General features: G+C 41.4%; 2 protein-coding genes across 2 annotated transcripts; one reads left to right on the top strand and one right to left on the bottom strand.

The window, feature by feature from the left end:
• Positions 1 to 14,359: 14,359 nt before the first annotated feature.
• RCOR1 (REST corepressor 1) lies at positions 14,360 to 25,838 on the bottom strand. Its single transcript, XM_053475596.1, has 13 exons — positions 25,488 to 25,838; positions 25,306 to 25,365; positions 18,777 to 18,857; positions 18,379 to 18,431; positions 17,994 to 18,155; positions 17,780 to 17,898; positions 17,470 to 17,538; positions 17,064 to 17,145; positions 16,744 to 16,938; positions 16,211 to 16,288; positions 15,401 to 15,458; positions 15,008 to 15,237; positions 14,360 to 14,710 (listed from the first exon to the last, which is right to left on the bottom strand). Exons 1-13 carry the CDS (start codon positions 25,636 to 25,638, stop codon positions 14,675 to 14,677), a joined length of 1,374 nt encoding a protein of 457 aa, XP_053331571.1. The 5' UTR covers positions 25,639 to 25,838; the 3' UTR covers positions 14,360 to 14,674.
• A 43,804-nt stretch (positions 25,839 to 69,642) lies between these two features.
• ANKRD9 (ankyrin repeat domain 9) lies at positions 69,643 to 71,550 on the top strand. The gene is made up of 2 exons (XM_053475602.1): positions 69,643 to 69,872; positions 70,172 to 71,550. The coding sequence occupies exon 2, from the start codon at positions 70,287 to 70,289 to the stop codon at positions 71,175 to 71,177; it is 891 nt and encodes a 296-aa protein (XP_053331577.1). The 5' UTR covers positions 69,643 to 69,872; positions 70,172 to 70,286; the 3' UTR covers positions 71,178 to 71,550.
• Positions 71,551 to 72,089: the final 539 nt, after the last annotated feature.

The raw sequence follows: 72,089 nt of genomic DNA, 5'->3' as shown, positions 1-72,089 counted from the left end.
GTTTGATCTGACAGGGCAGATGGGTGTGGGAACCTACCTTAGTCTTGCTTTAGTAAATTCAGGGCTTGTTTGCACCAAAGGTCCAGACTCCATGGTTAAAAAAAAAAAGAAAAAAAAGCAGCAGATGTTTACAGGTTGCTTGGCAAAAGCATTTGGAAAACTATATTTATGATTATAAATAAAAAAAAATATGTATTATTCTATATAAAAAAAGAGCAGGCGATCAGCTGGAATTTGGCTAAGTGGGCAGCAGGCAGACAGACTAGTTGCTCAGTAGAAGAAACCAAGTCATCCGCAGGCTGCTCGGAGTAATGAGCCGACCGCAGTGATGAGGTCACAGCAGGAACAGCTGCAGAACATGCACGGTCTACGGCAAAAAGCACGGAAGCCGGGCGCTGCTGCACCGGGGCTCGGCACCTCCAGTGCACAGGGAGATGGGCTGTGTAAATGGGCACTTTACACTGAATGCAGGGGTAATGCACAGAGTCCCCCCCCCCGTTCCTATGGACACAATGGTGGAGTCCAATTTAAAAAAAAAAAAAAAAAAAAAAAAGGGATGGTGAGATTGCACTAGCAGGATGTGTGTGTTGGTGTAAGGAGGGTTTGGTGCATGGCTTGGAAATGGGGATTTTGGAGGCTGTCATGGCGAAGCAGCACGGGGTCATTTAAGGACATGCTCTGCTTCCTAGAAAGGAGGTGGTCTGGAATGTTTAGGACCGGGGAGGGGGCGCAAACGAATCTTGGCAAAAACATCTGTAATGATGCAGCACATCTAGGACATCACAGGTGGTTTTGTACGCCTTCCTTTTCAAATTTGGGGGGCAAAAAAAGGTAATTGACCCCCCCCCAAAAAAGAGCTTTGCTGCAGTAATATGTGCTTTACATTTTTGTGAGTAATAGTGATTAATATTAATATTTTTAGTAATTTTCGTGATTAATGTTAGCAGTTGAAAGAAAAGAAAGCACGTTTGGTGGAGATTATATTTTTTCAGCTAGCTGAAGTAAAATGGATTGCAAGCTTTTGAGACAATCCAAATTAGCTGAAGAACTTGCTTTCCTAGTAATTAGGCATGTTTAAATATGTCGTTCTTATGTATGACAGCTGAATTAAATAAAAATTGCTGGAAAATATTTTGATATATTTTGCGAAATGGTCAATTTGTCTGTAGGCTACCAAAATATTTTAAATTTGTACCCCTAGTATTCCAGTTGCCTTCAGGTTATCTTTATATTGTCTTCAGGGATGGCAGAAGAGCTCAAGAAATTTTGCCCCAAAGCCGTTACGATTTGGGAATCATAGACCGCCATGAAAATAGACATTTCATATGTAAGGGACAGCTGGGGTTACATCCTAACCAATATTACACCCATAGTCTAGATTCAGGACTTCACCATCAGTGCAATAAATAAGAAAGAAGCATTCTGTCCAATATGTCCTCCATAACAGAAAGCCCTACTTGTAGTTCCACATATGGCCACCTGGTGTAGCTGGAGTAAGATGGAGCACCAACTATTGAATGGATTTTTCAACTAGACCATTTTCCCATCTAGCATTATCTCTCTTTCTCTTGAAATGATCTTCCAAGCTGCATTCAGAGCCGTGTCACAGTTTTTGCAGACACAAAATTAGGCAGGGTAATTCAGACTAATCTTGAGTTGGGGACTGGGCATGCAAGTGGCAGATGAGGTTCAACATAGATAAATGCAATGTTATGCATTATGTTAAAAATAATAAAAATGATACTAGTTATGAAGAGAGGCTAAAAAAGTTAAAATTATATACACTGGAAAAACGACGTCTCAGAGGGGATGTGATAACATTATATAAATATATGCAGGGACAATATAAAGAAATCTACAAAGAACAAGAGGTCACCATCTGAGACTGGAAGAGCGCAGGTTTCATAGATGACAAAGGAATGGATTCTTTACAGTGAGGACAATAAAGGTATGGAATTCACTGCCAAGGGAGGTGGTGTTATCAAATACACTCGATGTCTTCAAAAGGGGTCTGGATATATATTTTTTCTTTTTAGAAAGGCATGACATACAGGGATCTAAATAGAATAACATTAATATTTTAGAGCTTCTTGATCCAAGGAGAAATCCGATTGCCTTTTGGAGTCAAGAAGGAATTTTTCCCCCCTGATGGCAGAAATCGAAGTAGCTTAATTAGGGTTTTTTGCCTTCTTTTGGATCAGGAGGTTAGGTAGAAGGGTTGAACTTGATGGACTTAGGTCTTTTTCAACCTTATGTACTATGTAACGAAAGGACTAGAGTCACTTTAGGTTGTACAGAACTGTTTTTGGGGGACATGAGCGTAAAATGGTTATACTTACTAATTGTGTTTATTTCAGATTTATCATGCTACATCGCTTATCCTGCACTCCTCATTAACCACTGCATTAGAGGTTGCTGAGAGGGAGAGTGGGGACAGATACGCTGTATCACATTGTCACTTGCATCACTTCATTATCCTTGGTAATGGATTTTTTCTTCATTAGAACGTGATAATGGGTAGAAGTAAGCGGCACTCCGGCTGTTGTGATCTCTGTGATGTGTAGAAGTATGAGGTTGGCTGAACTTCACAGGAATCGTAGGGGTATATTATTGAAAACACGAGAGTGCAGGTAAATTCTGCATCCCATTGAGTTTTCTTCAATAGTTAGTCGCTTGGGCTTGTTTCCATGTCAGAAGTATGGCTTCCATGAAGATCAATTTTGACCAGACTACTCCGTATAATAGATGGGTGCACCTGGGTCCCACTAATCTAATGTCGAGCTGACAGCACTGCTGGACATCCTCCAATTGGGAAAGGAAGTAAACACGATGGTCTTTCATCTGCTACACTAAGTCACTGGGTCTATGGCCCTCAACATTGGCCGTTTCTTTATCAGAAGATCTGGAAACTCCTATCCGCCTCGAAGTTTCTGCCTGGGAGAGATCTTGCTGATCTTGCGTCTTGTTACTGTGCTTAGTCTTGCCATGGTGTATGACCATGTCTGGGAACTTCTGGGCTCCAGCTACCCATAGCCTATCCTTGCGGTATGCGACCAGGACTGCCCATTTATGTCAATGGGCGGTCCCGCCGAAGTCGGTGGACGTTCCCACTAACATTCTAGGAAACACCCCAATTTAAAGGAGGAATGGGCAGGGAGTGGGGCATGTCAAGACCCCACTCCCAGGCCCCGGGGGCTTTGAGTGTTGACCTGTTGGAGCAGTTCAAACCTGGAGAGTTTTCAGGTATGTGTATGACTTTATGACATTAAACCGTCTTCAGCAACCTCACCTTGTTAGTGAGTTTGGCTGTTTCTCACCCAATTTTTTTTCCTCCTACACAGCTGTTTCTGTTTCAGTTCATGATTGTGTTTCAACCTACATATTAAATTGATGATCATTAGCACCTGTTTGGTATAATTGTTTAACCTTACACCTAACTATATGCCTATAAAAATCCCTGGCTTTGTGCAAGTATACCTAGAAGAATTGATGCGTTTTTGATTTGATTTAGATTTTCCTTCTGTTCACTCACTTTGCATTTTGTTAAATGATAAAAATAAACTATTGAAATGACAATGCATACTTTGCTAATTTTTTTTACACTTGCCTAAAACATTTTCTCAGCGCCGTAGATGTTTCTATTTCCGTTGCTGTTTGGTGAGTGATAAAAATGCCTGGGAGGCAAGAACAGCTTCCAGAAACCAGAAGTGTGTGAAGTTTTTGCTCTATTCCTTGATTTCTGCCAGGAAGCAGTCCCCCGATGCCCCCCAGTGTTTGTTTTGCGTTCTCGGCTTCACACTTCCTCAGCGTTAGCTTTGCAGCTCGCTGTCTGTTCTTTAGCATTCTTTTATTAATAAAACTGGCGCTAAAATCTTCAATCCCCATAGACTTTTTTTTGCCTTTGCACTTTAGGGGTTTATAAAACTGATGACTGCGGTTTGTAAATGACAACGAGAAAGGCAAGCATGCCAGAGACTGGTGCTTTAATGTGATCTAAAGATGGCGCACATTCCATTGGTTTTCATCCAAATCGGTTATCCCAGATAGCTTCCATACCCAACCTTAAAGTGTCTTAGTGGTTGAGGGATTCGACACAACTAATTTTTAAATCCGTATTTTGGAACATATTCGCCTTATACAATGGTGGCATTGGCAGGGTGCTTAAGGGGCATAGGTGGCAGAAGCAGGCTGTTTAAAGAGCAGAGGAGGGAAAGGCAGGCTATTCAGGGGGGCATTAAGGGGACAAGCAGGCTGTCAGAGGTGGCACAGGCAGGTTGGTTAGAGGCCAGAAATGGCACAAGCAGGCAGTTTGGTGGCCAGGGATAACACAGACATGCTGTTTGGGGACAAAGATATCACAAACAACTTGCATGGGGGCACTGACAAGGCACAGTCCTGTTTGGGGAACAGATGGCACAAGCAAGCTGTTCTGGGGCAAAGGTGGCATAGACAAGATGTTTAGGGGGCAAAGATGGCACTGTGAGACATGTTGTTTGCGAAGTTAGGGTGCTCTGGGGGGGGATTTTTGCACCATGGCCTTGTGGTTTCTAGTGCCATTTAGAATCTTTCAGATTTCTGTTCTACCAGGTAGCTTCCAAAGCAGGCCTCCCATAACAGTCCTTTTATCTGAAATGTTTTTTTGGGGGGACTGGAGGATAATGAAGAGGAGTGACAAAGTGGAGAGATAGAGAGGGGGGAAATAATGAGAAAGAAGAGGAATGGGGAAAATGGGGAACAAAAATTGAATATACTGTATGTACTGCAAGAAGCGCTGCGTAAAGTGTATATAAATAAAAGATAATAACATAATATTCCATGCTCATGGCTCTGCAATCCTACTGCTAATAAAAAAAGAACATTTTTTAGTGTTGTAGATATGAATGAATGAATATATGATTGAATGAAAAGAACTGTAATATTTGCTCCCATGGCACTTTAGAAAATGGCCAGTTAATAGTTACTTGGTGAGCAATCTGCCTAAGTACTGATTTTTTCCTCATAAAATGTACATGTGGAATTGGTATATTTTATTTCCAATAATAGTTTTTACTCCTATATGTAACATATAAATCATATAAAATCAATATAAAACTACCCAGCCCTGATCATAGCTACTTAATTGTTTATTTTACTTTTACATTTGGTTTTCTAAACCACAGAAAAATTGTGGATGCCCAGGTTAATTGGGTTTCCATGGCAACTTAAAGGTACATTAACAGCCTACAAGTTGCAGCACATACATTTGGACACTAGGTGGTGCAATTCTTTATTTCGGGGTTACCTTGCCAAAGCATTGAGTATAGATTATTAATATGTACTGATTCTGCAGTTATACAACGGGCAACACAAATCATTTACAAAATATATGGCTTTAACTTGCTCGAGAGTATCTTTTGGGTTAAAATGCACTGATTCAGCTCCTTGATAAACAATATAGCCAGACTTGGGGTACTTTGACGTAGCGGCTGGCTACGCAGTGCTTGTTATCTGCATGCTAGGAGTGTATATTTGTACTCACTCTCAGGGCTGGCACTATCATATAAACAGATTAAGCAGCCTCTTATTGCCCCAATGATCTAAGTGACCCCTACGAAGGATGGTTTATATCACAATAAATGTATAAGTATCCATTATCAACAATTCTACTTAAGATGTGCCCCCTCCACATTTTCTCACGTAGGACCCCTAAAAATCTAGAGCCACCCTTGCCCACAATGTGTCTCGTTCTTGCTCCCAGGCTTAATCTGATCCCTGTACTGTAACCTTTGCGCTCCTTTACACTCTACTCTCGGCTATGTGGAGCATTCCTTCCACCAGGGAGCGGCTTTATGAAGAGGGAGGGCTAGATGAGTGTAGAAGCATGGCTAGCCCCAGAGAGTGTTTAGTAGCCAGAAGAGGCAGCCTAAAATGGCTGCTGGCTACAATGTTAACAAATGCCGTGGTGGGGAGGATTAAATTGTTTGCACTATATTGTGCACCACACCTTTATGGGCTATGTATGCAATCTATGTGTATGTACAACAAAATCTACTGGATACATTAAGTAAGGGGTAGCGAGAGTGTTCAGTTCAAGCTACTTTTTGGGTTGGAATTTATAATGGAAATAGATTTTTTGAAGGGGGTTCGTATTTTAACATATATATCACATATGGGATGCACAGTTTACCCTAAACGAGGAATCTATGACTAGTTTCACTTGTTTTGAAAAACATCATATTTCCTCTTTATAGGTTGCATATAGGATTGTCACCTAAATGTAACCGTAGCAAAACTCAAAAAATTAGCCCAGTACTTCCTGGGGAAAACGCGCCAAAAATTAGATGGTCGTGTACAGTTCCCTCCAGTTCTTAGGTGGTGTGCGCAGAAAATTTCGCTTGTGGAAGTTTTCCCAGTGCCAAAATTTTGTGCGCACAATATGCTTCAGCAAATGTTACATTTAAATTGTTATTCTATATTTTTGGCACAGCTTGCTCATGGTTAATAACACTACATTATAGTGTGATAATAAAGTAATAGTTACACAACAGTATTACTTACCGTAATGTCAACCTGACAGACAAGCCTCTCTCCTGATGTCCATTTTGCTCTGTCACTCAGTCCATATAAAGCGAAGTTGGGGGAGCTTTATATTTCCACCACTTTTGACTCCACTTCCAGTCCATGCTCCCCCCCCACTTACACATCCATACTATTACACACACACACACTTACAAACATTCAGCATAAACTACAGCATAACACTCATCACTCTCACACACTGCGTAATCCACCCTCACTGAATGTTTTCCTACCTTTCCTGTCACTTTCCCTCCTTCTGGTTCTTATTCCAGTCAACCTCTGCGTACCATTTATCGTGTTAAAAATTCACATGTACAGTACCTGTATGCACGATGCCTAGTAGAAGTCTTTTTGTGGTGTAACGCACTGTTGATTATATATTTTCACATTTAGTTGATTCCCTGGATTTAGAACCACTATTATCTGCTTGGGAATACCTCGGATGTTACTTTTTTTCTGTCATTGTTCCTTATAGCCCTAAGCACAGCCTTTGTATTTTCTTTGATAGCAATGTTCGATAACACAGGAGTCTGCATATAGGTATTGGTTTGGAGGACATTATTCTCTCCGACATTTGATTTTTTATATCAGTAACTGTAGATTAACTTTTTTTTTTTTAACCTTCAGTTCTGAATGAATTGAGTATTAATGCATTTCTCTCATGTAGATAGATGTCAGAGCAGTCAGATTGTCCCAGCTGCTTCCAACAGCCAGGCTGATCAGTATTTTAGATATCACAAGCCCTCTTTTTTTTTTTCTAGCACAAAACATGAAACTTTTCTGCGCATTAACCTAATTAACACACTTTACTGGATTACCGGAACATAGCGGTAGTCTTCCGATTGGAGATAAGGGCCCAGACATCCCATAAACACGGCTTAAACTCTAGAACCTACTGCACAAAGCCAACCAATGTACCAACCGTATTCAGACTGTGCTTCTCCCATCATCATCTGAGCACTGCTTATTTTTATGTACTTGAGATGCTCACGTTACCTTGGCGATAAGCGAGAGAAGCGATTATATCCATTGAATGACCATAATTGAGACACTCGTACATAACGGGAACGAATATTAAATGTTCACCTTTAATGCCGTCCAACCTGGCGTTCGGTAAACTACATTTGTTTACTTACAAAAGGTAGAAGCGAGGGGGATATTGGCTTTCAAGGCAAACGGATGAATGAAAATAGAGGCGCAAACCAGTGGTGGTTTATGTTGGTTAGAGCTCTGGACGGTGGATACAGTTTTCAGATATTACCATGTATGCTTTAAAAATAAAAACGGGGGCTAGAGGGTTACCCCCCCCTTGGTTGCTCCGATGACAAATGTTGGTAGTAGCCGATTTGGTTTTAAAAGGGAACACACATCATGGCATCCCTGCTACGTATGTTTTATATTGGCATCAATGGACCATAGGCACATAATTCTATCAAATGAATCGAAAGTTTGAACGTTGTGGGTGAAACGTTTGTTTCACTTTTATACCGTCTTATGGGTTAAGATCGAAAACACACAAAGTATATTGTCTATAAGTTGTTCTAAGAAAGAACTATCCATGCGGTTGAAGATACTTTGAGTTCTCAGGATTAGAATTAGTTGCAGTAACCATTTTTAACATCCACACATACTCCTCAGGCATAGTCTTCAGCTTCTACAGAAAGAGCCGGTCCCTAAAAACCATTACTAGTGTTGCCCTTTAAGAGGAATCAGATGTACGGAAAGACATCATCCCAACAACCGCATTGATTTATCTGGCATATCTTTAAGAAGACCATTGCCTTAGCTTACATGCTCTGTAGGCATCTCGTAACCTTCAAGATAATGACCGCCTTTGAGAAAAAGGATTAGTATTGAAAATCTTCAAGAGATTTAGATTTTCTAAACTTGAAATTGGAAATAATATAACAGCCGGGATGATATAAGTGATGATTATGACTCAATATCTAGAAGAAAGCCGTTCACATCTACACTTAAATGGAAGAGTTATAACTTTTTGAATAGAATAAAAAAGCCCCCCAGAGCTTTTCCTATAGAAACTATGCATTGCGGCTGATGGCGCCCGGGCGAGCAATGGCGAGTGCCGGATACGTCTGGGTTTGGCGTAAAACCAAGTCACAAAATGCGCTGTAAATGTGAAGATGTCAATGCCATACAATTTACAAGTAAAGAAAGCAAAAAAAAATAAAAAAAAAAATAAAAAAAAAGATATATATAAAAATAATCATGTATAAAGAATATATTTAATTGTGTGGTTGACAAATAAATTCAGTTTCCACTATATTTTTACAGTAAAATATTGACAAACCGATAAAAAAAAAATTCAGTGGCTAAGCAATCTTACTAGGTAAGGAACAAACAAAAAAATGTATTTACACAAACACCTGTCACACAATACATTTTAACCCCTTATGCGCTTTTGTGTACATTTCTCGAAAGAACTGCATATTGTTCATATTGTATAAATCTGTAGCAAACGCTTATGCAAATAACAAAATATAAACACATTATTATACAGCATGCATAATAGTCTAAGCTGACCCCCCCCCCCAATCTTACAAAGCCTATTAGCGATTGTGCTTTAGCCTCCGATTGAAGAACCGCGTTCATATAGAGCATGGCAAACGGGTTCGGCTTTGGCCGCCGCAATCTATTCGCAGTGTGTTAAGACTTAGGAATTTGCCGTGGATTTCAAAGCAATTACACCTTGGCATTGCTCCTCGCCGAAAATACCCAAGCTAAGACATCGATACATTACGTTCTGCATTCTAGGAAGTTTATCTTACCGATCAAAGAGGCTTTTAACCCTGATCATTACCACAAAGCTCCGACTTCCCTGAGATGCATCATGACAAACATTATAAACTCATTTTCCCCACTTAAAAGACAATTATGAATAATTTTAACATACCAGCTAAATGGATCTTTGTTGCAAGGGCTTTCCTCCCGCATAAGCCCACCTTATTACCTATCGTGGTCTTTGTAGCGGCACTGAACGTAGACGAGCAAAATACTGCTTTACAGAAAAGTTTTAGTACAATTCATCAAAAAGTGTCATTATCATAACCCAGTTTGGGATGAAATATAGCGTTAAACTCCATTTTGACACCCCCCCCAATATAAAATGAAAGCAACAGAGAATCGTGTGACCAGTGTGCTCACACAAGACCAAAATTCATAGTTTTTTGTGATCTAAAAATACATTAAATTATACGGTTAAAGCCATTATTGCTCTGGGAGTTGAATTATCACTATTTGAATGAACATCGATGGGAAAAATATGTTATTGACTTCTCCAGTACAAACCCATTTGGCGAATGGAAACACTGGGATTATCTTTTTTTTTTTTTTAATTTCCCCTATTTTTGAAAGACCATTGAAGCATAAATAAGCAAAGTGATTCTCTACGCAGATATCTTCCGCTAAAGCCAACCTTTACATTTCCAAATATTACAAAAAGATTCTAAGTCTAGTAAAAAAAATATCTACACAATATATGAACTACTTGTTTGCACCTTATCAAAGAAAATAAATACATTGGAATAATAAAAGAAAAAAAAAAAAATATTTGAGACATGAATGTGGTTCTTTGAGCTGATAAACCACCCCTTGGAGTGCAGAGATTTCTAGGGTTATTCCCTTACATTTCTGTAGTCCAATATTCAAGTGTTTTGCTTTTGTTAAAACATATTACCTAGCTAAAATTAAATAAAATTTAAGATAAACCTTAAAAAGAAATAAAAAACTACTAGTTGTCTTAAGCTAATCATACCTTGCACAATAAATTATATTATATGAGAAATACATTCCTGCTTTCACCAAAATATATAAAAATTTCACATTCACATGGATAGTTTTCACAATAAAAAAAAAAAAGGATTAAATATATTAAAGCAAGATTACGTGACCCTCATTTCACTGAAATATAGGTTTGTTCCCCCAAACAAAAACCTATAAAAGATTCTGCCGGAAACAAAAATCGTCTAAGACCCCTTCGCTGCCAGAGAGAGGTGCTGGAGGCCTCTTCAGGCGCATGAAGGATATGAAGAAGATAAGCCCAAGTCCCCGATCGCCCCAACAGCACATCGCAGCCTAATTACAGGGATGTCTGAACGGTTGGGGTTAACTGATCTAAAGGGGGATTTTATAACTATCTATATGGCCCTGAGGACAAATAACCCATGCGCAAACTCATCGTGAACACCCTTCAGTTGTCAGAAGGATGCTAAAGGGTTAAGACTTTGTGCAACATTCTTTCCTATCCTATACATAACGTACACAGTAACCATATATCGCAGTCCCAACTGGTTAGGTATGCAAGATGGACCTAAAAAGGAAACACGTGGGGGGGGCACTGGCAGCTGTTCATGATGGCAAAATATGGCAGTAAGCATGATTCATTTATCATAGAAATGACACCCCCCCCCATTATGATGCGATCAATGGGTATTGTAAGTCATCGCAGTGCCCTTTTGCCTCGTCGAACATGCATTACTATAATCCCTGCGACAATGATGATAAAATAGTTTGAATCGCACGTTACACAGCAGCGCTCAGCCTTCTCACCCTACTGAGGTTTTAAGGTCAGCAATAGACCCCCTGTGGCAAATGGCTTCATAGCCAGCAATCAACGGACTGCAACACCCATAACCCTCATCCAGCATTTTGCTAGGCACCCGGTTTTTAACATTAGCTGGAGATTTACCGGCCACAAAACAATTTAGTGTTCCAAAGAACTGATCAGGTTGGAAACAGTAGATTCGATTTTTTAGGGTCAAAACTTTTTTTTGCCACTTGGCTTGTTTTTAGAACAGTATGAATTGCTGAAGGCAATGGCCGGGTTCAAAAACTATCCTTTCCTATCGCCTCCCGTTCCCAAACGTGACTGTTTAATACGGTAGCGCTATCAGCCATTTTTGGATCCTTTTCTCTCTTTATTCCATTCTGTAGCGTATTTTAGTAGTAACTGCTTTGGTGTAAAACCACATATTTCAGAATCATTCTGGTTTAAACAGGGGGAATTTGGGGAAATGCAAAATTACCAATGTTCAACATAGAGCTCAGTCTTGCAGAACCATGTATGGTGTCTGCTCAGTTACCCGGCGCGTTTCGCACGACACTTGCATTTTTTTCCTCACTTTATTTTTGATCACCTCTAATGATCATTATAGAAAAGCAAGACCATTGTTAATGCTTCTGGATAACATAATTGGTAATGCCTGGGCATATAGTTGGGGCGAAATAAATTCTCATGTGAAGTTGTGAACATTTAAATAGGTTAAGAAACAAACCTAATATGGTTGGGATTCATATCAATGTAAAAAAAATTATAATTCTTATTTTCTAAAATATATTTGGGCTGAAAATGCTGAAGTGGGATAGTGAATATTTATAGGCCAATGATGTAAAAAAACATCCAAGCCACCCTGTATATTATAATATGGACTTTTTTTTTGTTTAAAAAAGGTAGAAAGGCACATAAGACAATAATGTAACATGAATACAGCAGAATGTGTGCCAGACGGGTCCAAGGACTTACTCCCTGCTTTGGCACACCGCAATTCAAAGTATTCTTCTACTATATAACCTGGCTCATTGTAAACAAAATTGGTATGTGTTTTCTCCCTAAATATATTAATTTGATAAGCTGGGGATCTTCTAATGTGTGTGTATATATATATATATATATATATATATATATATATATATATATATATATATATATATATATATATATAAACCAGTAATAAGTAACAGTTTTACTGCTAATAAAAAAAAAAGGATTATTCAAATATTGCACATACTAGCTTAAAAGGAAGAGAAATTAAGATATGATGTTATACTTTTTTTTTTGTTTAAAAGACGGGGTTCAGTTGATTTGCACATTTAAAAAAAACTGGATATTCAACTGAAAACATTAAATACTTTGTAGGTTTTTGTATGGTCACCACTGGCACTCTGGAACCGGAATTCTAAAAAAGTTACATACTCACATTTTCAGAATATACCGTATTTGCTCGATTATAAGACGACCCCCCAAAATCTGAATATTAACTTAGGAAAAAAAGAAAAAGCCTGAATATAAGACGACCCCAAAGGAAAAAAGTTTTACCAGTAAATGTTAATTCATGTAAACTATTTTTTTAATAAAAGCTATGATTGAGAAAAAGATTTTTTTTGTTTTTATTTCTTGTATTTTCCAACCTGTCCCCCAGTTACGCACATCTGCCCCCAGGCTTGCCACTCCAATATGGCACTGTGGCCCATGATATGCCTTTTAACCCTCTATATGCCACTGTGCCCCATGATATGCCTTTTGACCCCCAATGTGCCACTCTGCCTCCAGAAATGCATATTATGGGGCAGAGTGGCATATAGGGAGGTATAAGGCATTTCAGGAGGCAGAGTGGCATTAAGGGAGTTAAAAGGCATTGTATAGAGCACTCTGCCTCCAGAAATGCCTTATACCCCTATATGCCACTCTGCCATTTAGGGGGTTAAAAGGCATATTATGGGGCAGAGTGGCATATAGGGAGGTAAAAGGCATTTCAGGAGGCAGAGTGCTCTATTAAATGCCCCCTTAACGCCACTCCAGAAATGCCCTATGCCCCCATTTAACACACACACCCTATACCCCCATTTAACCAACACACACACACACACACACACACACACACTCTCTCTCTCTCTCCCCCCCTCTCTCACCCCCCTCTCTTACCGGTGCTTCCAGCCGGGGCAGCGGGTTGACGTCGCCTTCTGCTGCAGCCGGAAGGAGGTGTGGCTAGCAGCGGGGGTTTGTATGCGTCCGTCGCGTATACTTTCCCCGGTTGTCAGAGATCAGAGTTCCCCGCACCTCTGTTTGAGGTCTGATTAGAAGACGACCCCGATTAGAAGACGAGGTGTATTTTTCAGAGCATTTGCTCTGAAAAAAACCTCGTCTTATAATCGAGCAAATACGGTAATACATGCTACTCTTTGGATAGTCCTCCAAAAAAAAGTAAGAGTTACATTCCAGAAAGAAAAAAAAAATACAGCAAGATGTGAACAAATGAAATTTGCAGACTTAATTACGACAAATTAAGCGCTAGAATACAAATCCTGAAAAATCATGTATGCCACGTTGGCATGGTTTAAAAAAAAAAAAAAAAAAAAAAAAAATTCAAAAGAAAGCACATTTCTCGGATTAAAACTCTACAAATGTTCATCGGATTTCAGTTAAATTACACGTTATAAACCTATAAAAGTTCAAAACGGGAAAAGGAAACGAAACGTACATAAAAAAAATTGTCCTGCATGCAGGATTTTTTTTTTTTTTTTAATATTAATGCTAAAACTGATGCAACATCCAAAGCGCAGATCGTTCATGCGTACAGCATCGTTGCGGTTTAGCCAGGATTTGAGACGTCGGGGCGTTACTGGCGTCTGCAGACTGGAGATTATTATACCGAAGACTCCGAGCGAACGGCGGAAGCAGTGTGTGGATATCAGAGATGATTAAGGCAGATTTCAAACACGGCCTGGAAGAATTTGCCTTTTTGGTAAATAGCTGCTCATCCACAAAGATGACGAAGGTGTTTGGGTGAGGTTTTGTAATACCTGATATTCCGGTCAAATGAAGTAGAATAAACTAAAAATATCTTCTGTATCCGTCAAGTCAATTTTTTCTTTGTGTGTTTTTTTAAAAGTTTTTTTCCCCCTAATGAGCCAGATGCATAGCCAATATCAAGAGAAGAAGCCTACAAAGGTGAAGGAGTCTACACTAAAAATGTCTTCTGTTTCCGTCTCTTCGTCCTTTTTTCACTTTAGTTTCTTTGGGGGCGTTTTTTCTCTGTTTCCTTCTTATAAGCCAGACGAATAACCAATATCAAAAGGAGAAGCCTAAGAAAGCAAAGGAGTCTACACTAAAAATGTCTTCTGTTTCCACCTGTCCGTCACAGCTGTTTTTTTTTGTTTTTTTATTTTAATATTTTTTCTTATAAGCCATATGAATAACTAATATCAAGAGGAGAAGCCTAAACTAAAACTCCTTCTGTTTCCGTCTGTTCGTTCGTCCATCAGGGCAGTTTTTTTTTTTTTTATTTAAATTTTTTTTTGAGTTTTCTCTGTCCTTTTTTACTTAGCCAGATGCATAGCTGATATCAAGGGGAGAAGCCTAAGAAAAACAAAGATTAGCTTATTGTGAAGGGAAAAAAAGTGTACGCGGAAGACAGTAAAAATACATTTTGTAAAATAACCGAAAAGGCTTTAAAAAATAGAAAATTCCTTCAGAAATTATATAAACTACATCTTGCCAATATTCTAAACCTCATTAGCTAATGAGCTTATAGAATACAAATTTGGTACTTGTATTAAGATAAAAGGTACCACCAACCAGCTTTCCGCTCTCCCAAAGGAAGAGTTTGGCCTCCAAGAAGCCCCCGACATTTCGATTTCCCTCATCAACATTTACCTCATCCTCTTCATCAGACGTTTTCACAGCCGTGTCCGACAGCTTTATACGCTTTGCGGGGCAGTCTCCGTTCTCCTCGGCTTTTCCATGCTCTGCCTCCCATTCTTGCAGCACCTGATCGATGTTAAAGCGCCGCCGATAATTCACAAAGAAGTTCTTGACCTGCACCACGGATTTGTTTCCGATCACGTCAGAGATGGCCTGAAAGTCGCGCCCGTATTTACGGATGGCTGTGGAACGAAAAGAAATTGTGTGAAAAACAGGTTCACCTATGAAAAAAATGTGCACATATTTTATATATATATATATATATATATATATATTAGTCTGAAAAGTTAGTCTGAAAATATTTGCATCATAATGATTGATAATCATAAATGATTGTTTATTTACCTTGCACAGCAAGAAGCTGTTCTTCTGTTGTCCAACGAGCATTAAACTTCTGATTAGCCTAAAAAAATTTATAAAAAATGTTTTAAAAAAAATTCTCCGTTTCTTCTTGGTACATAAAACGTACTATCAGTTGGCCCGAGTCAGTATGATAACTAGCTGGTGTAACACGCAGCTGTAAACCATTACTGGGAACTCGATTTGCTTTGAAACAAACCCAATACCTCTGATAATAGTAGCGGATCCGATCATAAGCTTCCTAAGCTCTATTATCTTCAAACATTTCCTTTAAATTAGTAGTCGAAGGCCATACTGACCAAACATATCTCACGCATCCATGCTGCAGTTAGGGCCACCTTAACCCCTTCATGACAAAGCCCGTACATGTACAGGCTCACAATTCATTGTCCTTAAGAGGTTAAGAGCAGGTTGGAAGAACCTCTACTAATTAATAAAAACTGATGTTATATGGGAACGGAGAAGCTCGTACACAGCAGATGGGATAACTTATCAAAGCCTCAATCTTTTCCCAACCGATAACTCTGCGTCACGTACTGTGACAGTAACCAAGGCTCTAAACTCTCTTTCTTCATTCCCTTTCACCCACAACTGTTTGAAATTACTGTTGGGAAGCTGGCGTTGTCATACAGCATGACCCTGGATAAAGCATAGGCTGAAGACCATCGTAACGTTGTAAGTCATTGCAAACTACATTTGGGGTCCCGTGTCACCAAGTGGCAAAATCTCAAGCTTTTAAGACGCATAAGAGTCAAATAATACAAATACGAACCAACAAAACCATCAAAAGCCTACCTCCGCCACCTTGTATTCTTCAACTCCACCCTGAAGTTGTTCTTTAAGAGAGCTATTATTTTGTTTGATGTTCTGAATCTGCAAGAGAACACGTCCTTTACAACCTCTCTTACAGATGAACACCGCGGTACATGCTTACAATCGGCATGCGTACATTTTATTGGAAAGGGACAGATTAATGGATGGATGGATACGCAAAGCAGCAGCCTATAGCTAATAAAAGCAGAGCCGGGATAACCACATAGATGAACGGAAGATCAAAGAAAAAGGCAAACACCGTCAGAAAAAAGAAAGCGCCCCACCACACCAACCATATCTGCCTACCTAATAACCACACATGCACAACTGCAGAAGTGTGTGTGTATATATATATATATATATATATATATATATATATATATATATATATATATATATATATATATATATATATATATATATATATATATATATATATATATATATATATATATATATATATATATATTCCCCTGTGCCATTATGGCCCATAAATATCTATAGGGGTCATTTACCTGTCTCTTTATAGACACGAGTTCCATGTCCAGGTGCCGTAACACGGTGGTAGCAGCGTTCGCATTCGCAGAAACCGCGCCAACATCTTCCTGGGAGAGAAACATCCCCTTTGGGGGTTTTCGTTTGGCCCGGTTTTTAGCCTGCGATGGGTGTTTTTCTTTTTTCACGTGAGGCACGGTGTCATTTTTGGGAACCTGTTAACATACAGAAGAATAATTGACATATCTTGAACTAAAAAGTACAAAGCAACAAGATTTATAATAGCAAATGAGAGTCCAATACAAGGGTTCCAGAATAATAGATTATTATAGATTTATACCTCTTTCTTGGGTTCTTTTGGTTGGAGTTCTGCATCAATCTCCATTGCGTTGCTTCCATTGGCTTCCTCCATCTCATCCCCACTGAAAGAAACATAGCAGGGAGAGGGAAAGGATCTGACATTAAATACTTGAAAGATTCAAGTAACGATCAAACCAGATTTACAATTACTGCCGCCAACTCTTTGGAGTTTTTTTTCTAGAAAGTAATGGAACCTACTTAGAAAAATACGTTTTTGGGACAGGTCGGTCCAGCTAGCTACGATAAGCCCAACCAAATAGTTACCTATTCAAACTATTAGAAGACAACCAACAAATGCAGGGAAACATTTGGAATCATCACAATAAAAAGAGATAGTCCAGGGTTTTCCTAATAATACGTGTAAATGTAAAATTTGGTGAACATGCCTTTTCAAGTCCAAGAGCTCCACAGAGGCTGCCATGTTTGCACTGCCCTTCAGTAAGGATCTACCTAACCTGGGCAGACATGAAATATAATACAATTTTACAACAGCTGGAAAATACCGAAAGACTAATTGCTGCGATACGCCGTAATGCCCCCAGGAACACCAAAAAAAAAAAAAAAATGCAATTCCCCCAACGCAAAAAAAAAATGGTCCTGCTTGAGGTAGCTACATAAACCTTAGATTCAGACAAGGCATAATAAGGAAGTCGCACGGAGCTTGCCAAGCAGGAATGATAAAAAGTTAATCGTTACCTTTCCTCGCGTTCTCGTTTTTGTTTGCGAGCGTGGCGGTCCATCACGCTGGTTTTAGAGCGAGTCTTCTTCCAGGAATAGTAGAATTTGACCAAAGTGGCAATAGACTTATCAGGAAGCTGCAAATAAAGACCATATAGTGATGCCAATCCCTAAAACAAGAGGCATACCTACTTATATTTAAAGATTAATCGTCTTGGTGAATGCAGCTTACCATTTGCTGGATTCTGTGAAATGATTTTCCATGAAAACTAAAGGCCTGCTCAAATAAGACCTTGTCTTCCACGGTCCACTCATCTGGGAACGGAGTAAAATTAGGCAAGTCTGCCAGGGATTTTTCCATATCATGTTTATGCCAAAAAAGCATGCCGAGAGCCTGTAAAGGAAATACATACGCAAAAATAAACACATAATAATGACACAACAGGAAGATAATTCACTATAGGTTAGCATATGAGGGGCAGATTTCTCACAAATAATACTAATCTGTCCCTTCAGCGGTATTTATTTTCAATATTTATGATTAGTAATGAATTCATAGTATATATAAATAAAATTTTACACAACTGTCTAAATACACAGACACAAAGGGTCCTTACCTGCTCCATGTTGTAACCATGTTTTTCTTTTGCAACAGCAATGTATTCATCCACTGATAAATGCAAAAAAAAAAAAAGACCACTTTAAAAACATACAAAAATCCTTTTTTTTCCCCCCGGAACTTACAATATAAAATATAAAAGTAAATAATTGCAAAGGCGACGACAACTATTTACCGCCACCTAGTGGTCAAAACATGAATCCATCAAAAGTACCCATAAAGTTAAAATGTTTAAACAAAATATAAAAAGTCACAGCTGTCAGAATCGTCAAAGGTCATTGCTATGGCTTTTTCGGTGAGGTTTGATGTTGTTAGGTGGCTGCTGCCATTATATCATTAATTTTTTTTTTTTATATTATATATATACATACATATACATACACAATAAATACTTACATTTGGCTTCTGAGAGGTTCGGATTGGGGGACCACACCAACATGCCAAGGTCCTCACGTAGCAGGCAGCTTTTAGCGACCTCTGAAGGAACAAAGAAAAACAGTCTTAAAATATAAATCTTAAAATATCAAGGAAAACAGTTTACAAATTTTAACGATGTCAGTAAGATTTTAAATCTTATTGGCCCGTATAGAAAACTGGAGATTCTAAGCACTGGGGTATTTTGCATATTACAGTTTTTAAATCTGAAGAGTACAGTAAAAACAACGTGATCTGCGAAGGTCTTGACACGGCAGGGAAAACTCAACAGATTTGGATCATGTGGTTAAAGCAACAGGCCCTGAAAACACAAGGCTCCACTGTCTCCTGGGGTGGATTAAATGGGTTAAAGTAAAATCCAACACAGTTTCTTAAAATGTCAATTTAATGTCACTGCCCAAGTGTAATGCGCTGCTATGGCAGTTACTGAACATTACAATGTGGTCTAACTATTAAGCAGAAAATGATCACTGGAACCAGGAATATCAGGGCTGCCAATAGCTGGAAAGGGGAAACACTAGAAGTTTTCCATAGTGTCTCCACATGAACCATTGAAATAATATGACTATGCGCCTCCCTCTCAACAACACAGATTGCTATAACCGTGCTGCCACCTAGTGGTGAAAGCGTTACATGCACACATGCAGCTATGATACTATGATTCATGCTGTTCAGTAACATGTAACAAAGAAACATGTTTCCGCTGTAGAAGACATCTAAGGACAATCTCATAACACGACAGCCAGAACCCCCTCTATCCACAAGACAAAAGATCACGCGCTGAATGTACAATTACCCCGAGGGCCCACAGCTTTCTATTTTGCCCACCATTCAGTAAATGGAGTGGGGGGAAAGAAGTCTTAGCCTACAGGATTGGAATTACAATCTACCCGATGAGGAGGCAGACAGAGTAACCAATTTCATTTTGGATGAAAACTAAGTGAGAACTCCTGTCCCTAGTCAGAAAGTAGAAGCATCCATACATGGTGGAGAAAACCCATCTCTGGGCAAGTTAGGTTCATGTTTAGGGAAAGCGTTCATACGCCTGACTTGCCAACGCATGGAGCCCTCATCACACAATAGGCAATGGGTCAAACTATAAAAAACAACATCTAGAAGTTAGCAAGAACAATCTGGAACATTCCCAAACGTTTCCATCATTGGGAATAAGCGCAGGATGTGCTTCTCCAATACCTTTGTAAATTGCCATCTCATAAATGGGAAAAGCTAACCCGCTCCAGAGCTCTTAACTTACCCCCAGGATAGAAACATCCCGCATCTCCTACACCTATACATCGCCTGCTCCAGAGAGAACATTCTCCCGTATTCATCATCCGTGGAAGAAGTTAAAATAAGATTGTAGTTTCTGCCGCCTCAACGACATCTCGCATTATTCAGAGACAAGGTTGCAGGCAATTATATAATCTGGAGAACCAGCTAGAATATATTATGAGCCAGGAAATTATGTATCCATAGCAATCAATATAAAACCCCTCCAACTCTGTGCCAGCAGCAGAACGTAGTGTAACACCGTGCGTCCGACTATGGTGATTTATCACGCCATGAGCAGCGCGTTACACTCAAAGACGGCCATTTAAATGACTTTAGCCACCAATGGCCGAAAAATCTGCGTAGAAGGCTTTAAAAATCTATTTTTCCCCCCAAACACAGAATCAAAATCTGTTACGTCTAAAACAGAGGAGAGCGGCGAGTGCGTCCCAGAGCTGTTTAAATGATGACTCAGCTCTTCTATTGGGATAAAGAGAATATTATCTTTCCCCCCCAAGCGAGTCCCGAACACAGATGGTCAGGAGATCTGTCGCTCCAACCAGTCTTTGAAACGGCAATCAAGCAAAAAGACAGTCATTTACGCCACTTAGACGGGCAGAACGCAGAAGGTCAGCTAAATCCTCTTCCTCATTACGGAAACTTGAGCGGCGTCCCTTTCGTTATTCCCGAAAAAGGGTTAAATCACACAAAAAAAAAAAACCCTACTGACCAATCAGTGACTACTTTGCGTTATACGACTACAAGGTAAAATTAAAATATTAATATCAGAAGGGTATTTAAGAAACGTATTCTTCCCTAAGAAACCCATAAAAACTTGCAGAGATTTGCATTCATCAATAATTTTCAGATAAAATTTAACAGGACTGCAGAGTACGATGGCCCAAAACCGCTAATAATTAACATAATAAAATCACAGAGCCAATAGAGAGGAAGAGATTTCATCGGGATGCATTGAGAAAGTTAGGAGTTGTCTGCCGGTAGGCCAAGCACTGCAATACTACAACCAGCCCCAATGCTGCAGAATCCGTCACTAAATCTGAACTACTTGGAAACTTGCGTAATAGCAGAATTTGGCAATTAGGTTTTCCTCTGGTAAAGATAAGAGTGCGTGAACCGGCCTGAAATTAGCATCACTTAGGAACTCGAGTAACAATATCAATCAGTGTATTGCATATTATTATTACTGTAGCGCCATCATATTCTGCGGCGCTGTACAACGGGTAAACGGTGGTTTATAACAAAGGACAGCATTTTGAAGAGAAAATGCCTACATTGAATTAGCTCATTTTTGTCACAGGAGGCGACGTTGTCCTCACAAACCCTTTTCTTCTTGTCGTGTCAAATCACGATCTATAAAACCTGCTCTCTTTCTTCTTGCCCTCCAAAACGCAGCCGCCGCGGAGCCCCCCCCTCCAAAACGCGACGTTGAATATGATGGCCCCCCTCCAAAACGCTGCCGCCTCCAAACGACAACACCGCGGGGGCACCCTCCAAAACACTGCCGCCGCGCCCTCCCAACACCCCCAAACACCAGCTCATAAATATGATCACAATTTGGCAGCACTTATTAAAATTATTTTTAGCTCCGCTCGCTAATTCAATAACCCAATCTTCTGAACATTTCCTACTAAACCGCGCAGCGCTAACGTGTTCAGCAACAAAAATACTACATTGAGTTGTATTGGAAACAATTTGACTTTTTTCAGTTTTATCGAACTCCTGGGTGCCCTCGAGAAGATAAAACGCTAAACCCGGTTATACGACCAGAACCGCGGGAACCTTCACATCCCTGAACATCAGCGGGAATAATAATCATGAGCTTTTATTTAAAATATTTTTAATTCTCCTCACCCAGCTCTGGCTAATAAGGATCATCCCGATGGTAACTCTACAGTGTTTCTCGCTTGTCCTCCGTGACACAGGAAGTAGAATTATTAAGACACAGGAACACCCGGTATTCTGCGCGTAAAACGACCACATATTTAAAACGGCCAGGAATACACAAGAGCCGGCGGCGTGAAGCCGTAACCACCCAGTAACGAAGTAGATTACAGCTTCCATGCTGCTCGCCTAGCCCAAGGCTCTGTGATGACAAGGAGCATCATGGGAGTTGTAGTTTTAAAACCAGAGCTAAAAGTTACTTACTCCTAGAATGAGCATGATGGGAGTAGTACTGCCACAAAATGAGCTCTAGAGCACCTACTTTTGGATATTATATATATAATTCATTATTAAATGCCTATATTCGCCAAGTATTAGAAAACGAAATCACAAGTTTTACAAGGAGAGAATTCAAACTATAACCACAAATCATTTATTTTCACAGCTAACAAAACACCACAGTGTGGTTAACAATAGCTGGCATCGTACATCAGCCAAAAGAAAAACAAAAAAACACACATTTGCAACATTGAAAAAAAATACAAAAACAAAGAACTCCGGGGACAAAATAACCAGTCAAGTGTTTTCAATCTGTTCCTGGCATTCAGAAGCGATTCACATCTTGTCGAGCCGAGGTCAGACAACTGCCTTTTTTTTGTGGCTAAATTCATATCACACCACACACACACACACACACACACACACACACACACACACACACACACGCTCCATGTATCGCACTTCAAGAAATAAACAGGTTACTTTCCACAAGAAACAGACAACCGAGTGAGTTTTCAGCCAATAGCGTTACTCGGAAACGACGCCAAACCCGGACAAAGCTCATACAGATCTAGAACCGTCCCTGAGACTCGCGGCGCGGAGTGAAAGTTTTTCCAGGAACAGGGTCGCATGACGATGCTCACAATCAATACACTGATTAATATATTCATCATTACCCCAAACTACCAAAGGAAGTGTAAGCTCATGAGCCAACTGGGGGAATCATTAGTAGCCATCCCACCATTCTGCCCTAACCTTTAGCCGCCATACCACAGCAAGCCCTATCGCTCTTCAAAAGCCCAGAAATGTATCGCCAGCCGGTCTGCATTAAAAGGAGTTCTTCCAGAAAATAGTCTGAATCCATGTTTACCCCCCGTCCCCTTCAACTACGAAACTATTGTGGTCCGGCTCAACACATACACTGAGGTGTATCATGAATAAAGTGAACTTCCATGGAGGATATCCACATCTTAAAAAGAAAATTCTAGATGTCCTACGTAATAAAACTGAATAACCCAAGCAAAACATTTACCTATTTACCGGTTACTGTCCGGCACCATGTAAAATTCATAAAACATACTTTTTAAGTGGCTGCTATGGGCAAATAAAAAGTTGAGCGGAAAGTTTCATGTCCATGTAAAGTTTTAGGGGCCCACAGCTGGCCAGCCTGCCGATAGATCCAGACCAGGGGTCCTCAAACTGCGGCCCTCCAGCTGCTGCAGGACTACATCTCCCATACTCCTCAGCCAGCCCCTTAGCTGAAGGAGCATTATGGGAGATGTAGTCCTGCAGCAGCTGGAGGGCCGCAGTTTGAGGACCCCTGATCCAGACCGTAGGGTATTAACACGGTCTCATATTAAAGGTATAGCAATATAGGTATAGATATACAGCGATATAGGTATAGATATACAGCGACATAGGTATAGATTTACCATGATACACATTTCATACATCATAGAGACACAGAAAAATTGGTAATGAGCCAAAAAGTTATTAATATGCCGTCTCTGGTTGCCACATACCTGCTGAAGGCATTTAAACAATTTATAGGCTCCAACCCGATCAAAATGATATAAGAGCCCACGGCCGACTAATAATATATAATAATAAATAAAGACTGGATGCCAACCACCAAACATCCTCACTTTCCACAGATCCAGTCCCTAGCCATAGCGGAACGGAAGAGAGGTGACCTGACCCAGGGCTGGAGAACTATATGGGGAACGTATAGGATAAACTATATGTTTAACCAGGCAGAGCCATGCATCCTTATAGACAGATATGGGTAATTCATTTGGACATAAAACCATCATTAATTCCATTATGACACAGATCAGATTATTCGTAAAATTACTATATATATTTAACGAACCCCCTATATACATCTGGATGCAAATGACTACAAAATTACATGAAAACTATACAAACATCAATAATAAGAAACAGAGTTGGTTTACCAGAAATAATAATAATAAAAAAATAACTCATGAAATAAACCTATGCGCACAAACCAAGGGTAAATAATTATAAAAACACCTAATCTTTGAGAATTTCACAAGATCTGCCCACTATATGACCCGGCGACCCCCCCCATTACACAAACTGGAAGGGAAAGGGTGGCTTCACAGCTTACAAACTAAACAATGCAAGGGGGGGAGCAGCGCGCTCCATTAACACTATAGAGGCCGTGACTCAAGTGATCCAATTGGCCCTGGCCAACCAGTTACAACATTTGCATCGGTGCAGAGGCTCTTACTGGTTGGAAGGGTCCTAACTGGTAAAGCGAGAGCTAGGCAAGTATTCGAAACAGACACAAAAAAAAGTAACAATCTTATGTAAAAACAAAAATGAATATTTGTTACAAAACATTTAAACAAGAAACAAAATATTATTATATACTAAGATGTAGGAAAAAAAATAAAATAAAAAAAAAAGCCTCTAATGGAGTTTATTCCTCCCCTGGAAGAATAGCCTGGATCGTGTACCCTATAGCAGCAATGCCATCCTTCCAATAGACTATGGTACCCTATATCACATGCTATATAATAAATCATTTCAGGGCTCTGTCTCTTTAAATGGAATGCCATCATCATAAAGACCTATGATATATTAAAAAAAGATTTTTTTTTTTTAAATTGAAAACTGAATTTCTGAAAAAGTAACAAAAAAATAAGTCTAAATATTTAGCAATAAACATATTAAAAATATCCATTTTCTTTGCACAAGTCCGGCGGCACGTTTACACAACACGTTTTCCTCGCCTGCTGTTCTCTATCTGAACGGTAGGTGCACCGGAAAAAAAAAAGTTGGATTTTTTTCTCTCTCTCCCCCCCCATTCCTTATAATAAAAGAAAGCGCGAGCCACCGAAAAAGCATTAAAATAATAAAATAAAGCCCGTGTCGTGGGAATGCCACCTGACCGTGGGAGCTCGTCGGTTGGCCGTGGGGGGGAGGCATCAGGTAAACTACAGTCAGTCATTCTCATACAGCAAGTGCTCAGTTTGAGGCTACCACATCGCCAACAATAGTGTGGACTCACCCGGATCGTAGTCTGGCACCACGGCTTGGTACTGGGGCCCGATTCTCACACCGCCGCTACCTGGGAGGGGGGACAGAAAACACCGGGGGGGTCAAAAGCTGAACTAGTGAGGTGCAGGGTTTGAATTATTGGGGCAGTAAGTCCGGAGGAAGGGGTTAGTTCTAGGCTACCACCTGACTTACCATGCTCATCATCACTGGATGAGGTCGAGCTGCCCTCCTCCCAGGAGTTGTTGCCGTTGCCATTCGCTGCCAAACTTTTGTTACCGGCAGCGTTATTCCTACCCCTCCTTTTGCCCGACCCCTCTGCCCCCTTCTCGATCATGGCTGGCATTGGCAGAAGTGGGGTGGCTGTAAAAGGATATCGGGGTTTAACGTTAATTCTCCCACCCCTCCCTTTGAGGGGATGGGGGTGGTCTAAAACGTCGTCTGCGTCCGATTCGCGTGTCCGTTGATGCTGCGGTACCGACCGGGACAACTTTCCGTCACATCGTCGCCCCGCACTGGCCACTCTGTGTCTCCCTGAAGCACTGGCACGGCACAGCAGCTGAAGCAGCCTAACCTGCCTCCTCGTCTTCTCCGCCCACACTCGTCCTGCTACTGCCTCGTACTGGCCAACCGAAGAATTTTGGAAAATGGAGCTGCCCTCCTATTGGTCGACAGAGCCGTCACTCGAGAGCAGCCGGCGCTTCCGTTTGTCCGCGCGGTTGAGTCGCATCTTCTCTGGTACGTGGGTCTGGGGTTTGCAATCTCTACGCCCCTTGATACCAGTTATGTGTATCAATTCTTAAATGGCCTTATGGAAGGCTTTTTGATTTAATCCACGGAGATGTGGAAGTGTCTATTGAATGAAAGCCTATGGAAAATCCTCTGAAACGGGGAAATAGAGGAACGCTGGGCTGGGGGGAGTGAGTTTTTACGCAATAAAAAAGAATTACAAGTCGGTGGGACTATTTCTTTTGCCTCTGTCGGCGGATGGATACCGGCAGTTTTATACTTTATTGATATCATAAATAGAAAAAGAGTAAGAAATTACATATACACCTCACCATGGGGATGATTTGAAAAAATATATTTTTATTCATATTCATATTTTAATTTTACCACTATCATGAATGGGTTAACTTAGTTAAATAATTCATATTAGAGGACACTTTGAGAAATGTAAGTAAATTATATATATATATATATATATATAATATATTTATATATTTATTTATATATATATTACACACACTGCATTTATTTATATAGCGCCAGCAGATTCAATAGTTCTCTTACAATAGGGGCAGGGAAAACTGCCAATAATTTAAAAATGTGTTAAGATATACAACCTATTGGTATATATTATATGTACATTATATACATACATTAATATTATATATCACATTTACGGTACTTATTAACACGGCCATGTGTGTGTGGGGGTCCACATGCCCCTCTGCCCCCCCTCTGGAAATCCTCTGACTAAAATATAGAGATATAGGGATCAACGCAGAGCAGTGCTGGATAGCCCGGGCAAGAATAATAAATAAAGTAGACTAGTGTGTCTGTGGCTACAACATCAACGTGATGATCAGGGACACTGGTTGTGCCAACGCGCCATATCACATGCCACTCCGCAACCATGCCCTCTTATCCTGCCTATTCCCACCCCCTGGGCAGGCATAGTATTTTGCCCCCTCCTAATATTTCTATGACCACCCAGATGTATATATTATTATATATATCTGTATATATTTGTTTATTTTTAACAGAATGGTTGTACACATAAAGCGTGTCCATCCGCTTCTCCACAAATATAGCTGGCTTATGAAAAAAATGCTAGTTTATTAAAGTATCCAAAATGATAGACAGATTCTCGGCCAATCCAATCATACTTACACACACACGCTATTATAACATATAGATATTAGAACAGTATCCAAATCATCACCCTAACAGGAAGTCAAAACAGACATAACAAAAAGTACTATATTTCCCCTTCAAGGTTATTAAGCTTAAGTTACATGACACATTGGGTCATTTAGAATGGCTAGTAACATTTCTGTAGGTCATTATAATTAAATGACGGGTGGGGTGATATCTTTAAGTGTTTTAAAGGACCTCAAGCGATATTAAACATAGAATTCGATGGCTGATAAGAACCGTTTGGTCTGACTTAGTCTGTCCCCTTTTAATCATTCCTTGGTCTTGTCTTATATTCATGCTAGCCATATGCCTAGCCCACATTATTGTTTAAAGGGATATATATATGCATATATATATATATATGCGTATATATATATATATATATATATATAGACACACACATACATTTACACTAATAAATAGCATGTCTGCCCAGGCAACGGCCAGAGCCATACAGAAACCCAACCGAAAGATGGCCTTCAAGACAGGCCAGGCCGGTTTTGGGATATATATATATATATATATATATATATATATATATATACACCGTACATATATATATATATATATATATATATACATACACACACATGCGCAAATACATACTGACACACTAAAAACAGATTGACTCCCGCCATCTCTGTCTGGCCCCTTAACGCTACACAAATCTTTTGTATACGTATTAACACAATATATATTTGTACTGCATGCACACAAAGCATACAGGCTGCTTTGCACTGTCCTTTCAGGTTCCCGCGGGGAAAGGAATAGCGTTTCTCTATGGCAGACGTGCAGACTTCCTGTGTAATGTGTATATACTCAGATTTCTTTGCGAAAAGCACAGGAATTTACCCCCGTGTCTCCCAAGGAAATGCTTAAAGGGACATTACAGAATTATGATCGAAGCTTGCGGCTGACCTAATTAGATTTTTTTAAAGGACATGCATTTTGCTTCTTATGTACAAGTTGACTCTGTTTGTGGATAGATTGTAATGGTGTACAGTTCTGTGCATTCCAGCAGACTATGGGTTAACACTCAGTAAAGTGAAAGTATGCGAGCTTATGGAGGTTTATTTATTTATTTATTTTTAACTGTAGCACCCGTTTACAGCATACAAATCTTTTGCGCATGACAGAGGCAAGGGTATGCATCCAACAGGGAGTAGCTTGGGGAACGCGGCACTAAATACGTATTAAAATATTATATACGGTGCTGTGCAAAAGTTTTAGGCAGGTGTGTAAAAATACTGTAATGTGAGAATTGCTTTAAAAAAGACCTGTTAATAGTTTATTCTTAATTTTTTAACAAAATGTAAAGTGAATGAACAGAAGAAAACATCTACATCAAGTTAATATTTGGTGTGACCACCCTTTGCCTTCATAACAGCATCCATTCTTCTAGATATACGTGCACGCAGTTTAAGGAGCTTGGCAAGAATCTTGGAGAACTAACCACAGTTCATCTCTGGATTTAGGCAGCCTCTGTTGCTTCTCTCCAATCATGTAATCCCAGACGGACTCAATGATGTTGAGATCAGGGCTCTGTGGGGGACATACCATCACTTCCAGGAGTCTTTGTTCTTCTTTAAACTGAAGATAATTCTTAATGGCTTTGACTGTATGTTTGGGGGGGGGGTCATGCTGCAGAATACATTTGGGGACAATCAGATGCTTCCCTGATGGTATTGCCTGATGAATATGTATCTGCCTGTAATTCTCAACATTGAGGGGACCATTAATTCTGACCAAGTTCCCAAATTCCACTTGCAAAAATGCAGCCGCAAACTTGCAAGGAAACTCCACCATGCTTCATTGTTGCATGCAAAGATGCTTGTACCGTTCTCCAGCCCTTCGGTGATGCCTTCTGCTACAGCCAATTATTTCAAATTTTGACTCATTGTCGTTATTTATATAGTGCCAACAATTTATGCAGGCATTCAACTTGGAATTTTGATGGCTTGTCATCTTGCACCCATGTCCTATTTGGGAGATAAACACCAAACGATGTCTCCAAGGTAGTAATTTTTTTCTGGCCATAAACCTTGACAAATGCTAGTGGTAGAATTAGTGCATGGGAAGTGTTAACACCACCACCTGAAATACTTTGTCACGAAGGTTACAAAAAATAATGAATAATGGCCCCTGGGTTGGTCCTAATTCTCCAAACACTTAGTGTGCGTGTGTAAAGTGTACTGTTTGTGTGTTAATTATAGGTGGTATCGCTTGGCTTTCCATGCCCCAGGCCAGAAGGTGCCAGCCCTCCCCGGGGTCCACTGCACATGAGATCCAGGAGGTCAAAAAAAGACCACCACACGTGTAGAATTTCCAGCCTTTTCCAGTATGTGATTGGTTAGTTCAGCAGATATATTGGAGTAGCATTGTCAGCAGCAGGTTTTTTTTTTTTTTTTTTTTTAACAAAGTCATGAATGTAAATTAAAATACTAAGTACTTTAATAATGATAGTTCTTTAATAGTAATAATTAATAGCACTTTATATACTTCGATCTCAGCTAAGGCCGTGTGTGACATTCGATTTCCTTTTTAAAGGATTACCATAGGGCTTGATGAATAATAAACACTTCTCCGCAGGGGTAAATTAGATTTAAGTTGCAAGTAAAAATCTCATTATGAACCTGTCTGAAAACAAAGCTGCTCTGAATTCATAAAAACTTTAAGTTTCCAGCGCAATCGAAAGAACTCTAGATGGAGACAAGTCGATTAGGACTGGGTTTAGACCTAAGCGCAGCGGTAAGTATACCAGTCAGGCCGTAATGTAAGGACCCTGCCTAGGGTTTCTCATAGAGGCATCGAGCGAACATGATTTTTTAATTTAAATCTGGTGTCTTTTTTTTAATGCATTATTTATACTTTTCCAAAAAGTTATGTCGTGAGGAGCAGGAAGCAGACACTACTTGTAGTATATAAATATCCATAATAAAATCTATACAGAAATAAACTTGTTTTGTCCGAGACAAAAACCAATTAATTTTTTTATATATTCACTTATTTTATTTATTTTTTATTTATTTTAATAAAAGCATCGAGGTCAGAGCATTACTACAAAACAAAGTAATGAAAAGTGCAAAAAGGGCCAATGAAAGAGCACCAGATTCCCCAGTCTTCTTTGGGGTCACATTCCCCACAGGGACATGCGGCCCCTTCCTTTGCCCCTTGGATCGCAGGGCGGATCTTCTTGGTCCTGTCTTACATGGAAGGATGACTGGAAACATTATTTAGGAAGGGGTCGACCACACACCTCCTTCACCAAAAACACAGAACCTTCGAGGGGATCTGATGCCATTTTTCGATGATTTAAAATTAATAAAATAAATAAATTAGGACATTAAAAGGATTTTTTAGAATATCAATTTAATGCAATTCTGCCATCTGGTCACCTTGGCATTCATGCAAACGAGGATTAAGATTACCCTGTAAAATGATGCTTAAAGTAGCTAAAGGTATTTTTGTGTTTTAGTTACAGCTAAGTTTTATTACATTGTAACGGAACAGAACCTCTATGAAACACGAGGATCAATATACCGCCATTAGGAGTTCGATCTCATTAAGTTAGCCGTGCAGTTAAAATGAGCACATCGGCCAAAGGGGCAAACTGCCTGCTGCTATAGCCACATAGTTCAAGTTTTGACTTAGTTAAGAGCACCTGATGCCTTATTACTGCACCCCACGTTCTGAGTTTTCGTGAATAGTTGACTTGCATAGGCCTTGTTTCCGTGTCGGTGGTATGGCTTTGCAGCATCAAGTCTTCCATGAAGACCACTTTTGCCCAGACTTCTTAGATTTGTCCCAATGCTGAGCTGGTGGAACTGCTGGATGGCCTCATATTGTGAAGGTAAGTAAGCATGATGTGTCCTTCATCTGGCCGATCACCGCGTCTATGGTCCTGAACATTGCCCGTTTCTTTGTGCTTCTTCTAAAGAGCTTGGACAGAGCATCTGGAAATCCCTGTCTGGCTTACAGCTTCTGGTTGCAGAGACATTGCTGATGCAGTGTAACTACCTGTTGTCTTGTTGCCATGATGGATGATTCCTGACATTAAACCGTCTTTGGCAGCCTCACCTTGTTAGTGAGTTTGGATGTTCCTCGCCCAGTTTTATTCCTCCTACACAGCTGTTTCTGTTTCAGTTAATGATTGTGTTTCAACCTACATATTAAATTGATGATCATTACCTGTTTGGTATAATTGTTCAACCTTACACCTAACTATATGCCTAAAAAATCCCTGGCTTTGTGCGAGTATACCTAGAAGAATTGATACTGTTTTAACCCCTTAAGGACAATGGGCGGTCCCTAAACCCATTGGAAACCATGCATTTTGAGCCCGTACATGTACGGGCTTTGTCATTAAGGGGTTAAAGTGAAAGGGAGGTTTTAGATTTGGATTTAGATTTTCCTTTCCGTTCCATTACTTTGCATTTTGGTAAATGATAAAAATAAACTATTAACACGTCTACTTTTGAAAGCATTCTTACTTTACAGCATTGTTTTCCTATACCTGCCTAAAACTTTTGCACAGTGCTATATATATTAATTTTCCATCATGTCATGTAGCTTGGGATAGATAATGTAATATGTAAGGCTTGCCGTAAACGAGGTACCTATGAGTAGCTTAGCCTGTCCTAAATCTTTAACAATAAATAAATAATAAAAAAAGGGTAAGCTTCTTATCCGGTTATCATCTAAATCTAACTGTTGCAAATGCACACAAATCGACCTGGTCTTCCGCAAGGAAAAAATGCATCTTGACCACTGGCACTCAAAGGGTTAAGAGTATATGTAATACTGATTAAAGGAGCATAAATCAGCATTAAAAGATATTTCCTTGTTTTTTTTTTTCCTCCCCTGTTGCTTGGCTTCCGAACTGCTTGTAACTTGTGACTTCCTACTTGCTTTCTAAAAATATAGACGTTCATTTTCCTCTGTGGGGTGGAAGCAGAGGCACCGAGTATTTCATAAATGTAGCGTACAAAGGCATCTAGAATGTATTATTCCTGGGCACTTTTTCGACACGGGGGTGGGGTGGGGTAGTTTGAGGAAGCCTGGGTTATCACGAAATAGGGTGGCCATGCGTTTTGCTACTCTGGCAGATAAGTAGTTAATATGCGCAAGCCTCTGGGTCAAAGACTCGTTTCCCCCGTTGACCTTGGGAGCCGTCGCTTTATCCCATACTGCCCTAGAGACCAAACACGCTTATTTGTACGCAGCAAAGGTATTTTGCGGTCTTTATGAAATCAGGTTAGGGGTGATATGTCAGTCTGATAAGCACAAATAGTTAATAATGTTTAAGGCAAAAAAATGCAGTAAATGGGATTTAGTTTAGAAAAAAATCTGCTATTGTCTTGTCTGTACAAGTTCTGCAGCTCCATACCTATGGTAGATCTTTTTAAAAAATGGTGCCTCGGTCAGAGCTTCGTACTGCGCAGGCCCTACTCTTAATGTCTGTATTTCTATTATTTCTGCAAATTTACTGGATTTTCAGTATTTCTGCATTATACGACCATTTATTAAGCTACTACTTCTCTATATATACCTATCGCAGGGGTATATTTGAATCCGCTTTCATATTGCCAGGTGTTCTATGTAAAACATACTACATATTCCACAATCCGCACACTCTTCAAGTTTAGAAATAACCAGAAATAATAATCCGCTGCTGTTGCTGAGAGCCAAAGACGTCAAGAAGGAAGAAAGGAGGAAAAAAAAAAGCCTGCAAAATAAATGTATAAATCCTGCGGCCCAACAGCGGATGAAGGGAGAACTCCGTTATACTTTTATATCATTTAGGTATTCTATTATGGTTATATAGACTATGTATGTAATATTTGTTGCAAAAAGTAACACATAGTAAGACTATATATCTGTTTGAAACAAGTACCTTGCTTAAAGATCGGAACGTGGCACCTGATTGTGTCACCTCTGACCACACCGGAGGTCCACCCAGAGATCTCCTTCATCTGAGGGAATGGCTTTGGGCAATGCTAGCCATCAAAGGGGCAATGCTAGCCATCAAAGGGGCATGCTTAAAGGGACCCATGGAAGCAGATCTTCACCTTATGTAATCACAAAGGTCCTTACGCAAGCCACATATTCAGGTGAGGAGCGGCCATCTGGCACACCACGAGTCACCAACTTGGCACGGTCCTCCGTAACGTTATTGGGCTGGTTATGGAAATCATTGATCTGTCGCCCTAGGCCAGAATACACCACTGGCTTCTGGCACAGATACCAATTGTAAACATCGACACCAATGTGAAATCAGTTCAGCGCATAGCATTTGGATTTGTTCACTGTAATGAGTGAGCAAATAGCACATGGAGAAGCACCCAGGGAGCTGACCTAATACCTCTTCTCTAGGATAGGTGGTCAACATACCCTGGGACATCCCGGGACTGCCAAACCCCCTAACCCCCCAATGATTTCCTTCCTCTGTTTATCATAGAAGACAAGAAAGGTGTCTAGATCTAGGCAGATCTAGCTTCACGTAGGTCCAATAATTAGTTGCCCCATATGGTGATCACCCAGTACGGTACCAGTGATGTATTATTTAAGGACCGACATCCTATTACAGGTGGGTAAATAAATACCCCATTCCCAGCAGTTTTGGATAAAGCCTCTACCCTGGAGTTTATTCACTCAAGCAGTTTTAAATTCACAAACTTCATACAGCATCATGACGGGCCAACCATAAAAATAAATGTTAGGTTGACCATGTAGTTCAAATCAGTGAAAGATCAGCCTTTTCTTAAGAAAGAAATGTACAAGGGTTGGCCCTTCACAACGCAAAACAAAAACCAAAAGCGTAAAGAGTGTATTGTGACCCGCAGTCATATATTCTGACCGTACAATTTTATATAATATATGAATATGTGATCCCAAAAGCTAACACTTTAGAGCTGTGTGTGTCCTAGCTGATTAATGCTTTGCATGCACATTTTCACCTTGGTCATCAGAGCTTGCCGTAAAAAAAGAAAAACTGCAGGCAAATCAGTGTTTTTAAACAATAATTTTTAAAAAAAACTTCATTTATTTTACGTTGTTCTTTATAAAGTCCTATTTAATTTTAAACTGTTTTTGGCGGAATGATTTCATTGTAGAAACCCCACGTAGAGGTGGTTTAAGGACACGCGCACACTGGATCCGCAGCAGAAGAATCCCAGTCTGGATCAGATGCCTTCTTTTATATGCAAGAATGTCGCTCACTTAATTGATTTTATAGAAATGCAGTCATTTTGTTGCCAGTTTGTGTATTCCCTTTGAACTACAACCGTGATTCTCTAGTTAAAGATGGGGCCTTGAACCCAGACTCCGGAGACAAAGGATGGGTAGCGCTGGTAGATACCCGGCGGTGCATCTATCCTTGTCTGTCTGCCAGCAAATAGACCTTGTTGGCTAGACCGCTGCAAGGATGATATTGCAGGCAAATAATTAAAAGAAGCTAATAGCGGAAAGTCTTCAATAGCTCTCCTATATATATATAAAATCCCCTTCATTAATTAGATAACTGTCAGTGAATAATCATTAAAGAAAAGTACCCCCGCTCGCCCAGCTGGCATGTCCTTACATCAGAATGGATCCTAATGAGTATGAATCACTGCTATAGATTATTTTACCCTGGATGCCTGTAAAAAAAAAAAAAAAAAGTTTCCAAACTTTTATGAAAGTTTTAATCTGAACAACCAATTCACCTGGCAGTGCTTTATACACCTTGACGGTCCTTACCGTGAAAAAACCAAACAGAAAGCCCCTCGCTTTTTGGTGAACCTGATTTTCTTTTGCCTCTAGCTGTAGCGGATGGCCCCATGTTGTTAGTAAAGTCCAATGAATGAAAAGATCCCCGCACAGGTCTTTGTCCGGTCCTTGTTCATGGTAATCACATGCCCCACACTAGCCCAAACTACAAAAAGCCTTTGGAATTCGGTAGCTCATTAATACTTTTGTTGAGCTAGAATTCCAATCATCCAAGGTGAGAACCATAGAAGATGTTTCTCAACATTTACCTGGCTGCTCCTAGATTTAATGATTTATTTGTGCTTAATTTGCAATTGAAGAAAATCAAAACAAACAGTAAGAGTTCTATACAGATTTTGGCAACCGTTTGCCCCATGATTTTACCGTGAGGCCACTGAATAGCTGAGGTAGTCAGCCTCTGGTACTCCAGCTGCTGCTTACCCTCTGACCCCTACAATTCTCTACAAGCCTTTGGGCTCACCGAACACGGAGCATCGGGGGACTCGCAGCCCATGGCAGCTGCAGCACCAGATGTTGCCTTGTTGCCTGCCCCTGCTGGGGTGAGGGGCAGGTGTCATCATCTGAACCGGTCAACTTCAGAGCGCCATCACCTGTTGCAGGAAAAGCACGCTGACCACCTGGCTATCAAAAAGGGCCACCTTTTTATATTAGGGGCTGGTTATAGATGTGCCTAGTGGCCAGTGTTTACCAAGACTTTGGGTATTTGTGATATATCGATAATTTACTTGAGTGGCGCATTTAAAAAAAGCATTTATGGAATCTGAAATCAATAAAACCACATTTTCTGCTGTTTCTATACCCATTACCGATACTTTTAGGGCTGTACAACATATTACCCATACAAGTTAAACCACTGGCAGAAGAAAACCGGCCTCAATCAAAGGTGAACGGTCCAGTGCCAGTGTTAGATTGGTCATTAGCCACATTAGGCACGTGCCTAGGGGCCCTAGAGTTCTGGGGGAACAGATGCTTTACCAGGGATAGGCAACAAGGACACCAGTGTCCGTGGCAAGGTTTGTGAAGAGGAGTCCGGGAGGGCCGTGTCAAGCAACAGCTCGCACCGTGAGAGAGGAAGAGTAGATCCAGGTGCCTGAGAAGTAAACTGAATTTTGCATTTTTTTGTGTATGTTTTTTTCACGGAGAAAAGAGGCCAAACCCCCCCCAAAACTTCTGCATAGAGTTCCCGTAGAGTCCTAATCCAGCACTCCTAGAACCTGCATCGAATCAAGAACAAACAACAACGTCCTCCCCTTTCGAGCACATCCCTAATTGAAGGGGTTAAACTGAGGAGACAGACGGACTGTATTCTGTATAACGCAGGGACGCTCTACACAGTCCCGTACCTATAAGAAGAGCTGCGCGGGGTAATTGCACGCAGGGAGCTCTGCGTATAATCAGTCCCATACAGCATTCACTATAATTGGCTCCCTGCGGAGAGACTCGAGCAGCTCTTATTTAAAAGTCCTGTCTGAATATCAAGCATTAAATAGATAACCTTCCTCAAAATATACATATATAAACTATATTTACTCAGCGTGGCATTATGTGGCATTATAGAACTCTTATTATAAATTCTCAACAAGCCTCATGCTTAATATAGTCACCTCTTCATAATGAATTGGTTTTTTGGGTGGGTTTTTTGGGATTTAGGTAAAAAAAACCTTGAAATATATGTAAAGATTAAACGATACAGAGAATGAGCTCATTATGTATTCAAATCCTCACGAATATCAGAATTACATATCCTGGCATGTTTTTTTTTGTTGTTGTTTTTTTTTTTTGTAAATTGGCATTTCCTTCCAAAAATGTGGACTCTGTTTTCTCAGGAACGAGCAGCTCTATCCCGGGGTTGAAGAGCCTGTAATTATTTTGGAGGTTATCTGCGGGGCAACCTCGCTTGCAAATGGTGAATTAAAACCAAGTAGAGGTAGAAACAGAGGCTGCCTGTTTAGCATATAAGACAGAAGCGCCAACGACTACATATAATAAGAGGGGTATTCACTGTAGGATATCAGGCGCTTAGAGTATTCTATACATTCAGAAAGATACTATAAAGTAATAGCTGTTTTCTCAAAAAGGAAGATTTATGGCTGATTTTGGTGATGATTAATAATTTTTAATCATTAATAATAATTAATATTAATATTATTATTATTGTTAATAATATTAATAATATTATTATTAATTAATAATATGCCAAAAATTTACACAGAGCTTCTTACCGTCCATACATTCAAAGGGTCTGACAAAACTAGAAACATTACGTAAAGGGCTTACAATCTAGAGATTTATACCTTATAGAAGCACCAACCAGTCAATATGTTACTGGGGCATTTCCGATACCTGCGCATGCGCACAGCAACCAGTAATAACTACTTAGATTTCAGTAAAATTGTGAGATTATGATTATTTAAAAAAATCCTTAAATTAATTACACAAAAGAAAACTTTTGTCAGGACTGTGCTGTGATCAATGGCTGCTCAAGGCCTCTTAAAAATGGGGGAGGGGTGCCCTGATACAATACAGAGGCAACGTTAAGCCTGAAAGTGGACTGTGCCGGTGCGACCCCTGTTATTTCAACCTCCTGGGGGGGGCAGCCATGATGTGGCCAGACCCTGGGCTCGGCTCATTAGAAGGGTATTGGGGTCTCCTTTACAGGCTGATGCCCCTATTCCCACATGTTTAGCTTTTGGGCTCAGCTCCCATCATCCTCAACCATCCTAACAGTTATCAACCTCTCCAATATAATCTACTTCGTGTGGCTCGTATGCATTGCTTGCTATGACTAGCAAACTGCCTGTGAATTATTTACCAGGCCACAAAGACATCACCAAGAATGAATCTGCAGATTTTAACCCCTTCTCTGCCAGATGGCTATAATGCGGGTTTGATACTGTAACAAGGCCTCCGATTACATTATAATAATAAAAAAAGAATCCTGCAGTTTACGTACGCGGCTACTGTTCCAACACGTTCCCGTGGATTAACCCTTTAAGCATCAACGTGCCCTTGTGCTACATGGAGGTTTAATAAATAGACAATCCCAAAACCATCAAAGTTACTATACATTTAAATTATGTTTTAGAAAAGTTGCAACTAATATATATTCTTCTAAATGTCTCAAGTATTGGTGTAACATTGTCTGCTTGCAAGCCTCTAGGCCAAAATCCTGCTGTTCCCCGTTCTTTCCCTGATGCCCCTCTTTTCTAGGAGCTCAGACTGTTTTCAACAATGATGCGTTTCTATAAACAGCAGAAATGCGTTTATAAACAGAATTGTGTAAATAAAACACATTACGCTTCTTCTTAGTGTCTAAATGTTACAAATTCACATAAGCTAGTCCAGTGGGATGGCATTCCCTCTGTTGCAAAGCCTGGGGGGTGTTTTCCCTCCTGGGTGATCAGGCACCCCGTTGTGCCGACGCTCAATGGGCTGGTTACAGAGGAGATCTCTGATCTCCACAACCGACCCATTTACACGATAAAGCACAGCCGGAGTACATATCTTCTATCTCAAAGGCTTGCAGTGTCTTTTAACGCAGTGAACATGGAGGCCTCGGAGGGGACGGCTGGGTGCGGCCTGGTAAACACATCTCTGGCTATAACCTCTAACCACAAAACTAACGTGTCTCTCTTTGGCCATTGAAAATGCTGGGAGGAATGTCCAAAATACTGGGGGAGGACCATTATACTGGGGGTCCCAGCATAATGGTCCTCCGAAGGAGAAGATCATGAGCTGGAGCCATTTGTGATACATTAAATAAATAAAAGCCATCTCCTCTGTCAGCTGATCACGCACGAGCCCTCCATATTCGTTGGAGAACACGGTTCAGAGAGACACTCCTTGGTCAATGCAGGGCTTCTCACTTCTGATGCTTTGCCAATCTCAGACACCCACTCTATGCAATGTAAAGTTGAATTCAGCTGAATCGGAACGCTTGTTTGACCTTTGGTAAATCACCTCATGTAATTTATGACAGTGTGCCGCTTAAGCAGCATTGCAGGGGGGCTCTGGAAAACCTTTCATATGTGTCATTGATTAGTAGCCTGTTGTAAGTAGAGGGCCACACGCTAGACACCGTATACCAGTTAACCCTCATTTTAGACAAGCCCACGTACTAAACAGAGCCAGACACCACTTTATTCAGACTGATTTACATTTCAGGGCCTGTAGACATATATCCATGCGTGGGGTTTCATCCTGAGCCTCAGGGTTGTCACTCAAATAAGCCCATCAAGGTTTCCTCAAGCACCAGCATTACAGCTCTTTGGTGAGTCACTACACTGCGAGCTATTAAAGGGTTAATATTTAAAGGGTCAGCTCATTTAGAAAGTTCCCAGGTATGTATACATCACCTTCTAGGCTCATACCCATTCTGGGTGATAGCATATTCGGCATAGAATCACAGACTCGCCGTGACAGGAGGGGGGCAAAGCGGACAGACAGACGGAGTGCAACAGACGGAAGCAACGCTGCCAGTAACCCTTTCAATGCAATACGGAGACACTGAGCAGGCAGCTTATAGCCACATGGCAAAGATGTAGTGGGGCCACGACTAAGAGGGACTGTAGTCTTAAAGGGACACTTAATCATATAACAGACTGTCGTCTTTAAGTTATAATCCCCCCTCTTGGTGACTTTGTCTCTTTCCCCGCTCTCCAGCTCCTAGAGATGCACAAAATACATTCAGCCAAACATGCCTCTAACTAGGACCCCTAAACAAAAGCATCGCTCCTTGGCTGTTTCCAGCATTGGGAGGCATCACTCTATATTTATTTATTGCTCCAAGCAATAGGATCAATGGTTTATCCAATTACAACACCAAAGTGAGAGCTTTATTACGATTTACTATAGATATATAATTTTGGGCCAACTTTCTTCCCCTTTTATGTACTTTTGTCACGAGAGAGCACAAGGCATCTGGAGAAAATGAGCTTTCGGTGCAATTCCCTAGGATTATTGTTCTTGAGTACTTCCCCCTTCTGGATAAAAGTTACCAACATCCCCCAAGTAGCAATATGAAAATACATTTTTTTTTAATGAGATATGGGCCAAGGTAATCTGTATTACCAATAAAACACACACTTCTGGTTGTCTTTGACCTGCAGGGTAGGAGCTTCCAGCAGGGAGTGGTGGGTTAGAGGCAAAGCTCAGCCGGAGTGAACGCAGCAGGTGATAGAGAAACTCACGGGGTGGAGCGTAACTCGCAGATGTAGGGGTCAAGTGATTGGATTATTCAAATCAGCCTCTGCATAACAAACAGGGTCGTGAATGGCTGGTGATTGGCGTACATGGACAGTAGAGCAATTACAAGTTACAAAGCTAAAACAGCTTCCACTCTTCTGGGAAGAGTTTCCACACAATTTTGGAGTGTTTCTGTCAAAATTATAGCCCATTCATCCAGTAGAGCATTTGTGAGGTCAGGCACTGATGTTGGACAAGAAGGCCTGGCTCGCAATCTCTGTTCCGGTTATGCCAAAGGTGTTCGATGGGGTTTGAGGTCAGGGCTCTGTGCGGCCCGTCAAGTTCTTCCACACCAAACTCCTCCAACCATGTCTTTATGGACCTTGCTTTGTGCTCTGGGGCTCAGTCATGCTGGAATATAAAAGGGTCTTCCCAACCTGTTCCCACAAAGTTGAAAGCAGAGCATTGTCCAAAATTATTTGTTATGCTGAAGGGGACGTTCCCACAGAAATACCCAAAATCTTGTGGAAAGGCTTCCCGGAAGAGTGGAAGCTGTTATACCTGCAAAGGGGGGGACCAACTACTTATTAACATCAATGTATTTAGAATGTGATGTCATATAAGTCCCTGTTGGTGTAAGTAGACCACCACCTTTGATGTTTACAGTAACAATATACTCTTTATGAATACTGCCTTCTTAATTTCAGTTATGTCCTGATTATTATATTATTATTATTATTTATTGTTTTAATGTCTGAAGGCTTAGATTATGCTGCATCCTGTTCTCTGGATATGTCGACCCACTAAAAAGGTATCAGAAATGTCTAAAAGGACAATACCGTCACCAAAAATGGCACCCGAGCCTACAAAAAAGGTGCAATCCACAAAAATAAGGCACAAAGAACTGAGTTTGTTCTAAAAGAACATTCCTTGGTATAAATTAAGACTTGAATACACTGGAATTGATGGTTTTATATGCAGGTCGGCAGTGGAGAGACATGGAAACCATATCCTAGAGATCATCTGAGATCATCCAGGAGCTCATCAGATGGTCTACATGCACTCGCTGTAGTTAGCCTTTTCTGTGATGAATACTTATCTGTTGTATGAAAACTGCAACCATCGTTAGTAAAGTTTCCTTTCAGACAGCTTTTTCCTTGTAAAATATTTGCAGACCTTCCTAATCCTGTTGCATAGAATTTCCATGCTGTAAGGCAGAAAAACATCAATAAGGAAGCCCTACATCTTCAAAATGTGCCTTTTCCTCGTCCGGAGTACAAACAATGGCGAGAAAAGAGTGAAGGATATTTGTTATCATATTAACCACCAAAATTACCCACATTTGCCACTTTTTATAAATAGTTTGTCACAGAATTCCCAGTGAAAAATGACATCACTTTGCCATTCTTGCACAAAATAGCATTTTTATGCTGTATCCATTTTTCATGTAAGCACACCGTAATCGTGTTATAACGGCAGTTCTTTTACACCCCTATTTGAAGTATCGCTCATGGGTAATATTTAAACCCTGAAAGTGTCAGTCAACATTAAACAAAGTAAAGATATATATTTTTTAAAGGAAAAAAACCACATAAATGCATAATTTTCTTTTATTGCACATTGGAGTCCCCAATAGCAAATTTTTTTATTCATATTACATACCAACGTTTCACCCAAAATGTCTTCATCAGGGTCAAATAGGGAAACATTAACATTTTGACTTTTTGTAGAAATGCTGGAATGCAACTTACATTTTTTAAATTTTTTCGGTTCATGTGATCCTCAAATTTCCTCCATAAGTAATTTAGTCCCATAGTTACTTTGTGCCCCCTAACTTATCTGATTCACAAACAAAACAAAAAGGGCAAGTTAGTGGTAGCTCCAATAAACACATTTCTTTATGTTAAAAGCTGAGAACATTTACATTTTGACTTTAAACTCCTTCATAGCCGACTCCTTCTGTAGCTCAGTCCTAGGAAGGCAACGTCTGCATGGTCTTTAGAGAATCGCCTTGGAACGTTACCGTTTCTTGCTCGCCTTACGTTCATTGATAGGATTGTTTCCATAAACCACATACCTCTTGACAAGCATCCAACACACATACTAATGCACCTTGTACAGTCCGTCTGTCGTATATATAGAGATTTAATCTATAATTTAGCCACATGTAGCCAACAAACTTGCAGCAAAAGAGAAATGCCTTGAGATTGGCGGCACCTTATTAACCTTTAAAAGGTACGCTTGTTATTATCACAGACGCAGAGTGCAATACATCATAGGTACACACAGATATATTGCATTAGCGTAATATGTGTAATTTTCCATGTAGAATGGGTAATTATTAACCTACATGTTCCATATTCTCTGAGCTGCTGGCTCAATATACATGCAGGCAGCGTTTATTGGGGAAAAAAATATAATCTGCAGGGATTTAACATGGAAACATGGAAACATCAGGCAGATAAGGTAGAGAACCCTCGAAATGTATGGTTAATTCTACGAAACAAAGTAATAGCACATATGTTAAGAAATCACAGTGGTATCTATGGTGACCAGAGCACATTAATCAATTTAACATTGATACAAGTATGACACGGAGTCACTCGATCGAGTTCTGCTGTATTCCACTTTACCGAGTCCTGAGAAAAGGTTGTGTGCAGTGGAAAAATCCATACGCTTTTCCTCGTAGCACTTTACCATTTTAGAAAAGGTCGGCGAACAAAAAAAACAACACAAAAAGCTGGATTTTCGAGCAGACCAACCCATTAGTGAACCAGGCCTGCGATGCGTTGCCGCTTACTGGGCCTAGCTGGTCGAGCCTCCGTAGTATCTTTACCTGGCACGGCATGTCCTTCTGAGGCATATGATGTCATATCCAAGCACTCAGCATGCGTATGATGCTCTACGTGGTAGGTCATGGGAAGCGGCGGGGTCCCTGCCCCAGCTCAGGCGTCGAGCGGCACCCAATTTATCATACAACGCTAGATGTAGCATATATGACGTATTATATTTGCTTTATCTGCTGAAGTAACTAGCGTGAGTTACCATGTCAACACAAGTCTTACTGCCAAGTCTCCGTTTCCCGGTTTGACCGTTAATTACCATTTAAAGGTCCGACATATCTTTATATTTATATATATTTAGTCAACCGGGTTCTGTGATGATCGATTGCTGGAAAAGTTAATAGTAGTCGGTTTTCCGAATGAATCAGGTTACGATAAAGCCTTTCAGGATTCCAGGAAACGAGAAGCAGAGAGTTCTATACGTTTCCCTTTAATGTTATGTAGAAGTTTTACAGGTTTTAGGTGTTTCTTTATACGCACCAGGCTCGAAACACAACAGAGCGATGTTTGTGTCTCATACAAGTAAAGACTTCCCTCCTGCCCCGTGGCCAGGAAAAGTCCTGGGTTTATAAGCGAAGAGATCTGCATATATATATATATATCGTTGTTTTACCTGGAAATACGTAAATGCTATTGGCATACGATAGGCTATAAAGAGCACATTTAGCCCTTGCTTTAAAAAATGTTTTGTGATAGTTGTGATAATTATGGATTTTTGCTTAAATACAAAGAAAAGGCTACTACATCAGCAGGTTTCTAGATCCGTGAGTCATGTTTTGTTTCTGACACCTTTTACATTGAAATGGGAACATATCGGCACTTTCGTATACGTCATCCTGCCGAACCCAAGCAGCCTCGGAAAAGCAGGCAAGCGCACTTTGCTTGCGTATGAGTCTCCTGTATTGCTCATTGGAAAGCACAAAATGGTAAAGAGTGTTGGAAAAAGGCCAAAGCAAACTAGGAAGGGTACCGTTGAAATGCAGTTCTCGTTCAGATACAGGGCCGCTACACCTACTCATCCCTGAAAAGTCAAAAGAGAAATTAAGACTTAAGAGAACACCTTAAGGTGGGATAAACCAAGCCTTTGACACTTGGTGGTGGTTATTATAAATCTCCCTTTATCTGCCGACCCGGAGGCCGCCATTATTGTCAGTCGTGTGATATTTTGGGTGACTTTCCCTGCTCAAACACCACACTCCTTCATTCATCTTCATTAGTCAGTCTCTGACTGGGTCACTAAGACTGAGCCATTCTATCGTTTACCACTGGCAGGATGACAAGGAATCTTTGTCTAGTAGCCTGGGCTCAGATAACAGAGCTAGAACACATAGAAATGGCTGATATAATTTATTCCGACAGTTGCGTATCATGCGAAAACTAGAATGGTTTAAAAACAGAAAACAGCATAATTGATTTTTAAAATTGTCGTTTTAATCTGATTGACAAAACCATTGGTGGGAGATCCCCCTTTACATTTTTTCTTTTCATTTCTCGTGCCACCACCCCAGGCAAGAAAGTGAAGACGCTGAAGGGAAAAATGTAAAAAAAAATGTAAAAAAAAATGTAAAAAAAAAAAAAAAAAAAAAAGAGCTTGACGTATAGAAAAACATATACAACCGACGGAGCGTTTGGGGAGTAGGGGGGTTGTAGTACCACACTTGGTTTTGGGATTGTGTAAGGAACTTGATTCTGGTGGAATTATAGTATTTATTTAATTAGCAAATAATGAAGCCATTAACGCAGTGTATGACTGAGCAATCCTAAAAACCTGGTGTGTCTGACACCCCCCCCCAGGACTGGAGGCAGAATGGCTGCTTCTTGCTGATCCATTAGCTTACAGAGTCTAAAGCTTCTAGATGAGCGGAACTGCATGTAACGCAGCTTTGTGAAGGTACGCTACATGGGCAGATTTAACCCTCGCCTCTCCAAAACAGAAAACTTGCTGTTATAAGGGAATAGCATCATGCACTTAAGTAAAATATCAATTAATTAACCATAATGTTATGCGGCGTGCAAATCCTTGATTGTCACATTATGTGTTTTATTTGTTTTCAGACAGGTTTCAATTGAAAGAAAGTATCAGTCCTGTGATAATGAAAATATTATGGGTGGCGCAGATATGGGGTAATATACCGAGAGCCCTGCGGTTAAGTAAGGCAGCCTGCATCACTGGATTGTAAGATCTGTGTTCATTTCTTGTACAAAGCTGAGCATTTCCTCCCGTCAAACCTTAAAGGAACAGCCGCCCTGTTAAAGTGAAAGCAACAGATCAAGTTGCAGCCCTTGGTGATTAGATCCATAAGCATATAATATGGATCTTTGCAAAAGAACAGAAAAAAAGTTCAATGAGTCGCGAGAAGAGGTAAGAATCTGCAGAATTACAATAGAATGAAGAATTGGCAGCATCTGTAGGTCAGTCCTACCTACAGAGTACTATAAATGCTAGTATAATATATAGTAACACATATAATATATAGCGAGCTAATGTGTTTACTACCCTAAGAATACTTATAAAAGGTAAAATGATTGTTTTCAATTATCACAGAAATGGGACTAATGTTACCCCGGATAGTACGCACCTTTAGTACTCGAATCGTTAAAAGGTTTTTAAATAGGAACTGATAGCTTTTTGCTTTATTCATTTATTAAAACGACTGTGCTTTTTCCCCCAGATTATTTTAATTGCTTTGAATATATCTGGTTTGAAATGAATGCACTGAGACTGACTACTTTGTTGACCTGGACTTACCTCCATTCTCTCCAAATGGAGGAAAAGGCTGCTAAAACCAATCCTCTATTGAATAGGGCAGGAGTAACTTGATGGGGAGGAATAAAAATGCAGATCCTGAGAGCAGGAAGTTATGATGACTGCTCCTGTGTGAACTATTTACTTTCTATTTACAGTTTGATCTGACCCAGACTAGCCATCTTGCACACCCGCAGGGCCAATTGCCCCCCGAGCCAGTCTAAAGGTTTGACTGGGACAGGCCCTTTGTGATCCATTTTGGATTGGCATGAGGAGGCAGAAACACAGAAAGGTCACGAAACATAAAATGCGGTAAAGGTGAGGTTACCCATACAGGGTGCAAGCAGCCAGAGAAAAAGCTGCAAGTTAAGGGAGCAAAAAGGGTGAGAGTGAGTGAGAGGATAAGGGTATGTATGCTAGAGTGAGAGTGTATGTGAATGTGTGTGAGCATGAGTGTGTATGTGTAAGTGTATGTGAGCATGAATCTGTGTGTAAGTGTGTGTGTACATGAATCTGTGAGGGTAAGTGTGTGTGTGTGTGTACATGAATCCGTGTGTGTAAGTGTGTGTGTACATAAATCCGTGTGTGCATGAGTGTGTAAGCGTTTGCAGGACTTCGTGTTAGGGGGTGTTAGGCTACAGCAGCAGATCGGGGGCTGCAGTGTGCAACATGAGCATAAAAATGAGCCTGGCCCTAAAGTGCCCCGTCGTCGTTAGTCCAACACCGGAGTGTGATGATTTAACATTGCTAGAAAAAAGAAAAATGGATCTATTCACTAAAGGGAGTGTTGTCAAGAGTTGTGTTTTAGCTCCTATTCATTTTGAAGGCTTAGCCTCAGTGAGCTTGGCTGGCCCTGTATAATGCATAGTTAAATCAGGGAGATTTCTTCAAAGACTCCAGCCCCATTGAGTTGTGCATTATCCAGGGCCAGCTCAGCCCTTCCTTAACGAAGAAACTTGTCAGTATTTGCCCTTTTATTTATTTTTTTCTTCTTCTTCAGAGCCTAAGGGTAACCGGTGCTTCCCTGTCTCCGTGTTCCGAAGAAGGTGTCCATGCTCCGAAAGCGGTAACCACGCTGGGAAGTGGATCCGGATCGTCTGAGAATGCAACCCCCCCTTACTTATGAATAATGAAGCGAGGGAGCTGAAACCACAAACTCTCCTGCAAACACTCCTGACAACTCTCCCTTTTGTGAATAAACCCCATAGATTTGCGAGACCGTTTTTTAATTGGGACTCGAGTTCTATCATCGCCCAAGTCATATATCGAATTACAAGTGCTCCTAGAGCAAAAGTTGCCTCTTTTCCGAGGTGTGGCAGACGAGCAGTGAGAAATGGCTGCTCCCTGGAGCCATTTTACCAACGCACGACAAAGGAAGATAAATGGTTAAAATTAAATACCAATTTATAAAAAAAAACTAATCTTTTCAAACAAATAGCTTAGCCCTGGCACAGTAAAGAACACGGCAAACACCGGGATTGTCGATCAAAAGAAAGCTGCTATATGTGTAATCAGGAGTGTTCTTGGTTGGCACACTAGAGAGAGAGAATAGCGAACGTCCCCGAGATATCCTGGAATTTGTGGTCTTTGCATAAGTTCCCTTTAGGTTGCAGATATAATCGCTTATGTCATAACCCTTTTGCTACTTTTGATATGAGCTCACAAAAAAAGCCCCGCTCCTTTCAGTTGCCAAGAAGGCTTCGCCGCAGCGTCTTTTGTGTGCTCTTGCAAATGTGATTTGCAGGGAGTCGCACATCTTTTAGGCGCTTAAATGGTTAAAGCAGGGCAGAAAATAAGACCGTTGGGGGAAGGGAAGAGAGGCAGAGGAGAACATGGTGACTTAGGAAAGCAGGATGTGTCAAATGCTGGATTATCCAGAAAACCGACGGCAAATTCATCGACGGTGTTTCATTCAAAGCATTTTTAGGTTCGCCGTGCAAGACGTTACGCAGACCGGGCACTGCGTGTTTTATACGGTTTACCAATTACAACTGTGTCCATATTTTATTGGAAATGGAATGAGCGAATAAATTAATTTTACGTCTAACAGACTAACAGAGAAACACTGTTGAAATGGCAATAATTACAAAATAAATAAATAAATAAAAAATTATATATATATATATATATATATATATATATATATCGAGCCCCACTAGACAGTCAGATGTCAGATTGTTACTAAGTTTCCTTAATTAATGAACCAACATAGGCTCGTAAAACAATCAAGGACAAAATATGTATCGTAATAAATAATGGATACTGGAATAATATGGTAAATGCAGCATAATGACACGCATCGGTAGAATTCCTCGAATTCATATGGATTTCAGAGGCGATCCTATCAGTTTGAATTGTGGTAACAGCCCTCACCCCGGTATGTCTGAGGGACTCTTTTTATGATGGGATCTACATTATCACTTATCGCTTGTTACCAATGCAGTAACTCCAGGCATTTTTGTGCACATCGCCCTCAAACTACTATTTTTCAACCTATGTGTCACAACATGTTGTGGTTTAGCTTTTACCGTATCTGCGCTGATCCCACCATTCATTTCCTAACTTCCCAAAGCCCTGCCCTGAACTTATACATTCTGTACGTATGTATTAGAAACTAGACTTGTGCAAATGGACCAAAAACAATTTGGATACATTTTCATTTCGTTTTTGGACAACAAATTTAATTTCCTGCTCTTTCGGTCAGGACAAAATTTAGAGGGCTTTTTCCATTGGGGAACAAAAGCCACTCGCCCCCACTTACGCTCTCTCACACTCTCTCATGCTCTCTCACTTAATGTCTCCTTAATCACTTCCATATCCTTGTATCCTTGTCTCCTTTTCCGCAGCTCCGCCTCTTGTCCTGCCTCTTCTTGTTCTTCTGTCTTCTATCTTCCTCTGCTTCTTCCTGGTATCAGATCTCCCCATTACTCCAATCTGGTAAGAGTATATGTGCGGAGGCTCCGTCCTTTTGCAGAAGTGCTCACGGAGGCCTGATTAACAGAGGTGATATTGGGAAAATGCAGAAAAAAAGAGAAGAAAGAAGACAGAAGAAAGAAGGGAGAAGAGCAAGAGTCAAGAGAAGAAGAGTCAAGAGAAAAAGTGGAACTGCGTAAAAAGAAGACGGACGCAGAAGCAGTTGGCGGGCAAGTTAGGGAGAGAGCACAAATAAGAAAAAAGTAAAATTCAAACGAAAATTTGGAGCTCTCTGCTTTTCATTTATTTTGCTGGGGGCCCTCACTTTCTGAAATTTGAAATTGGCAATTTTTTTTTAAATTAACATTTGTGCTCAATCTGAATGCACAAGACAAGTAAAACCCCACCAGTGTATATACCATGGGAGCAGCTATCATCAGAGGCGTATTCTGGCGTAAGTCTACTAGCTCTATGGCAGCAGGTCTTGGGGCGGCAGTCCTCTTGGGCCTGGACTATGCCATATCCCATTTTGAGTGAAGCAAAGCGATTTCTGACATACATAAATTCACAAAGCCATAGGTTTGAGGAGGACTAAAGACTTTCAAATTCCCGATATCGCTATGCAATATGCAGGACCATCTCAGCCCTTGTTGAAGGAGATGTTCACTTGTCCCGTTCTAATGCGTACTGATATCCCAAGTTAATGAAGTGATAAAATCAGTCTGACAATTGTTACAAAGTTGCCACAATGTTGCATTGGAAGACTGGCATTGTTCAGTGGGGGAGGGGGAGGCAAGTGGCCCCAGTAATAAATCAGCCCCAAGCACATTAATTATTATGATTGGAGGGGGGTTTGCATGTGAGAATGAATGTCTATGTATAAGTTTATGTGAGCATGAATGTGTGTGTATAAGTGTATGCAAGGATGAGTGTGTATGTATGTGTTTTTAACATGAATCTGTAGTTGAAAATGTTTGTACATACGAGCATGAAGTGTTTGAGTGTTAGCATAGCTGTGTATGTGTAAGTGTGTGTGAGCATAGATGTATGTGTTTGCATGTATGTGTAAATGATTGTGTGTGTGAGCACTAGTGTGATTGTTAGCACAGATGTGTATGTGTTGTGTTTGTGTGTGAGCATGAATGTGCATATATAATTGGTGTTAGAGGGAGTGTGTTAGAATTAGTGTGTATGAGTGTGTTTGTGAGTACTGAGTATGAGTAAGTGTATGCATAAGCATGTGTATGTGTGTTAGCATATGTAAATGTGTGTAAGGGTGTCTACATATGTGTACCAGAGTGTTTGTTGGAGGCGGGACAAGGGGCACTGATAAGCTGCTTAGAAGCAAAGGTGGCACTCACAAGCTGTTCGGGGCAAAGCTGGCACTGTGGAACTTGTGACTTGGTAAAGTCAAGATATTTAGCTTTTCCTTTTCTAGTTTTTAATTAGTATGATTGTTTTAATGTTTTTTTTTAATATTAAGGATTTTTTGTGTTAGTAAACCACATGCCTGAATTTTGACACGAGGATTAACCTAGCTGATGACTAAATCTCAATATCACAGGGCAGAAACCTTCAGAGAGATTTTTTCCAGGGAGGAGAGACCAGACCTATCCTAAGCCAGCTTAGTCAAACACAGTATGTAAAGAGTTAACATCAACTGTTCGATATAAGGACAAAGTAGGCACATACTTCAGCATTCAACTGAGGCACAAAACTGCCTGTATGGTGTGAAATAGGATGTAGGGGAGGAACATTTGGTAATATTTATCCAAATGATGCATTCATAATTTTGTATTTTTGTTTCTCATTACAGTGCGGCGTCCCGAGAAACGATGAACCCAAACGTCAGGACTTCCTAGCTGCGCACGAATAGATTTATAAAGCGCCATCACATTCCGTAGCACTGTACAATGGGTAAACGGGGCATAAAAAGTAGTGTAACACTAAACATTTTGGACTGACGGAAACAAAAACAAGCTCACAATCTAGATTGCAGACATAGAAAGCCAACTTCCATCTGACACTACACACGCTGAACCCCTTGACTACCAAATGTATTCATTCCAACGTAACCTAAAAAACAAATAAAAGATAAACGTGGGACCTTTTGTTGGTTTTATTTCCTGCCCACCGGATGCAAAATTCCCCGATTCCAGACGGTTGCCCTGCCCAGAACCTGTAGGAGAGGAGCAGTCTAGAAAGACAGGTTCTGCAGACACTTTGCTCCGAGGCCAACTATAGCCTCTGTAAAAAGAAAGGTTCCTATCCCACTCGCGGGAGTCTTACGCTCCAGAAACAAAAATCCTTATGACCCAAACCGACTGAAGTGGTCGCATGGGTCAGCCTCCCAATGAATCTTTCTAAAGCAAGCTTACGTTATTTACAGTGCGTGTTAAAGAGAGACACGATAAAGAGTCTTGTTTATTGCCATTTTGGCTATGTTCCACTATTAAAAATGCAACCCTCGTGCGTGTCACACCTGCTCTCCGCTGGGAGTGTTTTATCGGTCATGAAACGGTTACAGTTTGTATCATTCGAGGTTACAGACACTCCGTTGCTGTATACTGTATCCAATGAAAGCATAAAAATGAGATTTTAATCTGACCATGTCACGTCAGCGATTCCCTGTCCCTTTAAAGTTACATTTTCATCAGATCTGTCTGTCCAGCAAGTTTTCCGAGGAATAGGAGTTCAGATAAAGAGTTAAAGGGACACTCCAGCCATCAGATGCTCTGTAATGCAAGTGACAGCTGGGAGGTCCCTTTAAATCGTTGTGATGCCCTCCTTGCATTTGCCCCTTCTCCTACCCCCAGCTATTTCCCCACACGTGATATACTTACCTGCAGTAAAAAGTTAGACCCTCTCCGGGGGCATGTGTGCGGAAAGTGCCCCCAATTATGTCCCAAAAAGGTGGGGGCTAGACGAAAATAGTTTTTACGCTATATGACAGAGCTGGTCAGGCCATTCATTTAAATAGACTTTTAAGCCCGGGGGCATCGCTAAAAATAGTGACTACCCGATCAGGAAGGCATCACCAAAAGCAGTGACGCTGTTGGAATACGGCCAAGAACTTCCTGGGGTTCATGCGAACAGGGCCGGACTGGGACTGAAAAGCAGCCCTGGAAAAATTTGGAGACCAGCCCCATATAGTTTATCTCACGGTGAAGCTCTTATACCCACAAGCACCCCTTATACACACCCGAGTCACACTATGTGCCATTCTTTTTATCTCATTATTTGTATTAAAATGCCAGAAAGCAAAAGTGTTAAAAGGCCCTAATAAATGAAATACATTACACATAATGGGATCAAAACATTTACTACTGCGAACATTTTTAGATGAAAGAGTTCCATTTTATTCAGTGGAACAAAACACTGATCACATTATTCTTCACGATATTCTGGTAAGAAACTTTTATTTCTTTATTAATTCATGTAGACTATATTTTTTCCATATTTAATAAAAGCTATGATTGAGACATGTAGGGGGTTAAAAGGCATATCATGGGGCACTCTGCCTCCAGAAAAGCCTTATGCCCCCTATATGCCACTCTGCCTCCCTGATATGCTTTATACCCTCCTATATGCCACTCTGCCTCCAGAAATGCCTTTTACTCCCTATGTCACTCTGCCTCCAGAAATGCCTTATACCCCCCATATGCCATTCTGCCTCCCTGATATGCCTCAACCCTCCTATATGCCCCTCTGCCCCGTGATATGCCTTTTAACCCTCTTTTTGCCACTCCACCTCCAGATATGCCTTTTGACCCCCTATATGTCACTCTGCATCCAGAAATGCCTTATACCCTATATGCCACTCTGTCTCATGATATGCCTTCTAACCTCCTATATGCCACTCTGGCATATAGGGGGTTAAAAGGCATATCATGGGACAGAGTGGCATATAGGGGGGTATAAGGCATTTCTGGAGGCAGAGTGGCATAAAGGGGGTGAAAAGGCATATCATGGGGCACTCTGCCTCCAGAAAAGCCTTATACCCCCCCTATATGCTACTCTGCCTCCCTGATATGCCTCAACCCTCCTATATGCCACTCTATCCCATGATATGCCTTCTAACCCCCTATATGCCACTCTGCCATATAGGAGGTTAAAAGGCATATCATGGGACATTTTTGTTTACTTTATATGGCAAGCCGATCCAGCTTGCCATTTTAAATAAAAAATAATATATGCCACTCTGTCCCATGATATGCCTTCTAACCCCCTATATGCCACTCTGCCATATAGGGGGTTAAAAGGCATATCATGGGACAGAGTGGCATATAGGGGGTATAAGGCATTTCTGGAGGCAGAGTGGCATGAAGGGGGTTAAAAGGCATATCATGGGGCACTCTGCCTCCAGAAAAGCCTTATGGCCCCTATATGCCACTCTGCCTCCCCGATATGCTTTATACCCTCCTATATGCTCCTCTGCCCCATGATATACCTTTTAACCCCCTTTATGCCACTCTGCCTCCAGATATGCCTTTTGACCCCCTATATGTCACTCTGCATCCAGAAATGCCTTATACCCCTATAAGGCATTTCTGGCATATAGGGGGTTAAAAGGCATATCATGGGACAGAGTGGCATATAGGGGGGTATAAGGCATTTCTGAGGCAGAGTGGCATATAGGGGGACACACTTACATACACACACATGCCGATTTTTTTTGTTCTTAACAAATACAAAAAAACATTATACAGTACAACAAATACATTACTTTACTCACCTTCTACTTCTCTTGACTTCCTGGTAGCTGCACACTGTTCTCCTCTATGCTGACAGGATGCCACTGACCTGACATCCGGTGCTGCAGCAGTCTGAGCGCGAGGGGGCGGAGCTTCCACCTCACGCTGCTCCCATCACTATGCAGCCATCAGGCTGCTGGGAATGTAATCTAAACGGCCGGTGCGTGCTGATGCCGCCGGCCGGAGCTACTTTAACACTTTTTTTTTTTAATTTATATCGTAAGCTGGATCGGCTTGCCATATAAAGTAAAAAAAAAAAGTATTAAAGCAGAGGCGGCCGGCGGCATCAGCACGCACCGGCCGTTCAGATTACATTCCCAGCAATCTGATGGCCGCATAGTGATGGGAGCAGCGTGAGGGGTGAAAGGTCAGTGCGAGCGGGCGGAGCTTTCACCCCTCACGCTGCTCCCATCACTAGACGGCCATCGCACACGGCTGCTGGGTGCTGATGCCGGCCGACCGCATCAGCACCCAGCGGCCGCTTTGATTAGATTTCGGGCAGCCTGGGGGCAGCTCAGCGGCTGTCTTCATGGCCGCCCAGCCCCCGGACCTTCCGGCCCTGCATGCGAATATCAGCCACAGCTGGGGGGCCACCTGTTGGCGATACATGCGATGGGACATGGAAGGAGACGGGGGGCGTATGAAACAGAAGTAAAAATCAGGCCCTGATTTATGTCTCAGCGTGCCCTAGGGAGCCATAGAACAGACAACCCCTTCTTACCCCACCAAACCTTCCCAACCCACAAAAATGTTAATAAAGACGACATTGTGGGCCGGTGACGAAGAAACATTCCGTGATACCGACAGCCGTGCGCTGACGTCTCATAAAATAATACACAATAATAATAATAATAATATATGCTACACGGAGGGATTCTTCCTGGGTGGACTTCCAGCAATGTTGCAAAAAAAAATCTAAACCTGGCACAGACTGAACTAGCACAAAATTACCGTGCTGCACTTTTTCTAGTTTGTTACCATGGTAACTGCTTCCAGATTTTGATTAGACCAAAAGTATGATCTGAGGACGGGTTATGGACACTTTGTCCAATACACCCAGGTGTATAATATACGCAGGATATACTATACGTATTATATAGACACATTTATTGGTTTGAATACCGCCATCATATCCCGCAGCATGGTACGCTATATGGATTTTACATATATATATATATATATATAGCCAATTAATACATCCATACTCAGTGTATAACATATACCGACATCAGGTTTTGTAGTCTATAGCGTATTACGTGATGTCGTAATATTTTATACTTTCATCCCCAAGACTGCTAGTTGGCATAAAAATAAAATTTTCATTTAAACCAGGATTTACAGTGAAATATGGAAAAATGTCTCCGTGGATCTTGTCCCGGATAATAAATAAGTTAGATATATTAAATTGATTTAAATATCCAGTCTTTTTTATTAAGGTGCATTTGCCGCTCCCCGAATGATCTGGCTTCAGCGGTGATGTATGTCAGGCGTGAGCTATCCATAGGACGAAGCGGCCATTGTACCTACAGTACATTAGAACGCGTGCTGGAAACCTGGTTTAAATGTAATTAAATCACACGCTACTGGACATGTGTGCCAGATGGTACATGCAACATACAGGCGTTACAAAATATACACATTTAAACAGCACTGAGATGGCTGAAAAGTCTATTTATTGAAAACATAAGCCCCATTTCCATTGGTTTGCTGGGGGGGGGCTCTCCAGACTTATGATCTGACACTTAGATACACAAGCCAAAATGGCACGACTCTTTCTGAGCTCGCCTTCCTGGGGCAAATGGTGCATTTTTCTGTTTTGTGTTGGAGAATGACAAACTTTTTATAAAAAAATATTTTTTTAAAAAAAGCCAAAAAGAAGGGTCTAAAACAAGTACATGCGCCTTTTTGTATGAAATGAATAGGCCCTGTGTGAGTCAGAGGCCAACATGGAGTGTGTCAAAGTTAAAAAAAAAATAGTTCCTTGCAGGAAATGGAGACAGGGCCAGGGCATTAAGTATTTCAGGAAACACGTCTGCCACCTAGTGGTAAGGTATGGAATACCATTCTTCCAAAGCAATTGGCACCTAAAAATCAGATCTTGGGAGTCAGAAAAACAAAACCCATTGTGACTTCTTTCATTTTAAAGTATGCGTGAAAGTGGGATTAGACCTCTCTCCTGTAACGTGGAACTGAATAGCGGTTATAGGGGTCGTCTTTGAGAATGCAGCGAGCCATTACTAATGCATTACTTACTATTTTTTCCTATTCAGGTAATGCAAACTTAAAAATAGCCAAATATATAAGATTCTGAAATAAACACTCTTTATCCATCATTTTAAAATCTCTACAGTGCCGAAGTTGAGTGATCTAAAAAACATCATTTTTGTTGTCGTGTAGTAGACGTGTTCAGCCAGACATATCTCTTTGCATGTGATATACTTACTGCCAGTCAGCACCAGCACTGAATGCCCAGGATGGGGATCCAATGAGGTCATTGTATGCATGCGCAGACGCGCTCCCATTGGAGTTAAATGGGAGCGCTTTTTTGCCACAGATTATATTTTAAGGGGCTTACACAGCACTTTCGTGTACATTCATTGTTCAGGGGACGATGTACTGTCCCTTCCAATAATTACATTTTTTCAATGGGTGTGGGCCATTATTATAAGAATTAGCTCTTACAGATGACACATTTAGGGTCTATCGCTGTGATCCTCTCCCTCCTACCTACGCTTAAGGAAAGTAAGTGTCTCCAGCCTCCTGCTGTGTAGGTAGAGAGAGGGTTTGGGGTTGGTTATTATTATTATTACATCAGAAACTGATATCAGGAGTCTGTCATAACATGCGGCAGCGGGATCTTCAGCGATGCAGCGACATCTCCTTGTTCTCTTGTTAATTAACTCGGTTATCTGGTCGCAGGATGGGCGTTAGGTTTTTTTTATGGTCTGTGACCTACATTGGAACACTGTTGCTTGGGGACTTGAGTCCATTAAACTGGACCCAAATAGGGCAGCTACCTTGCAATTATGTAGCTTGTTGCCAATGATAACAGCGCTACTTTGGAAGCAACGGCCAGTATTTTTTCCCCCCTCTAGAAAAGGTAGAGACCCAAGCCTTACTAACAATGGAGGGATTCACCGGTGATCCAAACCTTCCTTATATCCTTGTGAACCGTATGTTTAGTGGCACATAAAGCGTTAAAAGCCTGCACTGTGCAATGGACTTTGGGCATGAGTTTCTCTGTTTCCGGTATGTGGATTGAGACACTTTGCCCCAGCAATCTGACACCAGACAACGTCCTCGAAAAGAAAGGTTAGACGAAACGCGCAGGAGATGAAACGCGCAGGAGACGAAACGCCAAGGAGACGAAACGCGCAGGAGACGAAACGCGCAGGAGACGAAACGCCCAGGAGACGAAACGCGCAGGAGACGAAACGCGCAGGAGACGAAACGCCCAGGAGACGAAACGCCCAGGAGACGAAACGCCCAGGAGACGAAACGCGCAGGAGACGAAACGCGCAGGAGACGAAACGCGCAGGAGACGAAACGCGCAGGAGACGACACGCGCAGGAGACTAACTCATCTTAACGGGATCAGCGAGTGACAAAAACGGATCGGCGTCCGGTTAAACGGGAACATCTTAGCAGGAGACGTTACCTGTTCCCTGCAGCTGGAAACCAAAATAATAAATTTCCATCAAGGAAGGAAAGGACGAAATGTTCCAGGAACTAGCTGGAGAATTTATTATCTAGGCATACAACCATATTGTATATTAGAATGTTTATAAGGAAACAAGTGGGATTTATTTAACCCCTAAAGGACAATGGGCGGTCCCTAAACCCATTGAAAACAATGCATTTTGAGGCCGTATATGTACGGGCTTTGTCATTAAGGGGTTAAGTACATGTTTTGGAAATATTACCAAATAAAAAAATAACCAAATACAATGTTTAAAAAATAAATAAATTCAAGGATCTCGTTAAGGGCCTTGACAAATTGGAACATAATCATAACCGAGTATGACTTCCCACTGGCGAGTATCATCATTCCTTTAAAGCGTTGCAGTATGTTCATGTTTAATTATAATTATAGCACTTTAACAGAAAACGGATCATTGCAGGTATTTTATGTAAGACCTCAATGAATAAGTGTGACTTTTTACAGAGACAGCCACGCCATGTTTCTATGTCACACATTATACAGATCTTTGGAACCTTTTGGTGCTATGACATCATCATCATCACCACCACCATCACCACGATTTATATAGTGTCATAGGATGACAGAGACAAAGCGATACATATTCCAACAGGGCACCGACTGGAGGTAGTCCTAACCAATACGCAGCTCTGCCTAAAGTGCCCACGGAGTATTAGCCGTTGTCCGGTTTTGGAAATAGAAACTTTTGCCCCTATGCCTTTTAGTCAAGCTGCTCCTTACCTCTCCCTTTGCCTTTTTTAATGACGGATAAGCCATTAAAGTAAAAGCACAGCCAGATTAACCATTAGTCACCGGAGGTGCCTGCCCAGGGCAATAGGCCAAGGCAATGGGGATCTGAGGTCTCCCCATACTGATCTCCTACACACAATGGGGTTTGAGCTCCTTGCGTTGCTCTCTTTCGCCTTATGCTTTTGTGCGACTCTGAATATGTACCTCTAAATAAGAATAAATAATAGTATGTCTGAATATAAATATGCTATTTTTTTTTGTTTTATTTTAATTACGCATAAGCCGACTGATTTCAGCAATACCCAGGGCCCTGTAGAACCATAACCCAGCGCCAAGTAAATAAGATTAACCCTTGCATTTCCATGGAGATGCTCAACTTTCTTGTTGTGTTTGACGGTCCACGGGATCTAGAACTGATGGAAGAATTATTGCGGATTGCCGTTCATTCTGAAAAGTCATTTGCGTTTTCTCCTGAGCATTGAGTCAATAATTGCATCAGCTGCATGTCCCTGAGCACCAACGCGCCCTCCCTGCGACGGCCCGAGGACAATCAGTCCCGATGCAGTCTGGCGGCTGTTCAGGGAACTGCACTAAGCGGCTGCGTGATCCGTCCTTCTGAATTCCCGACGGGGTAGGGGCAGCTTCTGCGGGTGCTGATGCAATAACGCTTATTACAAAGTTGCTTTGTTTCTTGGGGAAAGTAATATATTCACTCATTTACTGCCAGTGGACATTAATGGCTCAGGTGTAGTGTTAACATTTTAAGCAGAACGTTATTAAAAAAAAAGTGAAGCCTCTCTCTTCACAGGATTTAACTTTCATTAATTACATCGATCTAGCGCTTGCACTTTTTGTCAATCAGTGTAAACATGATGGAATCTGAGATGCGTCTCGGGGATGCAGACAGTGTTATGTCATCAATGTCCGGTCTCTCCCTTTTCCTCCCCAACCCTCACAAAGGCTGCCTAAAGCAATCAATGGGGATACCCGGGACCTCTCCGTGTCTGACTGGGAGTCTCCGGGTGAAGCCCTGCTTCTTTGGGTCATTTCCCCAGGGGAGCGCTGTTTGACCATGCCCACTGCTCCACCCAATCCCCACCCACTGAATGGGAGCTAGCCCTGCCCCTTCACAAAGCCACGCCCCCACAAATGGGGAGGACTGAGTGAGGGTAGCCTACGCTGGGAGGTTCCCAGGTAGGACAATAAATCAGAGCGCAATACCCCAGCCCTCTTCAGCGTCTGGTCTTCATGTGTGTCTATAGACATTTCTTATGCCCATGGTCCCCACCTCTGGCCAAAGTGAGCCAGTTGGGGACAATTCTTAAACACTTCTTTAAGAATTTGGTGCGTGTTGCTCTAGATTCCCTACTATGACCACGCATAAGACTACATGGAAGGGACACGGTACAGTTTTTGCCGAATGAGGTTACAAATGTGCGTTTATCGCCAAGAGGTTTCAGGAGAAATAAGGAGTTAATAAGATATTTGCTTGGGTGGGCCAACGAGTTATTACCTGCAATCAGAATCCGTGGGCCTTATCTAGAAAAGAGCAGTCCTGCAGTAAAGTTCTAAACGTGGTGTGGTCACCATGGAAACCAGTGGAATTTCCCTGCTGACTGTTCCGGGTTTAGCCCTTTGCCCCAGAACCGCTTATTATAAATACGCTGCAGTGCTCCTATTTGACTCCGATCCTGACTATTTTCGGGACCTGCACGCGTCTCACACACAAAAAAAAAAAACAGCAGCCATTCATTTCGACAGGTTGTTGTTGCTATGGCGATATAAGAACTGCACATAGCAACCAAGCTTGCTTTCTGTAGGTGCGGTATCACAGCACAATGAACTGTGTAAGTGTCTACGCCTTCATCAGAACTGACACGCCGTAGATAAAGGCAAATCATTTCCTGCAAGTAGCAAAGTAATAGCCATAGGCTCGCCATATCGACTCTAAATGCATTCTATGAAATGTAAAACCCAGTTAAGTTATTGATGAGCAAAGAAAAAAAATGGAATTCTGGTCTAACAAACAAAAAAAATCTGGACAAAAAAAAACACAAAACACCATAATCAACAATATTTATGTCGTTTCAGACTATTTAGTTGCTCATGTGCATTTTTATAAAACACCTGCATTTGCTACCATAATGGAGCTTCATAGAAATACCACATTTCCATGGTTACCAGACAATCTCAAAAAGTTTATTTTTAGTGATAGAACACTTAGCTCTCCACATATCGTTGCTGAACCAGACTTGAGTGGGTGGAACACAACACTGCTCTCCAGCACTAGGAAAAGAAAGAGATTCCACAATAATGTGCTATCCCTATAGAGTCTGAGGCAAACCCAATAGTGTCCAGCAATGATTACATGAGGACAGAATCATTCATGCCCATTGCTGATGAATGAACGAGAAGGTCTCCTTCATCACAAAAACTCATGCACAGCTTGCTCATCAAGTTGTCACCAAGAACGGTACATCCCGATCAAAGAACGGGTATAGTTGTATTGTGATGGCATATAGTCATTAAAGGAATACTAAAAATAATAACAAATGTATCACACAATATATTTAATATGCATGCAACTCATTTGCATAAGACTCAGATGCTGCTGAGCTATGCAGTTTTTAGCCTCTAGGGGCACTAATTGCCAGAGGGAAACCCATCTAGTTAATAAATGTAGAATAAAAAAGAATCACAAGCATTTAAAATAGGATTTGCAGCATCCATAATATTACACTGTTGAAAATACAGAATTTTTTTGTGGTAAATTGATATGCAATAAAAAAGAAACTTTGCAAACAAAAAAACATCGCATGCGGGTCATTTTAGGATTTCTGTACATCTAATGTAGGACGCTTGGTCTTCCCTTAGGCGCTTCTGCCAAATGCGATAACTCTTCTTTCCTCTGCCCTGTCCGCAAAGCGAAGAACTAGGGTGACAGCTCCAATTAGTTCATGTGTTATTCATTTCTGATTGGGAGGTCACAGAGTGTCTTCAGAACATCCACATCTCCAAATACCCCCTGTGACAGAACACAAGATTTTTACATATAAATATATATAAATATACATAAATATATATAAATATATATAGGTCTGCACTGGCCATCTGCCATATTCCAGCGGCTCTGTTCTGTGTTATGCTGCCGCCAGTTGGATACACACAGCTATACACTGCGAGGGTATACAAACACACTAATTTCATGGCCTCTGGTCTTAAAGTGCCAGGGCCACTTAGCTATCCCCAGTCTGGCCATATATTTTGATACAGTAAGAGACTGATCTGGATTTCTTGTCTTTTAGTGAAATTCAAGAATATACTACCCCTTGCGTCATAAAGTTTCATAAAGATTTAAACGCACACAAAAACTCGGCAATATCAGAAGAAAGGTCTAAAAAAGGAGAAAAGAAAAACTTTGCCATTAAAAAGGTACGCTTAAGATGTATAAAATTCAGAAACAACGTAGTGGTTTGTATATGTGAGGGCTATCAACCCAACATCATTAGGAAATATGGGATAGACAATCAGGAACCACAATTATGCTTCTAGTCATCAAAGAGAGGAAAAAGTACTGTAAAAAAACCCACAAGGACTTGTAGAGGTCCATACAAGATGAGGGATCTGAACCTACTAGCACCAGCCCAATTCATTCTAAATACCCCATAAATACCCATAGTGTACGCCGATCGGCAGAGCCCACATACTTGGCAGGGGCTGTCCTACTATCCAGGAATTCTAGGGCTCTCTTTGTAAAGCCAGATCGGGCAGGGAAGTTATAAATAAATCTGGCTCAGTGTATGAAAGAGAAAAAAAATTATATTTCTGCTTTGATTCTCACACACCTGAAAACTGCACGTTTCAACCTAAATAGAGTTACTGGCAGATAGTGAATGCTTGCTGTGCTCAATTCCATGATCCATCTGGAAAACACCATAATTACTGTATATAAACAGTAGATAGCACACATTTCTGGGCGCACCACGGTGTCTGCGGAAGAATCGGAGAGGGAAATGATGTGTGTGCCCACAGGCTGACGGCAGACCCCAGCGGGGGCGGCTACCATCGCAGCCGTCAGACTGATATGCCTACTATCACCAGCAAGGCGTCGGCGCCACTAAAAAAAAAAGTAAAACTCTAAGAAAGTACCTTTTCTGGATGAAAAAGTCCATCGCAGGTTAAACAAAATGTTGCATTTACTTTCTTTTTTTTGTTTAGTGAATTTATTAGAAAAGCAATGGAAAGGCTCCATTTTTTAATATAATGGAAAATATTCTCCAGAAATTCTAAAACATTAAATCTATGACCTGACCACATATACGAAATGTGCGTAATACATTTATGGACCCCCTTAAACTGGTATGGATCCTAAGCAGCTGCTAAGTCTGCTGAAATGGTAGCATTGTACCCTGAAAGCTTCATCAGATATACCGGCAGTTATTTTCAGTTGGCTGACCAGATTACCATCTCTTGCCGGTCTCCATAAGGTAGGGAGTAGTAGTACGATTTGTACCTTTGTGCGTCTTAAATCTCAACAACGCCCACAGCACCCTCACCCCGTGTGACTCTTGAGTCGTACAGGTCAACGTTTCAACCATTTTCTGTAACAATGGTCAGGTTACTCTGGGCTTTTGTGCAACATTGTTGATTCTTCTTTCATGGGTGATTCCTCTCAAATTCACAATTATTAATGAAAATGCACAAAACTATATATTGCACTCTGCAGCAACAGCCATTTTTAAAATTTCATTTTGACACAGCCCCTCACATAAACACATATTTATACATACACTCATACTAACACACACTCCATCTCACACAAAGGTATACATTCATGCTCACACACACTACCTTTCATGCACACACAGACATACATACACTCAGCTCACTTGCAGTCGCTCTTTTTTTTTGTCACTGGGTCATGTAACGCGTGTCCCCACCTCTCCAGGCCAGTGCAAATTCTTCGCAAAACCTGGACTGGCCTTTTGTGAAGACCTTTGGACTGGCCCGGGGGCAATCGTCCCTATGTCAGCTCCCCCTGAGATTAACACAGCTGTCATCAATTACCTAAAACAACATAGTTACATAGTTAATTAGGCTGAAAAAAAGACACATAGTATATCAAGTTCACAAAACCTCATTAGCTGATCCAGAAGAAGGCAAAAACACCCACTGAGACAGGAAGGTCACCTCAAAGGGAAGACGTTCCTTCATGACTCCAAGGCGGTCTGACTCATCATGGAGAAACGTTACCTTACCTACTTTTACTTGTAATAAACCTGCCTGCATTTCATATCTACAAAAAATAGCCAAATGGTTTTGGAATGTGGCCCAAATGACTTCAAATGACACAATTTAACAGCCCTAACAGTAAATAAACCATATCTAAGAGAAGGAAGCTCTTTTTTTCCAATCTTCCCGGAAGGTATTATTTATAAAGAGATCTCCACAAACGTCTCCAGAGAAAACAATCCCAATCCCAGCCTTTCTTCATTGCTGAAATTTCCCATTCCTTTAATCTTTTTTTGAAGCCCTTCTCTGAACCCTTTCTTTTTCTGGTATGTCCTGTTTTGTACTGGTGCCAAAATCTGCAATGCATGTTCTAGATGCCGTCTTGACAATGACTTATAACGAGGCAAAGTTATGTTTTGATTTTTTAAATCTATTCCCTTTTAATACATGCACATATCTTACTTGCCCTAGCAACAGCTGCTTGACATTGTGCACAGCTGCACTATCTATCGTAAGTAAGGACACCCAAATCCTTTTCCATAGAGTATTTACCCAACACTTAACCATTTAGAGTATATTGTGTATTTGGCTTTTTGACTAAAATTGCCTGTTACACGTGTTTGTGTGAAACTCCAATGATGAGAAGACACCACAATGAAACAAACCAGAATGAATGGCAAAACCACCAAAGTTGTGTTCATTCATTTACTTCTCCCTCTGACATTTTATGGGAGGTTGTCAGTAATTATAAGAAGTTACTTTTTTCATTAAACAAGCAATGATTCGCATTTTTGGCGGTACACGGTGTGGGTACAGTGCTAAGCATTCAGAGTCCAATAAATCTCACAGGTGCTACTGATTAAGTATTAGTAAACAGGGTGCAAGAAGTTATACACAGCAAAAGAGAAAAAGGCTATAGTTAACCATTGCAATGCCAGACGTCAATAGGCAATAATTTCCTGTCTCCGAACGGGATCCTTCCATGAACAAAGGCATCACATTTGCTATTTTCCAATCCAATGGCCTGGTTGATTGTTTCCTGGAACATGCTGCCTTTTATTCCTCTGGTGTTTTACTGACCTCTCTGGTTGAAATCGGGATAACTATCTGGAATAATTCAGTATGCCTCGAAACACTCAAATATCTCTGCAGCATTTACTGCATCGTCACATAAAGGAATGTTCACCCATTTTTTGTGTATTCTAGAACCACTCCACGGCTCCTTGGCTGATGTAATGACTCAGACATCAATTAGTCCTTGACCTCCTTAGATTCAGGAGCCATTTGACCACCCCATCCACGAATTCCCACTTTGTATTTGTCTCTACCACTTCTGCTGGGAGCCTGTTCCACTTATCTACCACCTTCCCTCACCTTTTTTTTGTGGGAAAACTGCCTTACGCTCCAGCTCATCATACATTTACAAGCAATGCCGTAGAGCGTTATAAATAATGCAAGTTATAAAGTACCGGGTATTAAACTTCAAGCCACACTGATAAGGCAATGTATTAGCACCAGGTGAAAGCATTTTAATTCATAGGTTGAGATAACATAAGCAGCTTCTTCGTATCGTTTATCTATGGTCCCCATATCATCAGAGGGTTGAGAGACTTAACAGAAGTGTGACACCGATGTATCGAGGCGTTACAGAAAAAATGTAAAACTGATTCGTTTTTTTTATTCACGTGTCCCCAAGCCTCGTCTTTAAATGGAGAATACACTACTTTCTAACATATAGATTATCATTTTATATAGCGCCATCATAATCCGTAGTGCTGTATATTGGGTAGACCGGACAAAACTAGTCTATAAAATAACAATTTCCCTTGAAGAACAACAGGTGAGGAGGGCCCTGCTCCAATGAGCTTACAATCTAATGTGGCAGAAGGAGGCTCCACTCCTGTTGCTGCCCCCACCTCCGTCCAACATGAGGCCTAGGGGTTCATTGTGGAGGAGGAAGCTGTAAATCCCTGTGGGATGAGATCCATGTTCTATTTACTGGGGGTCTGTTGGAGCTCCCTGTTACTGATTGTGGTACCACTTATAATGGAGTGAGGAGGGTTTTTAACTCTTATTATTATAAGACTTAAGACTTCAAAATCCCATGGGGGGTACAGCATGAAGCTCAGATTTATGCCCTAAGCCTTAACAGGGATCCAAGAAAAAGTTACTGTAAGAAGCCTTCCAGATATGAAGTGTTAATATTAGGAAGCTTTGGGTGCATTTCTAATTAACAGCCACCCTGTGGCCAATGAAAGCCTTCCCATTTTCGGTGAATGAGACGCTGAGAGGGCTACGATGTATATAAATCGGCCACTGTGTGGCAGCAATGCTTAACAGAAAAAACAGTACTGAAAAACATTGGAGTCGGTATGTAAATTTGGATGTGTAAGTGGAGTGAGATGGAGTGTGTGTTAGCATGCGTGGTGTGAGAGGGAGTGTGTGTACGTGTGTGTGTAAGGATGAGTGTGTGTGTTAGAATGATTAGAAGGTGTAATTTGTGTAAGTGTGTTTACATATGTGTGCCAAAGTGTATGGGGGGGCAAGGGGCAATAAAACCACAGTAATGTTGTTTGGGGCAGTGATGACAAAGAAAGCTATTTTAAGGCGATGATGGCCTATTTAGGGCAAAGATGACACAGATAAGCTGTTTGGGGGTACTGACAAGCTGGTGGCAAAGATCATACAGGCAGGCTTTTTGAGGGTTAGGATGGTACAGATAAGCTGCTTAGGGGCAAAGGTACTCACAGGCAGTCATTGAGGAACGTATGTATGGCTGATGAGCAAATCCAGCTCTGCCACCCCAGCCGTCCACAGACCCAGCAAAATAATCGGCAATATTGCAGTTTTTGATCCTTTACTGTGTCTTAAATGTTTGCAGGCAACGCTTCGACATTAACACAATCAACGTTTCCCTATCATGATCTATTACAGTTAGAGGTCGAATCTCCTTTGACTTGGTAATGAAGGCTTTCGTTGACAAACAGGTTCAAATGAGTTTAGGACAGATATAGTTTCAGTGAATTCCTGACTCAGCTGTGTGCTTCAGAAAGCCGTAAGTTGGGTGGGGGAACGTCTCTTTGTTTTGAAAGAAAACCCTGTTTAATGTCAGTAAACTGAGCAACAGCACCGGCAACGACTTGCAGGAACCTGTTTAGTGAGGTATGGTAAATGACGAGGGAGAAGAAGAAAAAAGATGAAGGAAACGAAGAAGAAGAAGAATGAGAAGAATGAGAAGAATGAGAAGATCTTATACAAATGTCCCCGTGCCCCCAACATTCCCCTCAAGCTTTCCCCCCATACGACCTAGCTGGATAACAGCAGTACAGTCCCTGTAATATTAACCATTTAATCCATCAGTGATAGGAAAAGGTATATTCATAAATAGTCACGGTTCCAAATGACGTCCGCTGTACACATCTCTGGGCTAGTAGCTGGAGGGAAAGGCCAACGGCACGCAGAGGATTCTGCTGAATGCCCCTCTACGCATCTGAATGTAGAACAGTCAGTTAATGCAAATAACGGGTGAATATGACTTAATATGTATATGGTGACTGGGGCGTACCTTTAAAGGGAAAATTCTAAATCTTTAAATATTACATGATTATTATCTGGCAAAGCTCTCTAGTTTCTGTATTAGTTCATGGATTATTCTTGTTTCTATGCAATCAGTCATTGCGTTGATAAAAAGTTACACAAAATAACAGGCAGGAGTGTCAATACATTAGAGGGCCCTTTGTTGGTTGGACATAAAAACTTCTTTCATTACCAAAGGAGAGGCTTTTACCATTAGGGTGAAGGTCTGGAATCTTTTCATCGGGACGGGATTAAATAAACTGGAATCAGGGTTATGAAAAACAAGAATCATTTCCATTGTGTAAAAAAAAAAAAGAAACACGAAACAATATAACTTGTAACGGAAACGAAACTTACTGTGAATGGGCCGATGATTCATGGGATGTTACTTTCCATCCACAGAGGGCACATAATATAAATTTGCAACAGATCGATAGGATTAACCCCTTCACGACAAAGCCTGTACATGTGCAGGCTCACAGTGCATTGTCCTTAAGGGGTTAAGTCTGCCAGGCTGTTCATTCAACAAATGTTGGGGTGCAAAAAATGATAGGGTTCATGCTAGCCCAGGAGGGCCACGGTAATCATAAAACTACTAAAGCGAGAGGCATTAATAGCAGGAAGACGGAGGGGGTCTCTGCTCAGACCTCACCTGGAGTATTGGGGACCGTTCTGGAGACCCCCGTCTCTAGAAAGATATTCACACATTGGAGAGAATTCAGAGGCGAGCTACAAAAGTGGTTTGCAGGACAGAAATTATCAGGAAAGGTTAAAAGATCTTTATATGTATCGCTGGGAGGAAAGAAGAGGGGGGGTGCAATGGAAATATTTAAATACTTAAAGGGACTTCACAAAGTACAAAGATTATTTGAAAGGAGGAGCAATGTTAGAACAAGAGGCCATGGTCTAAAACCTGAAGGCCAGAGGCTTAGATGTAACGTAAGGAAGTTCTACTTTACTCAGAGGGTTGTGGATAAATGGAACAGTCTCCCAGCAGCAGTGGTGGAGGCTAATACATTGAGGGAATTTAACCCCTTAAGGACAATGCCTCTCTCTATTGCCTTAACTGGTGCAGGGATTGGCAACCGTCGGCCATAAAAGCCACATTTTACACGTTGCTCTGACACAGGTTCATCAACCAAGGTGATTGAGCCACTTGTGCTGATGCTGAGACTTCCATAGCCGATGGGTCACCAGGAGGAGTGTGGTGGGATTCACGGAAAAGAATTCTCTTTGGAAGTATTTAAACCAGTTTGGAGCGTGGTTTTGCGGCACGTTGATGCTCCTGTAAACATTGTTTATTTTTTTTTTAGTGGATGTTTGAAAACCTGTTAAAGGAGATAAGAAAAGTCTGGACCTTGAAGATACCGGGCACAGCAGGAGTCACAAATCTGACAGCTTGTGAGATCATTGAGTGCACAATATTTTGCCAATAACTAAGTTATAATCTCAGGGGACGGGAGTTAAACATCACCACGTACAATTCCCATCATGCCCAGCCACGCCGCTGTCATGGGTACTGCATTTTAATGACAGATGAGCATAAAACAGCTCAATATATTTCAGGGGACATCACAAAGCTCACCATAGGGACAATGGATTTAAAAATCATCCATCGAAACAAACATGAAATACTTAATAAATCCATTATAGTAACTTACAATAAATAAAATGTAAAATATAATAAAAGGAAAATATTAGATATAAATGATCTTTTATTTAATGGTATGTCTATATCAGGTGACCTGAGTGATACAAGTTTAGTCTCCTGACATTATGAAATAGAGAAATAATAAGGTAGCGGATTTTGGTTGCTGCTAACAGATCATAGACTTTATTTGCACACTTATGTGATTCATGATTACCCCTAAATTGTTTGCTGGATATTATTTCCAGATACCTGTTTTTTGAATATGCAGATATGATAAATGGAGAAGTTTTTTTGTTTTTTATAATGCAGCATTTGCTGACTGTGCATTAAATTCATGTTATTCTTTGTTTATATATATATATATATATATATATAAATATATATATATTTGTTTATATATATATATTTGTTTTTATATATATATATACATATAAAAACAAATATATATATATATATATATAAACTTTGTATGTGTATAAATATATATATATATATATATATATATATATATAAATATATATATAAACAAATACATATACCTCTTTATTGATTGCAGTTAGTGCAGTGTTGATGTGTAGTCAGGGCATATTCTTCCCATGCAGACAGGTGAGACCTGGTGGCAGCCCATAGTCTTCATTACTAGGGATAGATCATCCTGTTGGGACCCAAATCCCCCTGTCCCTCTTTTTCCTCCCCTGATGTCCCTATATTCTGGAAGCTCAGAATGATTGCTGGGTATGAGTGTATGAAACAATAATATTTCCAAATCGAATTGTGTAAACTAATATTTGGGTAGCAATATAATGCAGAATATAATAGATATTATGATATAATCTAATGCAGAATCCAGAATGGGAAATGGGGTGAGAGAGTTTTCTTGGCTGGGGGGTCATTAGCCCTGTGTGTAGTTTGGGGGCAGTTTTGATGACCCTTCATTATACCTGTCAGGCTCTTTATAGTCACAGGTAAGTAAGGAATACCCTCAGCTGTTTGTAAACCACACACCCCCTCCTTCTCGATCTGTCCTTCTCGGTGTAATCGTTACCAAGGAGATCAACCTCCCGAACCTGCCCCCCCCCCCCACACGCTATCGCACAGAACACCGGCCAACTTCTTGGAATGTTGCCTTAGTTTGACGCAATAGCATGTTGGGGGCTCGGCTTTCGCTGCAACCAATCAGAGCAGGTGTAGCCAATTGGCACCCAATGGGCGCAGAGCGGACAGTTCCGCGGTACTGACGACCTTCACGAGTAGGAAATAAAAATGCCGAGAGATGGCAACCAGTGTTTGCTGCAGGAAGCTGCCGAGGCCGGGTCAGAGAGGGAGGAGAGCCGGGATCCCCAGCTCACACCGCGGGAGACAGCCGGGAAAGGGCTTGGGACTGATAGGGGAGATCAATCATGAAACAGCGAATCGACAATGCGGCCCGGGATCTAGTGGGACCGAGGAGATCTCATAGAGAATAGCCGGGATCCCCGTGAGCGGCGGGTGTCACAGCATTGCCTGCGGAGTCTGAAAGGTCATCTCTGTCACCGAGAAGGGGTAAGAGCTGGGTGTGTGCGGCGGGTCTGCAGTGTGTTCGATCAGCGTGAATATAACCGATTACCGTGATATAGATCGATATATATATCATTAACTCCTTCCCGACATGAATATCTGGGTTAATCACTGGCCGTGTAGAGCTCAGCTGCTGCAGCACCTCTCGGTCTCATATACCGTATTCCGGCTGTGACGAAGAGGCTCTGCAGCAGCTGCGTCCTGTGATCCGCAGGCAGTCTGTGTAATGGAATGAAGCCGTTCTGTTTCCGCTCCGTTAACCTGCATTCCCGTTACCATTTTAGGAGAGAAGTCTATACGGTGAATGGAAGGCGCTCTGGATTGAGTCTGGAGAGGGTTTGGGAGCCGCTGCTCGTCACCTCAGCCCTTCCCCTGACCGCGCAGCCAGGAGACCCGGAGATGCCAGGCAGCGTCAAGTGGTTGCCCCCCTCCTACAGCCACGCTGACTACCAGTCCCAGAAGAAATGCAAGAGCAGCTCGTTCGCCTTCTACCAGGCGGTGAGGGATCTGCTGCCGGTGTGGGTTCTGGAGGACATGCGGAATATGGAGGTGCTGCACTGGGAAGAAGGGGGTCGGGTGAGCGCCTACACGCCCTCCGAGGCTCTGCTGTATGCCCTGGTGCACGATCACCTGCCCTATGCCCAGTACCTCCTGAGCCACTTCCCCGGGGATGCCCTGGCCGTACCCAGCAAGAACTTCAGCTGCTGCCAGACCTCTGCCCCGCACCTCTCCATGGCTGTCCGGTACGGCCGGGTGGAAATCCTCCGGGCGATCTTGCAGACCCTGCGGGGCTTCCCTTCTAGCAGCCGCGCTGGCCACATTAACCGCAGGGGCTGCCAGCGAGTGGAAGGGGGGAAGACCCCGGTGCACCTGGCCTGCGAGCTGCATAGGGCGGACTGTCTGATGCTGCTGCTGGGGCACGGAGCCTCTCCCTCCATACCGGACAGCGGCGGAAATACCCCGCTGGACTGCCTGCTGCTGCAGCTTATAGGGGGCAGTAAGCAGGAGCTGCGGCTCAAACGCCTCTGCCTGGACTCCCTGCTGCTCTATCTGCCCCGGGGGCTGCCCTTTAAATCCCGGGACCGGCTGCGGGAGGAAGAGGGGGTCTGGCGGGAGCTGCTAGGGCTGGACTTGTACCGATGGCTGGTGGGCAGCTCTCCCCCCTCACTATTTACCCTCTCCATGCAGACCTTGCTGGGGACCCTGCCGCCGGAGAGGTTCCCGGAGGCCCTGGAGGGACTGTCCCTGCCTGACTTTCTAAAGCCCCTGGCACTGAGGAAGAAGCTCTAGCGCTGGGGCGGAACAAGTGGGACTGAACTTAACCTCTTCATGTATCTGTATATTTGGATCTAGTCGGTATGGGGTGACTTTTGTGTTTAGTTCATCCCATTATTTTCATCCCAACATGGCATTCAACATCTACCGGTTTTACATTAAATATGAAGCCGTTATCGATAAAATAATACCGATTGCCGTTAAATACCTCCGGTATACGAGTTCATCAGCCGTTGTATATTTACACCCAATAAATAATATTATTGATATATAAACAGATTTTCTCCCCAAAATATCACTTTAAAGGTGCCGTTCTGTCTACGCTGCTGAATTCCTCACTTTTTGTAACTAAACGCGGCATTAAAAACAGCCAGACTTTTATCAGAAACCATTCTTTAATCATGAAAAAAATGGTCTCATTGATGCCGGGGACTCCCATCATGTGACTCAAAAGCAGTAACTGATAGGTTGTTGCCATAGAAGCTGAAAATAAGCTGTTGGTGGAGAGCAGACTGCGGATCTGCCGGGGTTTATTTGCTTAAAATACTAAAAAGCTCAATAAAAACTTTCTTTAAAAAAATGAACCATTTAAATAAGCAGCACATTTAGCGTGGCCACAGACCCCGGTCTTCCGCAAGCCTTGTCATGGCAACCGACGTATTCTGGCCTGGGCTAACTAGTCCTGGGGCAGCAGGTCTAGGAGGGTAGCCGTCTCCGTAGCTCACCTCCGCCCGGCGCGTATGACATCATATCCCGGCTCATCGAAGTAAGAAAGGCGGCATGGAGGGGGAGGCTGGTGGCGTTGCCCAAGGCCCTAGTGGATCGCCAACATATGCCACTGGCCACTGATGCCTGTATATAGACACTTTCCCACAGAGGTATGAAATCCATATGGGATTTAACCATTTCACTTCCTGCCTGGAGTTG

Source organism: Spea bombifrons, chromosome 9 (assembly GCF_027358695.1).
Source record: "Spea bombifrons isolate aSpeBom1 chromosome 9, aSpeBom1.2.pri, whole genome shotgun sequence".
Taxonomy (NCBI): domain Eukaryota; kingdom Metazoa; phylum Chordata; class Amphibia; order Anura; family Pelobatidae; genus Spea; species Spea bombifrons.
This window is presented reverse-complemented; position numbering and strand designations above follow the sequence as displayed.

Excerpts from the sequence above, each read along its gene's own strand:
- RCOR1 (XM_053475596.1), bottom strand. The coding sequence starts at position 25,638 with ATGCCAGCCATGATCGAGAAGGGGGCAGAGGGGTCGGGCAAAAGGAGG. Across the intron at positions 18,432-18,776 it reads GAACCTCTCAGAAGCCAAAT|TGGATGAATACATTGCTGTT; the intron begins GTAAGTATTTAT and ends TGCATTTATCAG. Across the intron at positions 16,939-17,063 it reads CAAAAGAACCCAAGAAAGAG|GTTCCCAAAAATGACACCGT; the intron begins GTATAAATCTAT and ends GTATGTTAACAG.
- ANKRD9 (XM_053475602.1), top strand. The coding sequence starts at position 70,287 with ATGCCAGGCAGCGTCAAGTGGTTGCCCCCCTCCTACAGCCACGCTGAC.